The 63,638-nt window shown below is 41.8% G+C and overlaps 3 protein-coding genes across 3 annotated transcripts; 1 reads left to right on the top strand and 2 right to left on the bottom strand.

Moving 5' to 3' along the window:
* The first annotated feature begins 7,432 nt into the window (after nt 1-7,432).
* Nucleotides 7,433-15,677, top strand: rd3 (retinal degeneration 3, GUCY2D regulator). The gene is made up of 3 exons (XM_024419706.2): nt 7,433-7,617; nt 13,155-13,481; nt 14,690-15,677. The coding sequence occupies exons 2-3, from the start codon at nt 13,189-13,191 to the stop codon at nt 15,057-15,059; spliced, it is 663 nt and encodes a 220-aa protein (XP_024275474.1). The 5' UTR covers nt 7,433-7,617; nt 13,155-13,188; the 3' UTR covers nt 15,060-15,677.
* Nucleotides 15,678-15,835: 158 nt separating this feature from the next.
* On the bottom strand, nt 15,836-21,900 carry si:ch211-22i13.2 (uncharacterized protein LOC553945 homolog). Its single transcript, XM_024419705.2, has 7 exons — nt 21,696-21,900; nt 20,967-21,507; nt 20,726-20,851; nt 17,754-17,815; nt 17,575-17,670; nt 17,371-17,463; nt 15,836-17,230 (listed from the first exon to the last, which is right to left on the bottom strand). The coding sequence occupies exons 1-7, from the start codon at nt 21,696-21,698 to the stop codon at nt 17,180-17,182; spliced, it is 972 nt and encodes a 323-aa protein (XP_024275473.2). The 5' UTR covers nt 21,699-21,900; the 3' UTR covers nt 15,836-17,179.
* Nucleotides 21,901-22,373: 473 nt separating this feature from the next.
* Nucleotides 22,374-41,109, bottom strand: rhag (Rh associated glycoprotein). The gene is made up of 10 exons (XM_024419704.2): nt 40,808-41,109; nt 31,241-31,424; nt 30,879-31,029; nt 27,694-27,841; nt 26,931-27,097; nt 26,505-26,642; nt 26,068-26,189; nt 25,670-25,740; nt 25,393-25,466; nt 22,374-25,052 (listed from the first exon to the last, which is right to left on the bottom strand). The coding sequence occupies exons 1-10, from the start codon at nt 40,995-40,997 to the stop codon at nt 24,981-24,983; spliced, it is 1,317 nt and encodes a 438-aa protein (XP_024275472.1). The 5' UTR covers nt 40,998-41,109; the 3' UTR covers nt 22,374-24,980.
* Nucleotides 41,110-63,638: the final 22,529 nt, after the last annotated feature.

The following is a 63,638-nucleotide window of genomic DNA, read 5'->3' as shown; positions in this document are numbered from 1 at the left end:
ATCTCAAACGTATCCCTTTAACTTACAGGCCAGTAAGATAATACAGCATGTGGCAGCAGGGGAAACATGGCATGTGTTTGCTGAGAGATTTGTTATGGGTGAATTTATTACTTCATTTCAAAACATTTCCAGCCATCTGTTCTTCTCTGGGTTTGCTCATGTAACAGGCTGTAATATGGGCTCCAGGGACTCAGAAACAGATTCACTCTGACTAAGGCAAGCTTGCCTGGCACACGGTTCTCCACTGAGGAGAATTTGCCTATTCACTAAATAAAATGTTATAATAAACTAAAGGAGCAACAGCTTTTGTATGAATCATCGATATTGTACATGCCAGATAATATAGTTAACTTTTTTGAAGTTTTAGTTGATTTTTGACTTCCCTATGGGGTTTTTGTTTCCTCCAAAATGTGTGTTGATTAGTTTGCAAAAATCAGCAAAGTAACACCCCACCTCCTTTTTGAGTAAACAGCATAGGGATGGGTCTGGTGAAATGTAACCGAATTCATAGATGGAACTATGGATGCAAGGACCATCCATGAGATGTCATCCAGAAGGCGAGGTCAGTACAGGTGCATCAAAGCTGGGACCGAGAGACTGAAAAACAGCTTCTATCTCAAGGCCATCAGACTGTTAAACAGCCACCACTAACATTGAGTGGCTACTGCCAACACACTGTCAATGACACTGACTCTACTCCAGCCACTTTAATAATGGGAATTGATGGGAAATGATGTAAATATATCACTAGCCACTTTAAACAATGCTACCTTATATAATGTTACTTACCCTACATTATTCATCTCATATGCATACGTAGATACTGTACTCTATATCATCGACTGCATCCTTATGTAATACATGTATCACTAGCCACTTTAACTATGCCACTTGGTTTACATACTCATCTCATATGTATATACTGTACTCGATATCATCTACTGTATCTTGCCTATGCTGCCCTGTACCATCACTCATTCATATATCCTTATGTACATATTCTTTATCCCCTTACACTGTGTATAAGACAGTAGTTTTTTTTTGGAATTGTTAGTTAGATTACTTGTTCGTTATTACTGCATTGTCAGAACTAGAAGCACAAGCATTTCGCTACACTCGCATTAACATCTGCTAACCATGTGTATGTGACAAATAAAATTTGATTTGATTTGATTTGAGATCAATATTGTAGTTTTAACCATGTAATGAAGCTGTACAGTGTTTGTTTCTAATTACATTGCTTACACACAGAGTAAAACAAGCTTATATTTTGGTGCATTGTTGGGGTTAGACAGTTGATCTAAGGGCTCTATTCAATCTGCATCCCTAAAGCGTGACAGATTATTTGATAGAAATGTAAAGTTAACTTCCAATTAAGATCATATATACAGTGTTTCAAGTGAATGCAGTCTCTAAACTTCTGAACTTCCACAATATGGAGTGAATAGAGCCCTAAATTCATGATGCATTTATAATACATATTCTTCAAGAATCAATGGCTTCCTAATATTGAGTTGCAACCCCCTTTTGCCCTCAGATCAGCCTCAATTCATCAGGGCATGGACTCTACAAGGTGTCTAAAGCATTCCACAGGGATGCTGGCCCATGGACCATTCTTGATACACACGGGAAACTGTCAAGCATTATAAAAATAGCAGCGTTGCAGTTCTTGACACACTCAAATCGGTGCGCCTGGCACCTACTACCATAACCTGTTCAAAGGCACATAAATCTTTGGTCTTCTGCATACTCCACGAAGGCCCAAGCTATCAAAACAGGAAATTGGGCAAAGGCCAACTAAGAAAGAGGTTGTCAGCAAATCCAGAGATTTTTCACAGCAGTGCCTGTCATCGGCACCGAACTTCCTTCCCTATAGCTTAGCTACAGGAACAGGACAAATCACACATTTTGCAGTCTTATGATATGGGAATTTTATTATGAATCTAATATGGATAGTTGAAGTGTTTATTTCCAAAACACCACATCCACCAATATTTTTCATTTGTGTTTTTTCATAAAAAATGATTGCTTATGGGTACCTTCATATGTGTGTATGACTGTTTTCACATGTTTAATTCACAGATTTGAGATGTGTATGAATGTGTTGTTCTGCAAAACGCAACAGTATCCATCCATTGTTTAGCTGGAATGGAATGTTCTTATCCTGTATATTTGACTGATATGTGAATGTCTCATCTATCGTGAGATGAATGCACTTACTGTGTCACTCTAGATAAGAGCATCTAAACAACCATACACCATGATTAGATAGTGAAAAAACACTTGTGTCTCTTTCATCATTTCTTTAAACAATAAAAGCTAATTTACCAATATTTCCCAAAATACAGTGCTTTCAGAAAGTATTCATAGGGCGGTGCACAATTGGCCCAGCATCGTCCGGGTTTGGCCGGGGTAGGCCTTCATTGTCAATAAGAATTTGTTAAATGACTTGCCTAGTTAAATTAAGGTAACAAATAATAAAATAAATAAATAATAAATCCCGCTCGACTAATTCCACATTTTGTAGTGTTACAGCCAACAACAAATCTCACCCATCTACACACAATGCCCAAATAATGACAAAGGGAAAACGTGTTTTACATTTTTTTTGCACATTTATTGAAATATCTTATTTATTTAGTATAGTATTAAGTATTCAAAGCCTTGAGTAAATACATGTTAGAATCACAAATGGCAGCAATTACAGCTGTGAGTTTTACTGGGTAACTCTATAAGAAGTTTGCACACCTGGATTGTGCAACATTTGCCCATTATGCTGTTCAAAATTCTTCAAGCTCTGTCAAATTGGTTGTTGATCATTGCGAGACAACTGTGCTTAGCTCCATTCTTTGTATTTTTTATCCTGAAAAACGTAATGATTACATGCATACCCATAACATGATGCAGTCACCAATATGCTTGAAAATACTCAGTAATGTGTTGTATTGTATTTGCCCCAAACATAACACTTTGTATTCAGGACAAAAAGTTAATTGCTTTGCCACATTTTTTGCAGTATTACTTAAGTGCCTTGTAAACAGGTTGCATGTTTTGGAATATTTGTATTCTGTACAGGCTTCCTTATTTTCAATCTGTCAATGAGGTTAGCATTGTGGAGTAACTACAATGTTGTTGATCCATCCTCAGATTTCTCCTATCACAGCCAATCAACTCTGTAACCGTTTTAAAGTTACCATTGTCCTCATGGTGAAATCCCTGAGGAGTTTCCTTCCTCTCTGGCAACTGAGTAAGGAAGAACATCTGTATCTTTGTAGTGACTGGGTGTATTGAGAGACCATCCAAAGAGTAATTAACAACTTTACCATGCTCAAAGGGATATTCTATGTCTGCTTTTTTATTTTTACCCATCTACCAATAGGTGCCCTTCTTTCCGGGGCATTGGAAAACCTCCCTGGTCTTTGCGGTTGAATCTTTGTTTGAAATTCACTGCTTGACTGAGGGGCCTTACAGATAATTGTATGTGTGGAGTACAGAGATAAGGTAGTTATTTTAAAAAGAATGTTCAACACTATTATTGCACACAGAGTGAGTCCATGCAACTTATTATGTGACTTGTTAAGGACATTTTTACCCCTGAACTTATTTAGGCTTGCCATAACAAAGGGGTTCAATACTTGTTGATTCAAGACATTTCAGCTTTTCATTTTTTATCAAAGTGTAAATATGTCTGTGTGTGAATACTTTCTGAAGGTGCTGTAGATATATAGCATTTTGAAATGAAACTTCAGTTATTTACATTGTGCTTGTAATAATTTTTGTCAGTAGGTGTTCTAGGTACAGTGATATTAAATCTGAACCCAGTTATGATAAAATATAACAGCAAAATATGTTTTTTTTATTTGATTGGATACAAGGCATTTAAAATAATAGAGGATAACACAAAAAAGTAAAAAATAAAATAATTTTCCTTTGTGGTCCTCTAAGTTCTAGAGAAGAGCCACCTCTGCAAAATAACTCTACCACTCCGGAGTACTACATTTATTCATCAATCATTCATTCCATTCATCATACGTCAACACCTTCTACTCATGAGACCAAGCCCATGCATATACAGTTATACAAACTTGCAGGAGAAAACAATAGTCCAGTGTTTTCTAAGGGCTCAGCAGTAATTTTCCATTCCTGTGTGGCTTACAGTGGTGTGTCTGACTTGTCTCTTATCTCTTAAAAAAAATGTAAAAAGTAACACAATAAAATAACTATAAAGAGGTTATATACAGGGGGTACCGGTACCGAGTCAATGTTTGGGGATACATGTTAGTCGAGGTAATTTGTACATGTAGGTAGGGGTGAAGTGATAGATAGATAGATAGATAGATAGATAGATAGATAGATAGATAGATAGATAGATAGATAGATAGATAGATAGATAGATAGATAGATAGATAGATAGATAGATAGATAGATAGATAGATAGATAGATAGATAGATAGATAGATAAACAGCGAGTAGCAGCAGTGCACAAAACAAATGGGGGTGGTGTCAATATAAATAGTCTAGTGGCCATTTGATGAATTGTTCAGCAGTCTTATGGCTTGAGGGTAGAAGCTGTTAAGGAGCCTTTTGGTCCTAGACTTGGCACTCTGGTACCTCTTGCCGTGCTGTAGCAGAGAAAACAGACTATGACTTGGGTGACTGGAGTCTCTGACAATTTTTGGAGCTTTCCTCTGACACCGCCCAGTACATCACTTGGCAATGATAATACCACGTTCAAGGAAAATGTATTTGCTTACTAGGTTTGGTGTGCAGATTGCAGTCTTGGGAATGAGCTGATCATTCCCTCCTTCCCTATGAGCACATTTTTTGTTTCAAAAGACGCTGAAAATACGTAGAAAATATGTCTTTCAACCAATTTTGCTCACTGGGTTACTTCCTGATAACGTACCTTCTGACTCAACATTTTAGGGACAGCATGAAGTTCCCCACATAGGAATGTAAAATCAATTTTGATTCATTAAGGCAACATTTTAATTGGCAAACTTTAAAAAAGGATAACACGTTTTTTGCTACTTCTTTTAATTGTGTGCCCTTACTAGAAAAAAACAACTACAAATGCTTAGGCGTTAACTTCAACTGCACGTTGATTCAAACTTGCTTGTTTTGTGGATGATAGGTGACAGACGACAGAGCACTCGTGTTGAATATGAATTTACAGAAAGTTATGAACGAGCTCTCTCTAGTGGTGGAGCTGTGAATAGCGTATACTTCTTGCTAAGGACGACATGAGACTGTTATGGGTTGGTTATTAGCAACGGAGCTGACACATGCGCAGCTATGGGGCAAAACAGAGCGGGTTGGCTTAGATTGTTGACAACGTGTAAATCAATATTTCCTATCCAATGTTTTTTTGAAAACATAAATAAATGTGCACAATGAGCACTTGTTGTCTCTCAAAGACATCATTACAGTTGTTGGTTATCTAGCTAGTGATTTTTTTGCCATATTAACATTGACATGAAATCAGTCAAAACACCTCAAAACAAGAGATGGTATCAAGAACAAGATGAAACTAGCTGAAACCAGTCACTTATGATTGCCAACGTTGCAGTTTCTTGTCATTGTTGGTAGCTATCTGGCCATCCAGAAATACAACAGATGGCACTTCTTCCCCACTGAAGCTGCGCATTGTTTTCGTAATGTTCTCAGCTAATCCATTATTCCCATGGCATAACTTCTTCAGAAAGTTGCAAGAAATACAAATCATAAATTCTTTAAAACATTTTAGGCCTACATTTGGGTTTTGATTAAAACATTTTTTTTCCCAAATGCTCTGTGACCACCCACCAATGTGGCTGGTAAAAAATACATTTTTACCCACCAATGCCTAAATATACCTGCATTTCATTTACCCACCAATGCCTAAATCTACCTGCATTTCATTTACCACCCTGCCCCTATGAGATAAACTAATAAGATACACTGTTCTCTTGCTCTGCATCAAAGAGTGATATGAATATTTTAAGTTAACCAACCTTGATTGATATAGGGACTGGTTTAACTCACAGAAGCTGATTTGTCTGCAGACAATGTTGTCATTTTGATCAGTGAAAGTTTCAATGAAGTACTGTTCAACATCACTGTTATGAAATGACTCTTCAGATGAATAAACTCTAAATTGATTTCAAAGAAGTCTAATACAAATCCGAGTGTACAGTATTTTAAATGACTATGTGTTTTTCCAGACACATCCTTTCTATTTAAGGAAGCTAGTGAGGTGTACTTGGGGATCAGGCTAAACCCCAGAGTAAAGATTGTCTTTAATCTATAACAGGCTATCTCTGGAGTAAACACCACATCATCCCTCCGTCATCCTCCTACATATAGCACCCAAAACCTAGAAACTGTGGGACGACTCCGTCACCACCATGGACCTGAGAGTGTCACTTGGTCACGTGGCTACCTGATCTTCATGATCTTACCTGCCAATCTGTCAGCTCCAGGCTGAGTCTCGGCAGTTCTCGCCAAGCCAGAGAGACGGCCTTACGGCCATGTCAACACAACCTAGATTTGGGAATCGTCACTCACGGGAAGAGGAAAGATGGAGAGATGCTGTCTGCATCCCAAGTGGCACCCTGTTCCCTATGTAGTGAACTGCTTTTGACCAGGGCCTACAGGGAGAGAGACAGGAAGAATCTCTATTTTAGAATGCTCTGGAGAAGAGCTTGCAGGTGTTTATTCTCACAAGTGTTTATTCCATGGACAACCACACTCCTACACACTAACCCAACAGTGCAAGCAAGCGAACAAGCAAACATAAAAAAACACCCACACACAGACGTTAACACTCTCACACATGCACACAAATGCACATACATATAATACTGAAGCTCATTTCCTTCTGTATTTGTAACATACTCAACACATACAGCATATGAACAAACCGTTGCTTTAATGATCATGCAGGAACAAACTGTGCCGACTGAGCTCATTAGGTACGGGACAAAATAATTGATATTGGACTGACCTTTAAAAAGCTATTAAAAGGCGACCATGTCGACCCATCAGTAAGCTGTCTTGTCATGTTTAGCCCACATACACCATCTCTCTCATCATCTTACTCTCTCTCCTACCCCCTCCTTTTATCTCCCTCCCTCCATCTCCATCCCATCCCTCTTCCTCCCTCTCAGCTGATAAAGCTTATTGTGGCCAAATAGGCTTAGGAGCATCGCTATGGCAACAGGGAGTCCGTAAGAGGCTTCACAAGGCACTTCATCTGGGGCTGTGATCTGCCGTTGCCCTCTGAGACACTGCCCCCAATCTCTGGAAACAAGCAATGACAGGCCATGCCTCCGGGGAGGAGGGAACTGTGTGTGTGTGTGTGTGTGTGTGTGTGTGGAATCAACCACAGGCTGTGGCTCCAGGTAGGAGGGGACTGTGTGAAAGGGGTGGGGTTTACTGTATAAGACTAAGTGAGGGTGTGTGTGCTCAAAGACTTCACAAGCAAGACGAGAACTATCGGAGTCCGTGCGACCGAAAGCAACACATCTTCCAACAACATCTCTCTCTTCATCTATCTTTTGGTCATAATATACATCATATATTCACTCCCTTGTGAATTCACTCCTGCCATAGCTTCCAAGACTGACCAGAGTTCAGGTAAGCAGAGTTTATTCATACAATGTTTTGTTTTAGTTTAAGGGGAGATGTGCAGTATTAGTATGGACTACAATATGTGCCAAGTGAGGTTTCTGATAGTCAGGGTGTTAAAAGTGGACAATATAGTTTTAAAATATATAATTTATCCAAATCAGTAACATGCATATATATATATATATATATATATATATATTTATTGTCTAAGAAAGACACACTATACACTAGATGAGAACGTCTTTAACCTTAAATCTAATCACACCTACCTACAATTACATAAAAATTAAATAACAGGGAAGCCTATCTACTTCTGGAAAGTTCCATGAAAAATGTTATCCAATGTGTTCAGTTTGATCCATAGGAGTAGCGTGTTTGAGCAAATTAGTACAACATTAGCGCCGTTTATACCTGGTGCTAACATGCAGCTTGTGTCTGGATCATATCCACATTCTGATTGTGCCCACATTTTCAGACAGGTATAGACAATTAAAATATTAATTGTGAACTGATTTTGATGAAGTCTAAGATTCAAATCTGTGTAAAAGGGCAAATTCAGGACGAAGGTCACATGTTAGCACCAGGTATAAGCAGGGCTATTCTGGGCAGGAGGACAGAAGAGAGTGGGACACATTCCAGGAAACAGGAGTCAATGCAGGAGCCCTGTTTATACCTGGTTCTGAGATGCAGCCATTGTCTTGATCTTGTCCACATTCTGATTGTGCCAGCATTTTTAGACAAGTGTAGATTATCAAAAGAAACATTGTGATCTGATTGTGATCAGATCTTAAAAGTGTAAACAGACAAGATCAGATCAAGACCAGGATGAAGGATGCATGTTAAGATCAGGTATAAACAAGGCTTAGGAAATACTTGCATATTCATGAGTTAACCTTACAATTACACTCGATCAATATGGAAAGTGGTTGGGATTAGCACTGATGGTAATACTCCATTAAGCGTTTATGAATACTCATTATAACATTATTATCATTATAATCATATACATTTGAGCTCACTGAAATTCTAAATAAGGAGTTGCAGTCAGTATCATAATAGGTGATTAATAATAAACTGGTCTTAAATACATCGAAAACTTAAAGCATTGTATTTGGTTCAAAATATTTTCTAAAACCTAAACCTTAGCTGGAGATGTGTATAAACGGTGTGACCATTGAGCAAGTTAAGGGAGCAAAACTCCTGGATATAATATTGGATGGTCACGTATCATGTTAAAGCTCTTGGGGCCCATATGTGCCGGTCATCAATGTCTATTTTCTTTTTTCTTGATTTAATAAATACTTTTGACAGTACTGTATGCTGTGGTTAAGGCTACGACGGCGCCAGTCCAATGAGTGGAGCTTACTCAGGTGTTCAAAAGCCATATCAGACCGAAAGATGAATGCTACTTAGGTAGTTCTTTATGAGGTTCCGTTTAGAAAACGATCTCTCTGCAGAAACGACAGTTACAGGGATGGTAAAAACAGCTTGATTGCCTTAGCAACATCAGGGAAACAGAAGTGAGTGGTGCTTCAAACACAGCAGTTCTGCAACATCTTAAGCCTAATTGAGCCTCTCATTCTCCTTAATTGCCGGCCTCAACACGTTACAGAAAGAGATTAACTGTATAGGATGCTCTGGGGAAAGATTGTCTGGATACTGAACAGCCCAAAATTTGTTGGTTGGATTTAATTTGATTTAATTTATCTTGAATATAACAAGACAAAACCCTCTGAGTAGTGGCTGAATGTATCCTCAAGCCTACTACTGTTTTTTCCTAATTGTTATGCTATTTGATATGTAATTTGTATTAACAGTTTATAAATAGTAGCTAAATAGTAACTAAGTAAGGTATATAGCTATATATAGTACACTGCATAATGAAACAATCCCTCGTGAACTAGTGTTCTGAGGGTGGACTGACTAGTATTTGCAGTGGCAATTTTAGCATGTAAATGTTGGTCGGCAAACCATTTTTTGGGGTGGGGGATGCATGCCAGCAAAGCCACAACACAACATGAAACAATACATGAATTGTACTATAACGGTGACAAACTTTGCCCATAACCTGTTAGGGCCTACATAAAGCAAGTTGTCCTAATAGCAGAGTCCCAACAGCAGGCCGAACACCTTACCACCACTACACCTGGCTAACAGCCTTGTCTGGCAGCGAAACAGTTTCATTTACTGCCATTAAAAAAAACAGCTGATATGGTTGACTTGTTTAAACAAATGTGGTTTCTACTGACAATTGAGATGTACAAACTACGGCATAAGGGGACAACAAGCGGATAAGAGGCTATCTGTAATTTCGATTAAGACATTAATGAGTGAGCTAGGATGATGTAAATCATGTAATCAATATAACTATTTGTTCAGTGCTTTTGACATGTACAGGACAGAATTCAGAACATTGGCCATTCTTACAGTGTTCTTCGTGTACACCAAGTTAGAACCATAGGATAAATAAAGGGGGCATATAAGCAGACAATGAAAGCTCTTACAATTATGATGATTACATTTCTCTAAAACAGGTTATAGGCTACATGTGCACCACCAAGTCAGATCAGTAGGTGAAATTAAGAGGGGTAAATAGACCAAATTATTAGGGTGAGGCACATGGGCTACTAACAGCTTACTACACAATAGTATTACTTTCTTAGCTACAGTATACATATCTCCCTGGTATTTTACATCATTTATGCAGCGGCATACAAGACATTTTTGGACTCATCTTGTTGTACTGTGCTCTCTTGAACAGGAAGATGGCGTGGCGGTCCTTCATGTGCAAATTTTGTCATTAAACTTTGTCATCAAAGTCTGGCATTCTCTCGATTTATGGTGCTTTCAAGACAACTGGGAACTGGGGAAAAAACAAGGTCGATGTTACGGTTTTCTTCCGTCGAAAGAGAGTCGGACCAAAATGCAGCGTGGTTAATACGATACATGTTTAATGACGAATAAACACGACAATACAAAAACAACAAACGGAACGTGAAAACCTATACAGCCTATCTGGTGACAACTAACACAAAGACAGGAACAATCACCCACGAAACACTCAAAGAATATGGCTGCCTAAATATGGTTCCCAATCAGAGACAACGAGAATCACCTGCCTCTGATTGAGAACCGCCTCAGGCAACCATAGACTTTGCTAGAACAACCCGCTAAGCCACAATCCCAAAACCTACAAAACCCCCCCATACATAAACACAACACAAAATAAACCCATGTCACACCCTGGCCTGACCAAATAAATATAGAAAACACAAAATACTAAGACCAGGGCGTGACAGTCGAATCATGATGACGTCAGTGATCTAGAACGCTCTAGAAAGAGGCTTGAGTTCCCGACTTACATTTCCAAGTATGATGACCGTTGAAAACGTATTTTCCCAGTCGGATCTCGTTTTTTTCCCCGAGTTCCCTGTTGTCTTGAACTCACTGAAGTCAGATTTCCCAGTTTTGAGTTAACAGTTATTTTGAGCGCGGCAGAAATCATTACCAACCCCTACGCTCAGTATTTTAAGCTGGCTGCCCCACACCACAGAAAGCACTGAGCTAGGCTGAAACACCTGCTTTTTAGTGCTGCCTTACTCAAGAAAGCAAAAAAAGAGACTATGTTGGTTTGCTGCTTTATTAACTCAATTATTGTAATAATGTTTTTGTTTACATTGTTTGCAAATTGATATGTCAATTTAACATGCAAAACAGGCAACTCCCCCAAAATAATGTGGGGTTTAAAACAGGTGGGGCTCTGCACTGAATGATGGGTCGCCACTGATTATGTGGCATTAATAGACTGGTATTACAAACAACTTTCCACCCAAGCTGAGAGAGAGCGTGAGGACGGCTCATGTCATGCAGGGTCAGATACAATCTGCAATGTTTGAATTTCCAACTTTAATTAGCCTATTGAACAAGTCATTATATTATTGCCAGAAGCCAACAGTCTAAAAATGGCAACATTGCGACACATTGTATAGATTGTGAAATGTGAGAAAATGAACATGAGAAGAATACAACCAAATAGGTCTACCAATAAACATGTATCCATTAGCCAAAGCAAAGCCAAACATAACATTGGGGGTGCAGAGAAACTGACTCCAGTGACAACGTGGTACTATACAGGGCCATGATCGCATGGAACTCCCTTTCATCACCAATTACTCAAGCAAAATGATCTTGAAAAAAAGATTCTACAGCATTTAATGGAACGTCGGGGGCTGTAAGGGGACAGACAAAAGCATGCACACATAGACACACATAATCTGTTTTTACTATAATGTTTTATTTGTTGTATTGTTTGTATATCGTTGTATTTTAATTTGTGTGACTGTCCTTGTCTATCAGTGTATCGGTGTTTTGTTACTTGTCATGTTTGGTGTTTTTTTGTGGACCCCAGGAAGAATAGCTGCTGCTGGGGATCCAAATAAATCAATATGTCCCATTTAAGTCGAAAAGCTACCTACCAAAAAGCTGCACTGATCTGATCATATAGAGAGCAGGGATGGGACTAATCTCATGCTGTCTCTCTATCTGTCCAATAAGCCCGTTTATAAACACATACATTGTTCATCTACATAATTTACAATAAAAACCAACACAAACATACAAAATATATATACATTTTTAATCAAAATCCCACTTTCGATAATAAAAACAATAAAAAAATCATGCCAACACAGAGGCACTGATGGTCAAATTAGTTTATTCTGATTATTTATGCGTATAACAAACAATATCTTGTGTATTTTGTCAGTTTTATAAATGCATAGAACAGCCCCCTTCAGTTTAAATGGACACCCCTGAAAGAGGTTGACAGGAAGTGGGAGTCATGAAGCAGAGAAAATGGTACCCTATTCCCTATATAGCACTACTGTTGACCAGAGCCTATAGGGTACTGCACTATGTAGGGAATACGGTGCTATTTAGGACAAAGACGCAATGAGAGTGGATGTGAAGGAAGGGACTGGATATGAAAGGCTTTAGCTTGTACAGACAGACACCTGAGTAAAATGATTGTGCCTGTGAAACACCTCTCTCTTTGTGCTGTTCTCCTTTGGGAATGTTTTTTGATCTGTGATAATAGCCTGTCCAAGGGAGACAGGTGTAGAAAGCCTCCAAGCTGTTGGCAACAAACAGATATTAGCTAGCGAGGACGCACGTTACCTGTACCTCCCATGGATTACATTGATGTGATGGCAACCCAGGCTAAACAGACTTTCTAGACATCCACACAATCCATCCAACGAAATCGTAAGATTACAAATGATCCTCTCTTATACAATATGGAGAATATCATTAGGAGTACTTTGTAGGATTCCCTCCCCTTCCATTTACAATTACCTTTTTCATTAAAGAAATATTGAGAAAACCACATTGTGGAAAACCAACCCTATAAGACAAACAGTCCATACCACAACCTAGCAAACCCAGTAGACTTTTCTTTTATTGCATGCACTGTACTAGAGAGGCACTGTACTTCAGATTTACACCATGGCCTCTCCTCACACTGCCGTCTGTTTCCTCCCATGCAGCACGGGGCACGAGGGAAACAAGGCGTCGGTGGCGATGGCCTCGTGGTTCAGTTGGAGCAGCGAGCCGGACTACCGGAGTCCGCGGCGGGACCCGTCTGACGTGGTCATGGACACCCTGATGCTGGAGCTCAACTGGCAGCTGAAGGAGGCCGAGAGGATGCAGCGTGAGAGGGACAGCGAGTACCGGCGCCTCCAGACTGGCGTGGACTATAGCTGGCTGGTCAACACGCCACGCAACACCTATGACGTGTCACCTGGTGAGAAGCTGGGCCTGGAGGACCTGTGCTCCAAGGTGCATCCATCCTACTGCGGAGCTGTCATACTGAGGTGAGTAACCTTTGACCTTAGTTGTTTCTGTACTTAACCCCCTAACCTAACGTATCTGGCGTAAAAAGACGACAGAGCAGAGTCCCCACATCCGTTTTTCAGGGAATAATACTGTATTCTGAAAACCAGAAACATCTGCTCCTTCCGACCCAGCGGAGTGTTGTCCCCCTAATCTACACTGGCCTTTTGGTTAAGTTCTCTAAACCACCCCTGACCTTCGACCCCCATTGATTCAATGCTGTCCTCATAATTGATTACCCTCTTACTCTGACCAGGGTTGTGTGATTTTCCTTCCGTGGAAAGAAAATTCACACACAGTAATGTGAGGCAGAGAGAGAGAGAGAGAGGGACAGACAGAGAGAGACAGAGAGAGAGACAGACAGAGAGAGACAGAGAGAATATAAAAAGATCTGGAGGCCAATCGGCCAAATCAACAGGAGCAAGGGTACAGGTGGGGGCTGACCTATTTGAAGGCCTAAGAACTTATCAGCCTAATCTTGAGAGGAGTAAGTATCTTTAAGTATCCAATCTCTATGGGAAGACATAGGGGCCACCATTAAATATCCCATCTGCTAGCAGCCAGCCGATGAGCAAGGGACGCGAGAGCACTGATGCTGTCACAAAAGCATGGTGGAAAAGCAGAGAGAAGCTCTTCTGATATAATAGGCTTGTTTGGATCAAAGGTTTTTCAAGTGCATTAGTGATAGCACGTTGTGGTGGTACAGTGGCGATGGTAAACGCTGCTGAGTGGAATAGTACGAGCTCATCTCCTTCCCACGCACGTACTCTCTGAACCCTCCACTAGACGCCCACATAGTTTCTCTCCTGTGACTATAACTAGGCAAAGTGAAACAAAGCTATTGATTACAGCGGATGGCTTAAGGTCTCTTGGTTTTGTACTATTTTTAAATCTATAGATAAGTCATCCATTTATCCTGATGCATATGTATTGGGGGAGGTTTGGAACCACACTCACGTGATGAGTCCTGAAGACTTGCGTTGGCTTCTTGTATGAATGCCTAGGCTTGAGCTTGGTGGGCTAACAATCTAGATACCTAAGTTTGAACCCTGGCCAGTAATATGAAGACCTGTGTTGGCTCTCTGAGTTAATTCCTAGGCTTTAGCTCAGGGGCCTAACCTAACACAGCCACCCGACCAGTCACACATGGGTCTAGCTGAGACCGATTTGACTTCTCTCTGACATCCAGGTTCCGCCAGTTGGTGACTGAGAACGAGCCGGAGGTGCAGGAGGTACCCGCCCTTTTCCGCACAGTCGTCCTCGAGGCCTTGGACCGCATGAGGGAGGAGCAGGAGGCGCAGCGGCTCTCGCGCCAGTGGAACAACAAACGGGCCATGAGCATGTCTCTCATGAACTTCAAGTCACGCGTCAAGATCAACCCCTTTGGCAGCACCTTGGGCCTGACCTCGACTGGAGGGGGAGGGGAGGGTGTGTGCGAGCTGAAGACGGTGTCAGAAGACGTGGAGAAGGCGCTGGAGGAAAGGGCTGACAGGTCCCAGAGGGTGTGGAGCATGCCCAACTTCAGACATAAAGGGCTGTACACTACCAAGGCCGTCTGAGCTGGGAATCCACAGGACAGTGTTGTGGTTCAGTGGAGGATAGAGCAACGCTAGTGAGAGGTAGCCTATAATAAACCCCTGGAACCTGCCCAGTCTGCTTTGAACAAGAATGGGGAGAAATAGGAGACATGTCTCTCCCATCCTCTCCTTCAGCAGTGTGGGGTCATCCACTATTGAAAGCTTTTGACTTATGAATTTGATATGGGGAGCTATGCTAAGGATATTTCACAATGTTTTGAGATTTTCAGACACATTCTTTGCTGTACCTTTATTGTAAATTAGATAGTTTCTAAGAAAATTGTGTTGCATGCACTTCCTTTTACTGTGCTTTTTTTCATTATAACAACATAATACTCCAGAGCTACATGTATTTCAATTGTAGTTAACCAATGAGACTTACACATGAAACAATCAACAAGTTCTGTTTTTTTTCTCAAGCATTTTTTTGGCACTGTAAAGGGAAGTGCTGCTTATCATGGCTTTTTAGTGACCTTTTTATAACTTGAAAAATCAACAGTAAACTGACTGCACTATTGGAGTGGTTACCATGACATTGTATATTATATCAATCTTCGTTCTAACTCTTTACAGTTGGAATACAGTGCATCTTGATCTCTTTATGTTGTCGGTCTTACTTTATTGCTATGGACTTATCAGCAAAATACAATTGCTGTGCAAATATTTTAAATGCCAAATATTTCAAATCACTTTCTTACGGCAAAAAGCATAGAAATCCACATCTAAGCTATGGGGTAAGCATGAAAAAAGCTAAGCGGTAAGCACAAAGGCACCGTTTTATTGCTCAGCAACCAAGGTTGAGGTGCCTGGGCTATTTGCCTTGTCCAATAAGATTGACAAAGCCTGGATACAGGACAAACTGTGTCTCATAAGAGGCACACAATGGCAGCAATAATTCATACACAATGGGAATGGATGCTTGATTGTACTGTAACATTTCAGATGACTATTGTAAAGAATCTCTATAACAGCAGCAGTTTATTGCTGTTGAGAGAAGAGCTGTTTTATTGGGTGGACTGTAAGCAGTTTGCCACATCAAGTGGGCTTCACAAAATATAAAAAGCTCTAATATTATTGATAATATTAATAATATTGATTTATAGTATTACATGTGATGACATCCAGCTTCCAGTCTCAGATTTGTACATAACTATACATTATTCTCTGATAATCAATATATCTAACAATAACTACATTCCAGGGGACCCGAGTTTAGCTGCAGGACTGTTTTGGACCTTCTTAAAACAACTAGAAAAACATAGATCATCATCAAACACAATGCAATGCCGGACTGGTGTTCTATTTGACAGATTACGTTACAATAAAATGTACCCAAATCTCTTTGTTCATCAGACCTGGGTTCAAATAGTATTTGCTTTCAAATACTTTAAGCTCTTGAGCCTGCTGGCGTGAAAGATGGACGGGTTGGCACTTTTCATTTTGTTCCATTGTGCCGGGCAAGCTTAATCAACTGAAGTACTTAAAAGAAAACCGATACTATTTGAACCCAGGTATGTTGTTCATCACTCAGATCTTTGCTGATCTGTAGTCTCCACCACAGCAACACTGTTCTAACTTGCTTAGCAACACCTTGTGCAGCAAACATACTGATAAAAAGTCAGTGACTGGCTCCTTTGATGTTATAGTAAAATTACAATTCTAAAGACCAAACACACAGACATCAGTTACAAACAGTGTGAAGCACAGGAGGTTGGTCGCACCTTAATTGGGGAGGACGGGTTTGTGGTAATGGCTGGAGCGGAATTGGTGGAATGGCATCGAATACACATGGTTTGATGCCATTCCATTGGCTCCGTTCCAGCCATTATTATGAGCCGTTCTCCTTCAGCAGTCTCCACTGGTCTGAAGAAAGGGGCCGACAACCACAGGAGTGACAACACGCTTTTTCTAAAAGAGAGACATGGCACATTCTGTCATTTTGAGATTACAGGCCATGTCCCACATCTCTTGCAGTGATAATAATAACCCTGTAAATGGATGTTAGTTCAGAGCTTCATCAAAATGGTTGTCTTTCCCTGAGTTCTGTTCTGGACAAAAATTGGAAGGTTCTGGAACATAACCAACGGTGACGGCCCTTTGCATTACAACGTGGAGTTGAGGAACTCAAGCAGTTCGGCGCGATTCTTGTCCCTCTGTTGAAACAATGTGTAGTATGCATACGTTTACATTTTAGAGAGACTTACAATCAGTGCTTTCAACTATGGTAGGCAAAATAACCCTCACTTTTCATAATCACTAAGTAAAAAACTTTATGCATCACACTCATACACACCAGCTTGTCTTTCTTGGACTTCTTCAATTTCATTTTGATCTTCTTTCCTGTGATCATGCTGTACTTGCCTTTTCTCCTCCTCTCCTTTAAATACTGAAAGATAGATATTTAATTTCAAAATGACAGCTTTCAGAAAGCTTCAAACCACTGGTATGGATGTAGCTAACTTGGTTAAGGATAAATAGTCCCATAAATGTATTCTACCTTGGAGATCTGAATAGGTCCAGGTCCAGCGCTTTCCTCCTCTGGTGTCATTTTCTTGTCCTTCTTTCGTTTATGCTTCTTCTCCTTTTTCCCTTTCTATAAAAAAAACAACAACATAAGTCACAAACCACACCTTTATCAAAATAAATCCTGAAAACAGAATATTTGAAGAAAAATACCTTCTTGTGTTGTTTTTCCTTTTTCCTTTTCTTAGAATTCTTTCTGGATTTGTTGTGGGAATCTAGACAGGAGAAAGCAAAATCTAACTGAAACACGGTCCTTCAGGCTTTGCCTATTAGCTATACATACAGTGCCTTGTGAAAGTATTCGGCCCCCTTGAACTTTGCGACCTTTTGCCACATTTCAGGCTTCAAACATAAAGATATAAAACTGTATTTTATTGTGAAGAATCAACAACAAGTGGGACACAATCATGAAGTGGAACGACATTTATTGGATATTTCAAACTTTTTTAACAAATCAAAAACTGAAAAATTGGGCGTGCAACATTATTCAGCCCCCTTAAGCTAATACTTTGTAGCGCCACCTTTTGCTGCGATTACAGCTATAAGTCGCTTGGGGTATGTCTCTATCAGTTTTGCACATCGAGAGACTGACATTTTTTCCCATTCCTCCTTGCAAAACAGCTCGAGCTCAGTGAGGTTGGATGGAGAGCATTTGTGAACAGCAGTTTTCAGTTCTTTCCACAGATTCTTGATTGGATTCAGGTCTGGACTTTGACTTGGCCATTCTAACACCTGGATATGTTTATTTTTGAACCATTCCATTGTAGATTTTGCTTTATGTTTTGGATCATTGTCTTGTTGGAAGACAAATCTCCGTCCCAGTCTCAGGTCTTTTGCAGACTCCATCAGGTTTTCTTCCAGAATGGTCCTGTATTTGGCTCCATCCATCTTCCCATCAATTTGAACCATCTTCCCTGTCCCTGCTGAAGAAAAGCAGGCCCAAACCATGATGCTGCCACCACCATGTTTGACAGTGGGGATGGTGTGTTCAGGGTGATGAGCTGTGTTGCTTTTACGCCAAACATAACGTTTTGCATTGTTGCCAAAAAGTTCAATTTTGGTTTCATCTGACCAGAGCACCTTCTTCCACATGTTTGGTGTGTCTCCCAGGTGGCTTGTGGCAAACTTTAAACGACACTTTTTATGGATATCTTTAAGAAATGGCTTTCTTCTTGCCACTCTTCCATAAAGGCCAGATTTGTGCAATATACGACTGATTGTTGTCCTATGGACAGAGTCTCCCACCTCAGCTGTAGATCTCTGCAGTTCATCCAGAGTGATCATGGGCCTCTTGGCTGCATCTCTGATCAGTCTTCTCCTTGTATGAGCTGAAAGTTTAGAGGGACGGCCAGGTCTTGGTAGATTTGCAGTGGTCTGATACTCCTTCCATTTCAATATTATCACTTGCACAGTGCTCCTTGGGATGTTTAAAGCTTGGGAAATCTTTTTGTATCCAAATCCGGCTTTAAACTTCTTCACAACAGTATCTCGGACCTGCCTGGTGTTCCTTGTTCTTCATGATGCTCTCTGCGCTTTTAACGGACCTCTGAGACTATCACAGTGCAGGTGCATTTATACGGAGACTTGATTACACACAGGTGGATTGTATTTATCATCATTAGTCATTTAGGTCAACATTGGATCATTCAGAGATCCTCACTGAACTTCTGGAGAGAGTTTGCAGCACTGAAAGTAAAGGGGCTGAATAATTATGCACGCCCAGTTTTTCAGTTTTTGATTTGTTAAAAAAGTTTGAAATATCCAATAAATGTCATTCCACTTCATGATTGTGTCCCACTTGTTGTTGATTCTTCACAAAAAAATACAGTTTTATATCTTTATGTTTGAAGCCTGAAATGTGGCAAAAGGTCGCAAAGTTCAAGGGGGCCGAATAATTTCGCAAGGCACTGTATACAGGGCTCTACAGTACTACCATTTTGGGGGCATACGCTCCTAAATATTTTGTTGTTCTACCTGAAATGTTTATTTGGGAGCACCAGTGCCTCTAGATGAGAAAAAAAAAAAAATCACCCTGTTAATAATTGTTGTAATGATTTCTTCACTGTTCCACAGCCTCAGAAGAATGCAAACGTGGTAGCACAGAAAGAAAGGACAGGGGAGAGCTTCTTCAGGAGATAGGATTCATATCGGCACAACGTAGCCTACATCTCAATCTTAAAAATCTATTTGCTTGTGCTCCAAAACCCTGTATTTTGTAATTGCTGGCAATTATTTTCATTAATACCTCAAATGTTTTTCATTGTGCTCCTGAATTTCTTTGTGGGCTGCTACATTTTTCAATATAGGAGCACATGTGACTGTAGAGCCCTGAAATAATATGGTCATCTTTCAGATACAGTGCATTCAGAAAGTATTCAGACGCCTTCACTTTTTCTACGTTACAGCCTTATTCTAATATGGATTAAATAAATAAAGAATCCTCATCAATCACACAATACCCCATAATGACAAAGTGTCAGGGACTGGGAGATTAGTCAGCATCAAGGGAAAGATAAACAGAGCAAAATACAGAGAGATCCTTGATGAAAACCTGTTCCAGAGCACTCAGGACCTCAGACGGGGTGAAGATTCACCTTCCAACAGGACAACAATCCTAAGCATACAGCCAAGAGAATGCAGGAGTGGCTTTGGGATAAGTCTCAATGTCCTTGAGTGGCCCAGCCAGAGCCTGGACTTGAACCCGATCGAAAATAGCTCTGCAGCGATGCTCCCCATCCAACCTGACAGAGCTTGAGAGGATCTGCAGATAAAAATTGGAGAAACTCCCCAAATACTGGTGTGCCAAGCTTGTAGCATCATACCCAAGAAGACTCGAGTCTGTAATCGCTTCAAGTCGCTTCAACAAAGTACTGAAAAGGGTCTGAATACTTATGTAAATGTGATATATTTTAAATTCACTTGCGAAAATGTATAAAAAAACGTTTTTGCTTTGTCATTATGGGACACTGTGTGTAGATTGATTAAATTGTTTTTTACTTTCATCAATTTTAGAATAAGGCTGTAACGTAACAAAATGTGCAAAAAGTGAACGGGTCTGAAAACTCTCCCGAAAGCACTGTACATGCACGTCTTTACAATTACAGGATAAGTACTGGCACACTCACCACTGCTGCTGGAACTACTCCTACTGTGGGATGAAGAGCGGGACGAGGATGACAAGGATGATGATGATGAGCTGGATGAGGAAGATGATCTACTGTGGCTCCGTTTCGTTTTCCTTTTTTCTTTCCCTTCAATAGAAAAATACAAGAGAACAGTGACTATTTACATTGACTCCAAGGTAGGCGCACGCCCACACACTTGTGATATCATTTAATAAGTGATCACAATAGACCATTAAATGACCTGTGCTTGGTGATCTTCTGTCATCTCTTGTGGCAGACTCAGTACTCCTTCTGTAATTTCCTCTTGTGGCAGACTCAGTACTTCTTCTGTCATTTCCTCTTGTGGCAGACTCAGTACTTCTTCTGTCATTTCCTCTTGTGGCAGACTCAGTACTTCTTCTGTCATTTCCTCTTGTGGCAGACTCAGTACTTCTTCTGCCGTTTCCTCTTGTGGCAGACTCAGTACTTCTTCTGCCGTTTCCTCTTGTGGCAGACTCAGTACTTCTTCTGTCATTTCCTCTTGTGGCAGACTCAGTACTTCTTCTGTCATTTCCTCTTGTGGCAGACTCAGTACTTCTTCTGTCGTTTCTTCTTGTGGCAGACTCAGTACTTCTTCTGTCATTTCCTCTTGTGGCAGACTCAGTACTTCTTCTGTCGTTTCCTCTTGTGGCAGACTCAGTACTTCTTCTGTCATTTCCTCTTGTGGCAGACTCAGTAGTGGTACTTTTTCTTTCAAAACTTATTATACTGGACTCACTTTTCACTTTGTCTACTTTGCTGGACTAACAAAGACAAAGTAAAGGGAAATGCCTTGTAAATCTATCTGCATTGTGAGCCCAAACCTCTATCATAAGCCCGTCAGATTTTAAACACAGATCATCAGTAGCGTTATTTAGCTAGCTAATTAGCATTCCTAAATGCAAAACAAGTTGCTAGCTAGCCCGATAACGTTAGGTACCTAGGTACTTACCATGGTGGCTGTTGTCTTGACCAAAAGAGGCGAATGCAATAAAAAGTAGCTGTTTATCAAAGTGATATTCTCTAAACGATTATTAGCAATACTTTATCGACTGTACTTATTTGTAAATGTAACTGTATGGCTATAAGAGATAACTGGCTGGCTACTCTGCTGACAACACGATTGAGCCATTTTGCATCCCACAATGCATCATTGATTTCTTAAAGCAACACAGCAATGTTTTAAACAGCAATATAATTCCATTTCTATGGTTGTAAACCTCGTTGGGCTCAAATATTATTTTTTGCATTTGACGGCTTGGAAGAGGTAAGGCAATAACGCTGTATTTCCTTAATAAAAACAACATTCAATCAGAAAGAGAGAAAAAACCTATCCCTAATAGGATACAGTCACTGGATACTGCACACACAAGTCATGAATCTACAAAATCATTCAGTGACAGTAATAATGCTCCTCGTGCAGAATAAACCTGACCTTTCAACCCCTGGCAAATCCTGCCAAATCCCGTGTGGTCAAAGTATGCACATTCATTAGTGCATGGGTCTTGACCCTGGAAAAGTTACAGCACTCCATCACCCCTTCTACTAGCCACAACTTTCTGGTTGTAAAAATAATGTTGATGTTGATTATGCAATGGAATCATGGCAAAAACCACACACAGAGTCACTCTGATATTATATATAATCATATTTATAAGTGCCAGTATTAGTATTTATACATTAACAACAGTGTCATACATATTCATTTTCTGTAACCTAAAAAGCTAATGCCATGTCAATCATTTCAACAAAGTTTTGACTGCTGGTGTACTAAGCTTCAGGCCTACGTTTATATCACACGTTGGCTACTACATCAGCCCTAATGAAATACTAGGCTATTTATCTATCTGTAGTCAGTTTAATCTTTCCTTGCAACAATGGTCTAGTACAGGAACTATTGCAGGCTATTTTCCTCCTGCATTCTAAAGTATAACCTTCGCTTTATTCAACACAATGTTTGAAATATATAAAGACATACTTTTTTCTCTGATACACACTGTACCAATTGCAAGTCCTAGGTGCAGGGATTTAGAGAAACTAACTATATCCATTGTGTAACTAACTACACTGTACATTAAGAGGTTACAATAAGAAGTGAAAGAAATAAAGAAAGCTTATCCAGTGACTATCTTTGTCACGCCCCATTTATTCTGTATCCATATTATAATTGTGACATGTAGCCTATCCGGTTTTTAATTGGACGTGTCAGATTTCAATGCAGCCTTTCTGTATTTGAAAAAACTTAGAGGGAGAAATTAAAATGGATGACACTCTACTTTAGCTTTGAGGTGACTGGGGCTGAAGAAGGAAAACCACAGAGTGTTGGGAGCACACAGAGAGTAGTTTAATGCAGGACCAATCCTTGCCCTGCGCCAATCCCTGTGAGCCATGGGCCCATATTTATCAAGCGTCTCAGATTAGAAGTGCTGATCTAGAAAGGCAAAACTGATCCTAGATCAGCACCCCAATATCAGACGCTTGATGAATACTATCCCTTACCCACTGGGCCAAAAATGGTTGAATCAACGTTGTTTCCACATAATTTCAACTAAAAAATGTAATGTGATGACGTTGAATCAACGTGGAAAACTGATTGGATTAGCTAAAAGTCATAAAGGTGAAGGGATTTCAATGTTAACCTAAATTGATTGATGTATTTTTGTTGTTGTTGTTGATTTCACGTTAAATTCACGTTAGTTGACCACTCAAAAATATGTCAATCAAAACTAGATGTTGAAATGATATCTGTGCCTAGCGGGTAGCTACTGCCTATACTTCACAGGTCTGGGATCAGATTCTCTCCAGTAGGAGTAGTGGACTCCAGTGAGACGGACTTGCTCTGCAGCAGGCCAAAGTAGCAGTTGATTCTCTTCATGAAACAAGGCTTAGCACACAATATCGGTTATGTCAGTTGGATGGCGAAAAATATACAATGTATATGAGGAAAAACAAATGTCTGTTAACATTTTGAGGAGGATTGGTGATATAATTGAATGTCAGCTTGATATACTGTTTCTACTATTTCTATACTGTTTCTACTATTTCTATACTGTTTCTACTATTTCTATACTGTTTCTACTGTTTCTATACTGTTTCTACTGTTTCTATACTGTTTCTACTGTTTCTATACTGTTTCTACTGTTTCTATACTGTTTCTATACTGTTTCTACTATTTCTATACTGTTTCTACTGTTTCTATACTGTTTCTACTGTTTCTATACTGTTTCTACTGTTTCTACTGTTTCTATACTGTTTCTACTGTTTCTACTATTTCTATACTGTTTCTACTGTTTCTATACTGTTTCTACTGTTTCTATACTGTTTCTACTATTTCTATACTGTTTCTACTGTTTCTATACTGTTTCTACTATTTCTATACTGTTTCTACTATTTCTATACTGTTTCTACTGTTTCCAGTGGCTCAGAACAGTGGCACATTATTGGTCATCAAATTCAGTTAAAAAAATAAATCCCTGAAAGTATCTTTCCTCCGAATGTGTGAAAGAAAAGTTCATGCTTATATGCAACTTATTAAGGGGCATTTATATCAAAATGCTGCTTCGCTGAAATCAATTTTCAGACTAACACATCCAAAACTCGGCAAGCATGTAAGGTTTGATATGATTTTCTGTAAACAAAAATACTTACAATGTTATTTAAATTACATTGAGACCTGATAAAACATGTTTTGTATGTAACACACCCATCTCTTACACTTTAGTTGGAATTATAATGAGCTAGAACATCTTCCCCAAATGCTCTTCAGTGGACCTATTCTATTCAATTAAAGATTAAAATATTTAATACAAATCTATGGACAATGAGGACGTAGTTTGATACACAGAAAAGTGCAACATGAGCTTCCTTGCTGTTCGGATTGAATTAGTGATGTGTAAATAAGGTAGCTTGAACCACTTCAAATATGATTTGATATGATCTCAAATCAATACATTTATGCTCTGGGTAAAAACAACTGACAAGTTGATAGCACTGGTCATTCTGGGTTGATCTCAATAGCATAACTTGGCTTCCTCTCCTTCTCTCCGCCTGCACTGATGGTCAAGACATTAGACAGGTTACGCAGGAAGTCCTGGTAAGGATCCACCACTTAAATGAAGGAGAGGAGACGAGGAGAGGAAGCCAGCTAAGAATATTAACATACACCCAAGGTCTAATGTCTGGTTCATGATAGCTCCAAGGGTTGTGGATAATGTATTTGCAGCACAGGGCAGGAGATTTAGGCCTCTGCTTTGTTCATGGAATGGTCTCCGTGAGCCAGGCTCTCCTCGCCCTCTTCCTCTTCAGGAACCTAAGGACAGTCACATCTCAGTCAGTAACAGATCTTACATTTTAGCCCAATTTCATCTACGCCAAATCATATTTGTTATAAGATAGTATTTTTTTAATTTACAAATTAAATTGTTTTTGCATGTCACTAGGTGGTCACGTGACATGTAATACAATACAATATGCCATCTTAGCTAATGCCACATTATGGTATTGGATATCTCAAATGTTATATGAGTGTCACACCAATACATGAAACATCATGTACCGTGTACTATATAGCTCAGGTGTTTGATTCAACTGTAAGCTAGTGATGTTCAAGGATGGAACAGTATGATGTGTTTTATCTCTCAAGTTCTTACCTCCCAATAGATTGAATCATCAAAGCAGTTCTGATCTGGAGGCTGTCCCCAGAATGGAAGTTTCATTATCAGACCTGTACAAAGAGATCAATTACAGTATTATTCAATACGTTTCATGGAATAAAGTCAATTGTTATGACCTACGATTTGATGATGAGTGTAGAAATATAATATTTCTATTCCCATACGAAAACCGACACGACAGTGTGTTCAAATTGATTTTGTGATGTCGATTTTTTTGAATGACTAAACATTTGACTGTGTTTTGTCCACCCACCTGTCATGGCTCCTCCAACCAAAGCGAACCCAAGGGATGAGGCTAGGGCTGCAGCCTGCATGATAGCGCTCCTGAGGGAAGAAGGGCAGAGAAGAGAAAATGAGAAGGGTACAGTACTTTTTTTTTTTTAAGATACCCTTATTTTGACACTTATTATTATTGAGGCCAAGGTCACGCCTTCACTGAAAAGTGAATTACTATAGACATTCCAGAACTACAGTATCTATACAGAGATCACAAATATGGCCACTCGTCAAAGATGCTGAGTTTCCCATTTCTGTTGAACATGAAAATGACTACACATTGTAATTTACCGAAAGTCTTTATAAAATCCTTCCTGTTTCTTAATCTGCTTGTATAGATGTACAGTATGAAGAGTGTGGTTAGATGAGCCTTACCCATCCTTCTTGCCCAGAGCGACAGCCACAATGCCAGCGATACCCCCAAGGATGCCAGGCATGCCGTGCAGATTGTGAACGCCACAGGTGTCCTGGATGCCCAGGTTGGATGCCAGGATGGGCTGAAATGCAGAGAGAAACAGTTCTCATTTACATTATTCCCTACTCATTTAAAAAAAGAGAGAGTTATCTGATGGTAGGTGTTTGTTTTGACTAAAATGCAAGTTTCTCCCAGCACGCAAAACTGGTTTCACCAACCACAACCAGAACCATTTTTGCTCATTAGGCTCATTATTCAAAAGAATGTAGGTGTATTGCCACTCACAAGACACATTACAACCCTAGTTAACTATGGCATTTTCTAGACAGTTTGGTGTCCTGGTCCATCTCAGGATTGTCGTCCTATTGGTTCAGACGTGTGTGACCTTAGTACTCACAGTGAGGAACTTGAAGCCCAGGGTGGAGACGATGCCAGCCACGAATCCGATGATCATGGCACCGAAAGGCCCGATATTCATGTCAGCGCAGGTTCCCACGGCAACACCTCCGGCCAGAGTGGCATTCTGGATGTGGACCTATGGAAGCATCTATTAGCTTTGCTACAGTAGGTGCTGTGTGAGATTCTATTGTCTCTCTCCCAGAGACACACATGCACGCACACACACACACACACACCCACACACACACACACACACACACACACGCACACACACACACACACACACACACATACACATACACAAACACACAAACACTCAATAGCCTTGTTTGAATATATTCAAGTCAAATAAATTGAGGAGGTAAACAATCTACAGCTTTGCTTCTGACTCTTTGTGGTTTGAGTGAAGCATGTGATATCTCACCATGTCCAGTTTCCCTTTGTGCTCCACCAGGCTGGAGACGGCATAGGCGGAGAGCACACAGGCAGCCAGCGAGAAGTAGGTGTTGGTGACAGCCATGAGTTGATCAGCACCAGGTTCTGCAATGGCAGAGTTGAAACTGGGCCAGAACATCCAGAGGAACACGGTACCTGGAGAAGATATTCAAGTAGATTTTTATTTGTCTGCTACTTCAATTGATTCTGAAATATATCAAACAAAATGAATGCATTAAATGTATTAAAACTACGTCAAACAGAAGTTCGCTGGCTAGTCTGAAGCAATTAACGTTTTTGTCCACTAGGTGGCGTATGTGACTATGATATGCGCAGGAGCCTCCACTTGAGCCACACACATACAACACCCTTGTGAGTAAAGTATAAATATACCGTGCAAACAGACACCAGGGCTAAATGTATCAAGCATCTCAGCTTAGGAGTGCTGATCTAGGTTCAGGTCCCCTAGTCCATATAATATCATTCATTTTGATCTAAAAGTCAGAACTTGATTTCAAATCAGGACTCCTATTCTGAGATGCTTGATACAAAAGGCCAGGCATTCCCTGGGCATTCCCTTAGGCACGTATTGCAACATTTCTATTTCTAGTGTTCCAAAGATACATAAGGGGACATTTTGTCAATATTTAGCTGATCTATCTTTTAATAGTAGTTAGTGACTGACTACAGTAATAAGATCAACTGAATTTTGCATTGACTGTGATGACTGCCATGTGAGTTGCTGCTCCTACCGATCATGGCGAAGAGGTCAGAGTGGTAGACAGAGCCGTCGTTCTCATGACCGTTCCCCAGAGCTGGCCTGTACAGCATGCGGGCCACTGCTAGACCGAAGTATGCACCGAAGGCATGGATAATCATAGAGGCCCCAACATCATTGGCCTGTGAGTTGGACAAACCACATAAACTACTTCATTATGTTGTAAAACAAAATACAACAATTCAAATAAAAGCCCTCCCAAACAAACTTTCTGCTTAGCCTGCTAGTTGTCTCAATCACTTGTCACTCATCCATCCCGCCTCTGGCCATTCCCAAGCAAAACTAGTGCACTGATTGATTGGGAATAGGAATGGGACAGATTCAAGAATAAAATTTGACCCCTTGACCTTAAATGTATTTTTTCCAATGGTAGACTCATCCCTATGAATTAACGGCATGATTATATTTATAAGAGCCCTTTTGGTAGGATGAATCTTGTCTAGTTGTTTTGGGCTGCCACTTCTCACCACTAGAGAGCAATCTCACTGGGGTTAAGGGTCAGGTGGTGGGGTCGTGGGGTGAGGTCGTGTGTGTAAGGGCCCAGGTAAACGGGTAGTAGTCATGCACAGTAGGGGGAGGCATGCACCTTAAAAGTTTGTTTACGGACTGCCATGATACCAAGGAAGAAGAAGAAGAGGTAGTTATGCATGGATCAACAGGAGATTCACTTTTTTTTTAAACCATTACTCACAAGATTGCACACAATATTGCTCATTTGACTGTATAAACGAACATACTTTTTTTGCATAGTGTTGTCTTTCATGTACACGAGTGCTTAGATGAGTGGTTGGGGGTGAAGTTAGTCCTTCATTAGAACGTGCGTTGAAGATGTCGTTCCCATAGCAACGATTAAAACATTCCCTAACCAGAAACCGTGGATTGATGGCAGCATTCGTGTGAAACTGAAAGCGCGAACCACTGCTTTTAATCAGGGCAAGGTGTCTGGTAACATGACTGAATACAAACAGTGCAGCTATTCCCTCCGCAAGGCTATTAAACAAGCTAAGCGTCAGTACAGAGACAAAGTAGAATCTCAATTCAACGGCTCAGACAGAAGAGGCATGTGGCAGGGTCTACAGTCAATCACGGACTACAGGAAGAAATCCAGCCCAGTCACGGACCAGGATGTCTTGCTCCCAGGCAGACTAAATAACTTTTTGCCCGCTTTGAGGACAATACAGTGCCACTGACACGGCCTGCAATGAAAACATGCGGTCTCTCCTTCACTGCAGCCGAGGTGAGTAAGACATTTAAACGTGTTAACCCTCGCAAGGCTGCAGGCCCAGACGGCATCCCCAGTCGCGCCCTCAGAGCATGCGCAGACCAGCTGGCCGGTGTGTTTACGGACATATTCAATCAATCCCTATACCAGTCTGCTGTTCCCACATGCTTCAAGAGGGCCACCATTGTTCCTGTTCCCAAGAAAGCTAAGGTAACTGAGCTAAACGACTACCGCCCCGTAGCACTCACATCCGTCATCATGAAGTGCTTTGAGAGACTAGTCAAGGACCATATCACCTCCACCCTACCTGACACCCTAGACCCACTCCAATTTGCTTACCGCCCAAATAGGTCCACAGACAATGCAATCTCAACCACACTGCACACTGCCCTAACCCATCTGGACAAGAGGAATACCTATGTGAGAATGCTGTTCATCGACTACAGCTCGCCATTCAACACCATAGTACCCTCCAAGCTCGTCATCAAGCTCGAGACCCTGGGTCTCGACCCCGCCCTGTGCAACTGGGTACTGGACTTCCTGACGGGCCGCCCCCAGGTGGTGAGGGTAGGCAACAACATCTCCTCCCCGCTGATCCTCAACACTGGGGCCCCACAAGGGTGCGTTCTGAGCCCTCTCCTGTACTCCCTGTTCACCCACGACTGCGTGGCCACGCACGCCTCCAACTCAATCATCAAGTTTGCGGACGACACAACAGTGGTAGGCTTGATTACCAACAACGACGAGACGGCCTACAGGGAGGAGGTGAGGGCCCTCGGAGTGTGGTGTCAGGAAAATAATCTCACACTCAACGTCAACAAAACTAAGGAGATGATTGTGGACTTCAGGAAACAGCAGAGGGAACACCCCCCTATCCACATCGATGGAACAGTAGTGGAGAGGGTAGCAAGTTTTAAGTGCCTCGGCATACACATCACACACAAACTGAATTGGTCCACTCACACAGACAGCATCAACCTCAGGAGGCTGAAGAAATTCGGCTTGTCACCAAAAGCACTCACAAACTTCTACAGATGCACAATCGAGAGCATCCTGGCGGGCTGTATCACCGCCTGGTACGGCAACTGCTCCGCCCTCAACCGTAAGGCTCTCCAGAGGGTAGTGAGGTCTGCACAACGCATCACCGGGGGCAAACTACCTGCCCTCCAGGACACCTACACCACCCGATGTTACAGGAAGGCCATAAAGATCATCAAGGACATCAACCACCCGAGCCACTGCCTGTTCACCCCGCTATCATCCAGAAGGCGAGGTCAGTACAGGTGCATCAAAGCTGGGACCGAGAGACTGAAAAACAGCTTCTATCTCAAGGCCATCAGACTGTTAAGCAGCCACCACTAACATTGAGTGGCTGCTGCCAACACACTGACACAACTCCAGCCACTTTAATAATGGGAATTGATGGGAAATGATGTAAATATATCACTAGCCACTTTAAACAATGCTACCTTATATAATGTTACTTACCCTACATTATTCATCTCATATGCATACGTATATACTGTACTCTATATCATCGACTGTATCCTTATGTAATACATGTATCACTGGCCACTTTAACTATGCCACTTTGTTTACATACTCATCTCATATGTATATACTGTACTCGATACCATCTACTGTATCTTGCCTATGCTGCTCTGTACCATCACTCATTCATATATCCTTATGTACATATTCTCTATCCCCTTACACTGTGTATAAGACAGTAGTTTTGGAATTGTTAGTTAGATTACTTGTTGGTTATTACTGCATTGTCGGAACTAGAAGCACAAGCATTTCGCTACACTCGCATTAACATCTGCTAACCATGTGTATGTGACAAATAAAATTTGATTTGATTTGATTTGATTTGTGACTGACTGTTAACATAAGGGTTGGTTCTGGGTTCTGAGATTATGGTGAAGTGCACTGACCTTCAGGACTTCGGCCACCAGATGTTCATTGATGCCGAAGATGGTGATCTCAAGGAGGGTCATGATGAGGAGCTGGACTGGGCTGGTTTTTCCGAGGACCGCCCCGAACGAGATCAGAACCGTGGCTGTGCTGAAGTCTGCATTGATCATCCTTTTGGAGAGGAGTAAGAGGAGGTGGAGGTGGAGATGGGGAGAGAGAAGAGCGAGAGAGATTGAGGGAGACAGAGAGAGAGACAGAGAGAGAGAGATGCATTATTAACACTAAAACAGACCACTTCCTCGGGTGTCCTCTATCATGTGGACATAATGCTGCTACTGCTAGCTACATTACTTCTGACCGTACTGTGTTTTATTGTATTTACTTGAAGATGGAGACTTTGATCTTTCCTTCGTCCAGGTGCCAGAGGCCTTGCACGAGGAGACCCCACTGCAGAGCGAAGGCGGCCAGGAGCAGGTTGAGGCCCACGCTGCTGAAGCCATATCTCTTCAGGAAGGTCATCAGGAAGCCGAAGCCAATGAAGATCATCACGTGGACATCCTGGAACACTGTGGACCAATGAGAATGCAGGTCAGAGGTCAGCTCAGGGGAGTTTGACTATTTGATCCTTAACACAACCTGGTTTTATTGAAGGTCCATTTTTGGCCAATCTGGCACTATTTGATTTATTCATCACATTGAATGAATGCTGAATGAAAACAGAGAGGATGAAAACAAGGACACTGAATTAAACTAATAAAGGGTGTCAACAAGACAAAAAAAGACAGAAATGCAACTGTAAAGACATTCAAATCGGTTGACAGACCAGCAATTGATCAAATACATGACTCATGGAGCAGCCGCATTGGACTGTGCAGCAATCGTAGTAACCCCTATCCCCACAAGGGGTCATTGTAAATCCGGACTTGTTAGAGGATGGAAGAGCAATTCAATTTGTCTGTGAATGGGATACTGAGAACTGAGGCTCCCGATCAATGTGTCGTGTCAGTAACCTTACGCTGTTCCATTCACTGACTTCACATGATTTTAATCAAGTCTTCTGAACTTATCAGAGGGTCTCGGGGAAGCAGACACTCCACAGTTGAACACATTCCTCAATATTAGTTTCAGTTACTGGAATTATAAGGACAGGGATCTTGTGTAGGGATCACTGTCCTTGTACTTTATGTACTGTATGTTTAGATTGATTTACATAAGAGGACAGAGACTTTACTTAGAGGGTGTATGAGGGCTCTAGTTCACTGTGTTTGTGGACAGTAGGACGTGAGCTCTGTCCGATCGTCTGCAGATAAGGATCAGGCTACTAGCCCAAGAGACTGACCAGACGTGTATGTGGTTGTGCATCTGGTGTGTGTGTGTGTGTGTGTGTGCGCATGCCTGTGTCTGTAGCTTAGAGCGGTATGTCCACTGCCGGCAGAGGAATGATCCTAATTCTCCAAGCTCCACTCTCACGCAATGCTCACAAAAGGTTCCCTTCCCTGAAATGCCTGACAACAGGAACTTCCTAGTCCCAAAAGCCATGTGCGATGGATGACGGGTTCTCATCTGGAAAGTACATGAAGGTGTGGCAGAAAGGGAAAACAATAGGCCTCATTTCTCCAGGTTTGGTTAGCATTGTGGTGAGAAGTTAGCATTGTGGTGAGCAGTTAGCATTGTGGTGATCAGTTGGCATTGTGGTGTCATGGCAGGACCTAGGGAGACAGTCACTACTCAGAAAGTCCTGGCTGGGGAAGTGATGGAATATAGGGTGTGTGGTGGGGGGTTTGGGGGCTTAGTTGCAGCATTGTCTAGCCCATACGTCCATTGTCTTCTTTTTGTCTGTGACTATGTACAAGCATTTCGCTACACAACCATGTGTATGTATTTGATTTACTGTATGACTGTCTACCAGAATGCCATTCTAGAGCTTATATACATCTCTATCTTATATTGCGGTCTTGAAATACAAGACCTTGCTATAAGTATAACTGATGCTGCATTGTACAGTTGTAGAGGGATTGTTGTAACTGGCAATTAATTTTAGAGTTGAGTTTGTTTGGAGGCTCCCTGTTTCTGCCACACCATGATAGAGACAGAATAAACAGGAAGGTTAGCTCTTCTAAACAGATATTGTCTCCGATTAGAAGTCTGTGAATTCCTCTCTCTCATTATTGTGTTTACATGTGACTGGCTCTTTCTCCCCAGTAGTACATTGTATTGCAATGGATGATCTTCAGCACACTACACCATGATTGTAATCAGGTTTAGTATTACTTACGCAATGCCTCAGAGACGTCATAGGATACATTATAACCCTTCTGGCACTGGTCAGAACACCCGCACCCATCCGGGAACAAACAAATAACTCAAATCTATTCAATCTTTTCCCTGATATCGAAGTCTGAACAATGTCAAATATGTAAGATATACAAATAGCCTTGTAAAATATATATTAAAGGTAAGATATACAAATAGCCGTGTGTTGACTTGACTTTTGTTACGGAACAAATCTGCGTTTTTGTTGTTTATACATTGCATGCAATATTTTCTGTTCTTTGGCACTGATTGTGGGTACTTATTATTGGGAATGTGCAAATCAAACATCTCTGGGTGGATGCAAGGGAATGGACCGTATGCTAATAATGCTAATAATACAAACTAGAATATACATGTATCGTGTAAAGCTGCTGAGAACTGCCTTACCTGATTTCTTCCTGGCGTTGCAATCACAGAGCACCAAACTTTCGAACATAACAGCAAAACAAGTCTCAGCTTTTGTCTTGTCTATATTGCGTATCTTTTTTTTTTGGCCCACCGCTACACATTGTCATCTTAACCGGCACTGTCATCTAAAATCTCTAATGTTTAATTTCTTTGGATTGGTAAGGTATGCACTATGTAGTGACCCATTGAGGAAGCCCTTGGACGGTCCTATATCACCTGAATACTTGATCCCTTGGTGACATCATACCAGTTGGCGTCTCTAAGAAAAGGATGTGGTGGGAGCTAGAGAGGTCCATTTGGAACTCAGCCTCGTAGATGACCTCTTTGCCCAACATGTTAGGTCTTCCCCCATATAGTAGTTGTATTGTGCTAGCACTCTAACCAAGATTTCAAGTATTTTCTGGATTGCTAGGCTTCAACATTTTCAATAATGTTGAATCCTGATATGTTTGGAGGTCAGTGCACAACGATCTGCCGAATACGCTTGCTCTGAAACGTGTCAGCATCAAACATCATTGAAGGGAATCAAATTGCTGTTTCTCAACCGTCCGTCAACATTTCAGTAATCCTAAGTGTGCTCATTCTGTCTCCCGGGCATGAGGACCTAGTGCCAACGCCACTGCATTCACTAGGGCGGGTGCCCGTGACAGTATGGATCATGCAGATCCAGTTGAAGTCGGAAGTTTACATACACTTAGGTTGGAGTCATTAAAACTCGTTTTACAACCACTCCACAAATGTCTTGTTAACAAACTATAGTTTTGGCAAATCGGTTAGGACATCTACTTTGTGCATGACACAGGTAATTTTTCCAAAAATTGTTTACAGAGAGATTATTTCACTTATAACTCACTGTAACTCACTTACACTTATAACTCACTTACCTTCAAACTCAGTGCCTCTTTGCTTGACATCATGATAAAATCAGAAGAAATCAGCCAAGACCTCAGAAAAAAAATTCTAGACCTCCACAAATCTGGTTCATCCTTGGGAGCAATTTCCAAACACCTGAAGGTACCACGTTCATCTGTACAAACAATAGTATGCAAGTATAATGGGACCATGCTGGGACCATGCAGTCGCCATACCGCTTAGGAAGGAGACGCGTTCTGTCTCCTAGAGATTAACGTACTTTGGTGTGAAAAGTGCAAATCAATCCCAGAACAACAGCAAAGGACCTTGTGAAGATGCTGGAGGAAACAGGTACAAAATTATTTTTATCCGCAGTAAAACGAGTCCTATATCGACATAACCTGAAAGACCGCTCAGCAAGGAAGAAGCCACTGCTCCAAAACCTCCATAGAAAAGCCAGACTACGGTTTGTAACTGCACATGGGGACAAAGATTGTACTTTTTGGAGAAATGTCCTCTGGTCTGATGAAAAAAATAGAACTGTTTGGCCATAATGACCATCGTTATGTTGGAGGAAAAATGGAGAAGCTTGCAAGCCGAAGAACACCATCCCAACCGTGAAGCACAGGGGTGGCAGCATCATGTTGTGGGGGTGCTTTGCTGCGGGAGGGACTGGTGCACTTCACAAAATAGATGGCATCATGAGGCAGGAAAATTATCTGGATATATTGATGCAATATCTCAAGACATCAGTCAGGAAGTTAAAGCTTGGTCGCAAATGGTTCTTCCAAATGGACAATGACCCCAAGCATACTCCAAAGTTGTGGCAAAATGGCTTAAGGACAACAAAACTCAAGGTTTTGGAGTGGCCATCATAAAGCCTTGACCACAATCCTATAGAAAATTTGTGGGCAGAACTGAAAAAGCGTATGCGAGCAAGGAGGCCTTCAAACCTGACTCAGTTATACCAGCTCTGTCAGGAGGAATGGGCCAGAATTCACCCAACTTATTGTGAGAAGGTTGTGGAAGGCTAACTGAAACGTTTGACCCAAGTAAAACATCTTAAAGGCAATGCTACCAAATACTAATTGAGTGTATGTAAACTTCTGACCCACTGGGAATGAGATTAAATAAATCATTCTCTCTACTATTATTCTGACATTTCACATTCTTAAAATAAAGTGGTGATCCTAACTGACCCAAGACAGGGAATTTTTACTAGGATTGAGAAAAACTTTGTTTAAATGTATTTGGCTAAGGTGTATGTCAACTTCCGACTTCAACTGTATGGGCAAACCTCCAAGGCACCAGTTTAATTTAGTATCTAACTGAATCCCACTGCAAGTCACTTTTTATGTTGTTAACTGTAATTACAAAATTGAATTCCGTCCGAATAGCGCCTGACTTTGATGATAGGGCTTTACGACTGTGAAACAACTCTGTGTTGGATAAATTCTTAAGGTCCCACTTCTCTGAGGAAAACAAGTATTTCACAGAGCCACAGAACCCATTGGTTCCTCTCAATTACATTTTTTCAATACTGATTTTGTCCCTTGATGATAAAGCCTAGCAACAAGATAGGTTCCTTTTTTTCTAAATTGCATTTCTCTGCTTATTTCCTCTGCTTTGAACCTGTAATTGTAGAGTTTTGGTATGCACCATATAGATGGATGGACAGGGGGTGCAGAGAAAGGAAGTCATTGCCACCTTTTATACGCATATCTAACTGTATAATTCCTTAAACAATTACTATTTAAGTAATTACTAGCTTGAAATAAAAATGTATTTCTTGTTGTTTATGTAGGATGAATTTGGATATTTTATTTAACCTTTATTTAACTAGGCAAGTCAGTTAAGAACAAATTCTTATTTACAATGATGACCTAGGAACAGTGGGTTAACTGTCTTGTTCAGTGGCAGAACGACAGATTTGTACCTTGTCAGCTTGGGGATTCGATCTAGCAGCCTTCGGCTACAGTGATACAGTGGGACATCATATGAACTGGGACAGCTTAATCCTGATGCTTTTATTTCTTCGTCTGACAAGAGAAAATCAAAACAATTGTTAGGGCTCTTGAGTGGCGTAGTGGTGTAAGGCACTGCATATCAGTGCTAGAGGTGTCACTACAGACACTGGTTCAATTCCATGCTGTATCACAACCTGCCGTGATTGGGAGTCCCATAGGGCAGCGCACAATTGGCCCAGTGTCATCCGTGTTAGGGTTTGGCTGGAGTAGGCCGTCATTATAAATTAGAATTTGTTCTCAACTGACTTGCCTGGTTAAGTAAAATAAAATTAAATGACTAAGCCCTTGCTGAGAAACCACATGATCCAAATCACATCACTTCATTGGAGTGACATCATAGACGGGGGCAGAGCAAGCTTCAAACAGGAAGGTCACCCGCGGTAAGATCCGTGACATAGCTTTTTTTTCTGTTTTGATGTTCAGGTCACAAAAACTTGCAATGTGCCAAATTGTGATGTAAATGTGCATACTATGTACTTGTGCATCAAAATACATAAAAAAAGTTACCAATATTATGTTTCTATTTGGTAATTCAGTCAGTTTTTGTTGTTGTTCTGCTTCACCAACCATGGTGGTAGGACAGCAAGTAACTAAAGTGGAACAGTCTTATAGGCTTTTCCAATGGTGGACAGAGATCCAGTTTACGTTAGAGACCCCCTGTATTTAGGTTAGGCAGGGCTCTGCTTCTTGTAGTACTGTATCCTGTTCATTTTTTCTTGTAGTACTGTATTAGTATTGTTATTAGTATTGTTATTAGTATTGTTATTATATTGCTATTAGTACTGTTATTAGTATTGTTATTAGTACTGTTATTAGTACTGTTATTGTACTGCTATTAGTATTGTTATTAGTACTGTTATTGTACTCTGATTAGTACTGCTATTAGTACTGTTATTGTATTGTTATTGGTACTGTTATTAGTACTGTTATTGTATTGTTATTAGTACTCTTATTGTATTGTTATTACTACTGTTATTGTACTGTTATTATTACTGTTATTGTACTGTTATTAGTACTGTTATTATTACTGTTACTGTACTGTTATTATTACTGTTATTGTACTGTTATTAGTACTGTTATTGTATTGTTATTGTATTGTTATTATTACTGTTATTGTACTGTTATTATTACTGTTATTGTACTGTTATTAGTACTGTTTTTAGTATTGTTATTATTACTGTTATTGTACTGTTATTATTACTATTATTGTACTGTTATTATTACTGTTATTGTACTGTTATTAGTATTGTTATTGTACTGTTATTAGTATGGTTATCAGTACTGTTATTAGTGCTGTTATTGTACTGTTATTGTACTGTTATTATTACTGTTATTGTACTGTTATTATTACTATTAGTGTACTGTTATTATTACTGTTATTGTACTGTTATTAGTACGGTTATTAGTATTGTTATTATTACTGTTATTGTACTGTTATTAGTACTGTTATTAGTATTGTTATTGTACTGTTATTAGTACGGTTATTAGTACTGTTATTAGTGCTGTTATTGTACTGTTATTATTACTGTTATTGTACTGTTGTTATTACTGTTATTGTACTGTTATTGTACTGTTATTAGTACTGTTATTGGTATTGTTATTAGTACTGTTATTAGTACTGTTATTTGAGTGAATTCAGAAAAAGTGGGGCAGTTTTTACATTTCCGTCTTCTGTAACCTCTTCAGAAATCGATCAAACATATTAGACCAACAATTCAAATCAAATTGTATTTGTCACATGGGCCGAAAACAACCTTACTATGAAATGCTTAGTTACTTTTTAAGTAAGTAACAACATTTTAGCAAAAAAAAATTAAAAATAAAATTGAAATAAATAAATGTAACACAATAACGAGGCTATGTGTGGGGGTACAGGTTAACCAAGGTAATTGAGGTAAATGGAGGTAAATGTACATGTAGGTAGGGGTAATGTGACTATGCATAGATAATAAACAGTGAGTAGTAGCGACGTAAACACATGATACATTTCTGAAATCGTCAGATGTTTCCTATCACACAAAATTGAATAGAATAGTTATTGGGGTACAATTGGGACTATAATAATAGTATTCCAGTTTATTTAACCTGCTGTCTCAGTCTACCAAATGCAACCTGAAAATATGGTTTTGACTCAGTGCACACAAATGGGTGTGTCATGCCTGCTGTGACTATGATTAGGAAACATCTTGAAGTTTGCAGAAATGTATAATGTGTTGGGCTTATATGTTGGATAGATGACAAAAGAGGTGACAGAAGACAGAACATTCTAAAAGTGTCCCACTTATTTTGAATTGACCCTATATTGTTTCTCTGATCATTTAGAACAACCTATAGTTATAAAAACTATTAGGATGTCTTTGGATATGACTGAACGTAAACAAAGAGGGGAAGTTCACCCATTTTTACACGTGTCCTCATTTTGACTCTTTCTGTCCTTGTAGTTGATTCCTCCAAACCGTTTTTTGTTTTGTTTTGTTACAGAGAAAATTGGTCAGATTTGGCTGAGTCATCATTGACTATAATGCAATATGCAAACATGTTAGGAAAACACATCAACTCCCATTCTGAATGTCTCTGCACAACATTATTTATGTCCACTGTGCCATAAATCCATGTTTGAATGATTGTGTTTACAACAACAAAAATAAGCAAATATGGATTTATGGGACAGTGGAATTTGTTTTTCTAAAATTGAATGCAGAGATGATTCAGAATGGGATTCTGGTGTAATATGAGTTGGTGTTTTCTAACATGCTTTAGACACATTTTCATAATGCAAATGGTTTTGGGGATCAACTACAATCACAAAAAGAGTGAAGTGTAAGTCTACATGTAAAAATAGGTGAACTTCCCCTCCAGCATTTCTAAACACTGAACTAATCTCTTTGGGTCACAGCTGCCCCACCCATTTATGGTTAAACCTCCGTACTGTAAGTCTTCAAGTATTTATGCTGTATAAAGATTTATGTACAAAAAAAAGGCCATTGTCATATAGGTAAAGTAGTAGGGGTGGGTCTTTGTCACTTTCCCTCTGATAAGTCACAAGATTTTACAATAGTCTCCAAACACAAATTATTGTACACATGTACAAACATTTTTACCTGTAACTCAATCAAATTCCCATTAAAATAAATGAAGAATTTATTTCCCTTCAGTGGATATGCATGTTGCTCCAGTTACATTGTAAGTATGTGGACGGCATTCAACAGACACTCATATCCAGAGCGACTTACAGGAGCAATTAGTGTTAAGTGCTTTGATCAACTTTTCACTTAGTTGGCTCTGGGAATTAAACCAGCAGCCTTTTGATTACTGGCCCAACACTCTTGACTGCTAGACTACCTGCCACTAAGCTTCCACTTTGTACAATCCATCTGGGGGTAGCCACAGTGAACCTGCCCAGTATGAGAGAGAGGGGTGCACCTATGACAACTGGAGCATCTGGCCCGTTTCATACAGAATCATTTTAGGCGTGAGTGTTCTGCAATGGACACATGCACAACCAGGGTTGGGTACGTTACTTTCTAAATGTAATCCATTACAGTTACTAGTTACATGTCCAAAATTGTAATCAGTAACGTAACTTTTGAATTACCCAAACACAGTAACGCAATCTGATTACATTCAGTTACATTTGGACACATTTCATCTTAACGGGCATTAGAAGAAGACAAAAAGGATCCCTCAAACACATTTGGTGTGTTATCATAGTGGTCTCTGACTTGTGGTCAGACTCGCTCAGGTGGAACAAACTTAAACTTGTGGCTTTTTTCAATTCTGAATTGAACGTCATTGAGAAAACAGAAAGGTGTAATAATGTATTTTTTTTACTAAACCTCCTTTCTGAAAGTGATCCAAAAAGTAATCATCTAGTTTTTCAAAAGTATGTGTAATCTGATAACAATATTTTTGCTGTTAACGTAACTGACTACATTTTTTTCTGTGATTAGATTACATGTAATCAGTTAAGCCCAACCCTATGCACAACAAGCTCACACTATGCTAACCCACATTCTTTCCCTCTGATTGATCACAGGAGCTACTGCACAATTATAAAGAGAAGATGGGTCAAATCATTGAGACTCAATTGCATGATTAACTTCATAGACTGTCATCCATAGCAACCATGGCTGCTATCAATAAGCCAAATACAAACAGATCCATTATTCTTCAACCGGCCTCCCACAGCCAGACTGACACACTGACAGACTATGTGTAGCACCACACTGAAGTAGCCTGCTCCCAGATCTGTTTCTGCCTTACCAACTGCTATGGTCATTGTCATGCCAAGACAACACAAACTGATCTGGGAACAGGCTAACACTGAGAAGCCTTCAGGTGTCACTTACTGGGGTAGAGGGTCAGAGGATTCTGTTCCGTCGTCTCCTCATGGTGTGTGGCATTGTTGTGGGCTCCGTGCCCCCCGTGTTTCCCATCATCGTAGACCACAAACACAGCAAACAGGATGATGGTGATAATCTCCAGAGTCAGAGCCAGGATGGGAAACTTCAGCCTCATGTTGGTGGAGTAAGCAGGCATGCTAGCATGAACTAATTCTGTGTGTGTCTCTCTCTCTCTCTCTCTCTCTCTCTCTCTCTCTCTCTCTCTCTCTCTCTCTCTCTCTCTCTCTCTCAGTCTGTCCCTATCTCTGGCACACTCTCACTCCCTCTCTCCCTATCTATCTTTTGGGGCTTGTGGTGGTAGTGTGACGGTGGAAGAGCAACTGGTGTCTGGTTTTAAATTGGTGGAGGTTTCATGGGGACCAATGGCAGGGCATAACAGGCAGGCCCGGGTGGTTACTCCCACTTCTGGACTTTGCTTATGGGGATTGGTTCCCTCCCTGTTAGGTGTTTACTATTTTTAAAAGAGGGGGCAAAAACAAGACTTTGGCAAAACACACAAACACACAAAACACACAGTAATGACAGCCGGCCAGTGACAGAGCCATTTTCAAACTCATTTGCAATTGTAATGTCATATTAAATCGAGGCATAATCCTGTAAAAATTAAGATTAAAAAGCAGTCTTCATCATGTGCTGTGCAAATATACACTTTAAAATCCTTAAGATTCTATTGACACACCTGTGCATCAAATCTAATTAACATGATAAAAAAATCCCCATCAAAATCCATCAGTTTAAGATAGAGATATCCGCTAATGTCGGCCTTCCGCATCTGTGGTGGAACGTGGTAGAGCTACAGCGCTGGTTGTCAGAGCAGGTTAAAGGACCCCATCAGAGTGACACTATTTCAATGTAATTCTGTCCTAGTGCAGAAATGCTTGTTTAGTTCCACCCTCCGAACACTGACATATGGCTCTTTATAAATATTGACAATCATCTCCACCTTCCTTTGTGTGCATAGCTCATATGGTCTCTAGCACAGCCCACACTCCGAGATTTGTAAACAAACCAAAAGCCAGGGTCAGGGTAGCTTCGCTAATAGCAAAGGAGCACAGCACAGCTAACGTAGCTACGACAAGGCGAAGGACCATCTACTCTCCTCCCTCTTCTGCGACGGAATTGAAAGATCAAGTTTAAAGTTTTATTAGTCAAATGTACAGGATACACATGGTATACACCATCCAATGAAATGCTTAAGGATGAATACAGAGTTTAGTGGTAATTCTGAAGTTTTACTGGTGAAGCTAGAGGGTAGCTAACCTACTCCAATAATGCTAGCTAAAACTAGCTAGCTACTGGTAACTATTATCAACAGTGGATAATTGGTTCCAAAAGTTGTTTCAAGCATAACAGTACCTATAACTATGCTAGCTTGCTACCATTCAGCTGTTTCCGATATCCTAAATTTCTTAAGAGTAAAGGTAAACAACATTACCAGTTAGCTTGTATTCTCTGAACAAGAACACCAGTGTTTAGGTAACAGAATGTGTATAGTGTAATATAGGCTGTAGCCAAGAGAGGAGGAAGTGGAGGCTTATTAGAGCACAGACTTGGTTCTAATTTTAGTGGTGCTCATGAGGACCCCCATAACAATTAAAATGTCTATGTGGCATTTCGGAACCCTCAGTAGTCAATGTGTGATAGAACCTACCAGAGCACAGGAGAGGACTATAATGAACGTGGGTGTTCTGTACATTGATATCATGTATTGTCCATTCCATTGTTTGCTCAGCTTGTAATTGTAGTTGGTTATGTAAACATTATCAGAACAGGCATTGAATGACAAACAAAACAAAACAAAACATGGACCGATTCAGTGATTTCTTTTTTAAAAATATACAATTGTCACGGCAGTTAAAAGAAGAGGACCAAGGTGCAGCGTGGTGAGCGTACATACTTTGAATAGTACATGTCGCCAACAAAACAATAAACAATACCAAAACAAACCGTGAAGCTTAAGGCTATGTGCCATCAAACAAAGTTAACTTCCCACAAAGACAGGTGGGAAAAGGGCTACCTAAGTATGGTTCTCAATCAGAGACAACGATAGACAGCTGCCTCTGATTGAGAACCACACCCACACCGGCCCATCCTAGTCACACCCTGGCCTAACCAAAATAGAGAATAAAAGCCTCTCTATGGCCAGGGCGTGACAACAATTTTATCCACATCTTCACTTTATCTCAATATTAAAATATTTCTGCTTGCTCAGCCTGTACTTGGTCTGCGACACACAGCCCGGGAGTCCTCAGTCCTGTAATAATCAACTAATCATCAAACTTTGATAATTTGAATCAGCTGTATAGTGGTAGGGCAAAAAACTAAATATTCACTCCTTGGGATCCCGGGGAACGAGTTTGAGAAATGCGGCTTTGCATTTCCCAAAGCAGTTTTGGAGACAAAACTGGTAATAAAACTAAAGCATTTGGTAATAAAACTAAGGCAATACGGTAGGGCTAGTACTGGTAAAGCAGTTATTTACTAATTGAGCTATACTGTATAGCTTGCTTCATATGGATTGACTTTACTGCTCAGTTAGCTGTAGCTAGCTAGCCAGCCAAACTTGAATAATTAGTGAGCAACTACTACTTGCTAGCTAGCTACACTGTTATACTGTTGTTATAATAATATACTGTAGCTCTTTTCTTACTCACCGTTTCACCGGCGTCAGCCCATCCAACATCTTCGAACAGTCAAAGTGTATTGCAGACAGCAGTAAGCCAGTAAAGCAACAGTAACAATAGGTTGTGAACAGGAAGTAAGAAGCAAACACGTGTTAGCTCTAACAAGTTTGTACGTGGTTCCAAATTAATTAAAGCCAGCCCTATAACTCACATAAGTCAGAAAGAACTTGCCAGTCATTGGCACCAATTTCCACGAAGTTCCCACTTCGGATTTCCAACTTCAAGCCCAAATATATCATATTTTGACTAAAATGATGACCTATTGACTTAAATCGTTGTGCAACATCATGGGTAATCTCTGGTCATAGCTTCCTGGAAGTGTGCACCAGGAGACCAACACCACACCCCCATGTAGTAGTACTGTACATTCTAGCAATGTCACACTATGTGCGTTGAGCCTGGTGTCCTGTACAGCAGAAGAACATTTTAGCCTAATATGCCAAAACTTAAGCAATTTAGCTTGAGGGAGCCAATGGATCTTTTCTGTTCTCTGGCAAAGTTACTTAACACATGTGCTTGTTCACCGAACCACTACTTCCTGGTTAGTCATTGGTGAGTAACCATGCCTGATACCTGAAGAGTTTCATTGGCTACAGGCTTTGGTTTAGCGGACTTATGTAATCTTCTGATTTGCAGAAGACTCTTGTTTGAACCCTGTCAATCATATTTGGATCAGATGGGTCTCTGTAAGAGAAAGGATGGTGAATTTTAACTGAGGTGGTCCAGTTACCACACATGCATGATGAGTTAGCCTAATCTTGCTTGAGACGTGAAGAGTTGCATTGGCTCCCCGAGTCAATGCCTAAGCTTCATCTTAGCAGGCCTATGCTTTTCTGGTGCGCAGGAGACTTGAGATCGTACCCAGTATGTTGGTTACACTAGACTAAGATTGATGTACAGAGAGCATGACATGGCTAGGATGTACAGTGCATTTGGAAAGTATTCAGACCCCTTGACTTTTTACGTAAATGTGATATTACATTTATTTATTTATTTCTAAGAACCTGTTTTTACTTTGTCATTATGGGGTATAGTGCGTAGATTGATTTGGGGGGAAACGATTGAATCAATTTTAGAATAAGGCTGTAACAAAATGTGAAAAAAGTCAAGGGGTCTGAATACTTTCCAATTGCACTGTACTACTACAATCCATACTAGTACTAACGCTACCACACACCCTTTGTATCCAAACGTGAAGCTGTCTGCAAAACTGCAAGGTGTCTCTTCAGTAAAAAAGAGTGCTTGCTAGCCAATGTGGTACAAAATGCCGCAAAGTAATAGTAAAAAGTGCAAACTAGAGTTCATGTAAAGTTGTAAGGACAAAACAATTATGTTTCAATAGCTAATTAGCTTGCTTTTAAAATTGAGAGATCAATCAAATCAAATCAAATCAAATTGTATTTGTCACATACACATGGTTAGCAGATGTTAATGCGAGTGTAGCGAAATGCTTGTGCTTCTAGTTCCGACAATGCAGTAATAACGAGCAAGTAATCTAACTAACAATTCCAAAAAAAACTACTGTCTTATACACAGTGTAAGGGGATAAAGAATATGTACATAAGGATATATGAATGAGTGATGGTACAGAGCAGCATAGGCAAGATACAGTAGATGATATCGAGTACAGTATATACATATGAGATAAGTATGTAAACCAAGTGGCATAGTTAAAGTGGCTAGTGATACATGTATTACATAAGGATGCAGTCGATGATATAGAGTACAGTATCAACGTATGCATATGAGATGAACAATGTAGGGTAAGTAACATTATATAAGGTAGCATTGTTTAAAGTGGCTAGTGATATATTTACATCATTTCCCATCAATTCCCATGATTAAAGTGGCTGGAGTAGAGTCAGTGTCATTGACAGTGTGTTGGCAGTAGCCACTCAATGTTAGTGGTGGCTGTTTAACAGTCTGATGGCCTTGAGATAGAAGCTGTTTTTCAGTCTCTCGGTCCCAGCTTTGATGCACCTGTACTGACCTCGCCTTCTGGATGACAGCGGGGTGAACAGGCAGTGGCTCGGGTGGTTGATGTCCTTGATGATCTTTATGGCCTTCCTGTAGCATCGGGTGGTGTAGGTGTCCTGGAGGGCAGGTAGTTTGCCCCCGGTGATGCGTTGTGCAGACCTCACTACCCTCTGGAGAGCCTTACGGTTGAGGGCGGTGCAGTTGCCATACCAGGCGGTGATACAGCCCGCCAGGATGCTCTCGATTGTGCATCTGTAGAAGTTTGTGAGTGCTTTTGGTGACAAGCCGAATTTCTTCAGCCTCCTGAGGTTGAAGAGGCGCTGCTGCGCCTTCCTCACGATGCTGTCTGTGTGAGTGGACCAATTCAGTTTGTCTGTGATGTGTATGCCGAGGAACTTAAAACTTGCTACCCTCTCCACTACTGTTCCATCGATGTGGATGGGGGTGTTCCCTCTGCTGTTTCCTGAAGTCCACAATCATCTCCTTAGTTTTGTTGACGTTGAGTGTGAGGTTATTTTCCTGACACCACACTCCGAGGGCCCTCACCTCCTCCCTGTAGGCCGTCTCGTCGTTGTTGGTAATCAAGCCTACCACTGTTGTGTCGTCCGCAAACTTGATGATTGAGTTGGAGGCGTGCATGGCCACGCAGTCGTGGGTGAACAGGGAGTACAGGAGGGGGCTCAGAACGCACCCTTGTGGGGCCCCAGTGTTGAGGATCAGCGGGGAGGAGATGTTGTTGCCTACCCTCACCACCTGGGGGCGGCCCGTCAGGAAGTCCAGTACCCAGTTGCACAGGGCGGGGTCGAGACCCAGGGTCTCGAGCTTGATGACGAGCTTGGAGGGTACTATGGTGTTGAATGCCGAGCTGTAGTCGATGAACAGCATTCTCACATAGGTATTCCTCTTGTCCAGATGGGTTAGGGCAGTGTGCAGTGTGGTTGAGATTGCATCGTCTGTGGACCTATTTGGGCGGTAAGCAAATTGGAGTGGGTCAAGGGTGTCAGGTAGGGTGGAGGTGATATGGTCCTTGACTAGTCTCTCAAAGCACTTCATGATGACGGATGTGAGTGCTACGGGCGGTAGTCGTTTAGCTCAGTTACCTTAGCTTTCTTGGGAACAGGAACAATGGTGGCCCTCTTGAAGCATGTGGGAACAGCAGACTGGTATAGGGATTGGTTGAATATGTCCGTAAACACACCGGCCAGCTGGTCTGCGCATGCTCTGAGGGCGCGGCTGGGGATGCCGTCTGGGCCTGCAGCCTTGCGAGGGTTAACACGTTTAAATGTCTTACTCACTTCGGCTGCAGTGAAGGAGAGACCGCATGATTCCGTTGCAGGCCGTGTCAGTGGCACTGTATTGTCCTCAAAGCGGGCAAAAAGTTATTTAGTCTGCCTGGGAGCAAGACATCCTGGTCCGTGACTGGGCTGGGTTTCTTCCTGTAGTCCGTGATTGACTGTAGACCCTGCCACATACCTCTTGTGTCTGAGCCGTTGAATTGAGATTCTACTTTGTCTCTGTACTGGCGCTTAGCTTGTTTGATAGCCTTGCGGAGGGAATAGCTGCACTGTTTGTATTCAGTCATGTTACCAGACACCTTGCCCTGATTAAAAGCAGTGGTTCGTGCCTTCAGTTTCACACGAATGCTGCCATCAATCCACGGTTTCTGGTTAGGGAATGTTTTAATCGTTGCTATGGGAACGACATCTTCAACGCACGTTCTAATGAACTCGCACACCGTATCAGCGTATTCGTCAATGTTGTTGTCTGACGCAATACGAAACATCTCCCAGTCCACGTGATGGAAGCAGTCTTGGAGTGTGGAGTCAGCTTGGTCGGACCAGCGTTGGACAGACCTCAGCGTGGGAGCTTCTTGTTTTAGTTTCTGTCTGTAGGCAGGGATCAACAAAATGGAGTCGTGGTCAGCTTTTCCGAAAGGGGGCGGGGCAGGGCCTTATATGCGTCGCGGAAGTTAGAGTAACAATGATCCAGGGTCTTTCCACCCCTGGTTGCGCAATCAATATGCTGATAAAATTTAGGGAGTCTTGTTTTCAGATTAGCCTTGTTAAAATCCCCAGCTACAATGAATGCAGCCTCCGGATAAATCGTTTCCAGTTTGCAGAGAGTTAAATAAAGTTCGTTCAGAGCCATCGATGTGTCTGCTTGGGGGGATATATACGGCTGTGATTATAATCGAAGAGAATTCTCTTGGTAGGTAATGCGGTCTACATTTGATTGTGAGGAATTCTAAATCAGGTGAACAGAAGGATTTGAGTTCCTGTATGTTTCCTTCATCACACCATGTCACGTTGGCCATAAGGCATACGCCCCCGCCCGTCTTCTTACCAGAGAGATGTTTGTTTCTGTCGGCGCGATGCGTGGAGAAACCCGCTGGCTGCACCGCTTCGGATTGCGTCTCTCCAGTTAGCCATGTTTCCGTGAAGCAGAGAACGTTACAGACTCTGATGTCCCTCTGGAATGCTACCCTTGCTCGGATTTCATCAACCTTGTTGTCAAGAGACTGGACATTGGCAAGAAGAATGCTGGGGAGTGGTGCATGATGTGCCCGTCTCCGGAGTCTGACCAGAAGACCGCTTCGTTTCCCTCTTTTTCTGAGTCGTTTTTTTTTTTGGTCGCTGCATGTGATCCACTCGGTTACACTGGTTGTAAGGCAGAACTCAGGATCCGCATCGCGAAAAACATATTCTTGGTCGTACTGATGGTGAGTTGACGCTGATCTTATATTCAGTAGTTCTTCTCGGGTGTATGTAAAGAAACCTAAGATGACCTGGGGTACTAGTGTAAGAAATAACACGTAAAAAAACAAAAAACTGCATAGTTTCCTAGGAACGCGAGCGAGGCGGCCATCTCTGTCGGCGCCGGAAGTATTGCACGTGTGTATGTAGCTAATGCAATGAGTTCATCCCTCAATTTTGCAATTCTGTGTTTAGCAGAGTAAAATGCTGTCCTATTCAACATGCAGCAAATGTGAGTACTAATATTGCCATTTTCTCTTAGGCTACCCATCCGAGCCCCCCTCTGCTATGACTAGCCACAGAAGTAAAACCATGGTCAGACAGAGGCCTTTCTCTCCACCCAAGTGAGATATTTATATTTATTTTTATATATTACATGTATACTAAAGTATAGTAAATACACTACAAATTCTAATAATATACTTCAAATACAAGATGTACTTTTCTAGTATATCTTAAGTATACCATAAATATACTATCATCACACTTCAATACAATTATTAAAATGTTATTAATTAATAGTTTTTTCCAGACTATTAGTATGCAATTAATATAGTAATTGTTTTTGTTTTTCAGTCTGCATACTCACCAGACATGTCACCCATTGAGCAGTTTGGGATGCGCTGGATCGACGTGCACCAGTGGCGACCCATCATTTAGGGCAGGTGGGGCAGAGGCCCACTTGTTTTGAGCCCCACATTTTTAGCAACAAAAATGATATTTTGGTTTGTTTGTTTTTTTTTGGGGGGGGCTTGCCTGTTTTGCATGTTATTTTGGCATTAATACATATCACATATCAGTTTACAAACAATGTAAAATAATATATACAGTGGGGAGAACAAGTATTTGATACACTGCCGATTTTGTGGAATTTCCTACTTACAAAGCATGTAGAGGTCTGTAATTTTTTATCATAGGTACACTTCAACTGTGAGAGACGGAATCTAAAACAAAAATCCAGAAAATCACACTGTATGATTACAGTGTATCAAATACTTGTTCTCCCCACTGTATATCATTGAGTTTATAAAGCCGCATACAAACATGGTCTATTTTTTGTTTTCTTGAGTAATGTAGCTCCAAAATGCAGGTGTTTCAGCCTAGCTCAGTGCTTTCTGTGATGGTGGGGCAAGCCAGCAGAAAATACGAAGCGTTGCACCGTGATTGGCTCAGTGTTCTGTCACTCATGGGGACACCGCCTCACCGCCAAGTCTAAGGGTAGAGCTCGAATATTCAAGCCCGTTGGGTGCTGCCATAGAGTTAGATTAGAAGTGCCCATCCAAGAAGGCTCAAGGTCAAATCAAGTTATTTCTACAGTAGCTTTGATTGGACTGATCATGTCAACATCAAACTTTCAAAATCTTAGCTAGCAGTCATCAACATGAATCAAGTCGACAATCTACTGGAAAATCATTTTTAATCCCTGTCATATGATGAGAAATAATGAAGAGAAATTATAGATCATCGGCCATTGGACATAAATCGCAAATTCAACAATGAGTGATTTGAAAGGAATCAGTGGCTAATGGCAAGCATTGCAAAGCAATCATTAGCCTGCTATTCAGCGGAGTGGCTGTGTGGTCCCAAGTCTAAGATTAAGGGTCTCTTTTCCTAGATTAAAATTATGACATTCAACTTTGGCCATACTGTCAATGAAGCATGAGTTGTGCCACGCTCAAAACAACTATTAAATCGGAACTGCAAAATCTGACTTTAGTGAGTTCAAGACATTGTAAAAAAAAACTTGAATTGTAAATCGGAAACTCGGGCCGCTTTCTAGAGCTACGACCTGAAGATCACTGACGTCATCATGATTCAAACTTTTATTCAGAGATCCGAGTTGTCTTGAAAGCACCATAAATCCAGAGAATGCCAGACTTTGATGACAAAGTTTGAGGACAAAATTTGCCCACGAAGGACCGCCGCGCCACCTTCCTGTTCAAGTGAGCACAGCACAACAAGGTAAGTCCAAAAATGTCTTGTATGCTGCTGCATAAATGATGTAATATGTCAGGGAGATATGTATACTGTAGCTAGTAAAGTAATACTAAATGTATGTTGTGTAGTAGGCTGTTTGTAGCCCATGTGCCTCACCATAATAATTTGGTCTATTTTCCGCTCTTAATTTTGACTACTGTTCTGACTTGGTGGTGCACATGGTGCATGAGACAAATGGTGGTCACACCAGATACTAACCTACAGTATCTTCTAAGGTATCTGTGACTAACATGTGAAATCCATAGATTAAGGCCTAATACATTTATTTAAAATGACTGATTTCTTTATATGAACTGTAACTTAGTAAAATCTTTGAAATTGATTCTTTCAACAACAAGGAAATTTCGAAGTGACTCCAAACTTTTGAACGCTAGTATATATTCTACCAACGGGACATTAAAAACTGTAATATCTTATGTTTCACCGAGTCGTGGCTGAACGACGACATTAAGAACATATACAGCTGGTGAGCTATACACTCCATCGGCAGAACAGAACAGCAGCCACTGCTAAGACACGGGGCGGGGATCTATGCATATATGTGAACAACAGCTGGAGCACGATATCTGAGGAAGTCTTGAGATTTTGCTCGCCGGAGGTAGAGTATCTCATGATAAGCTGTAGACCACATTATCTACCTAGAGAGTTTTCATCTGTATTTTTCGAAGCTGTCTACATACCACCACAGACCAATGCTGGCACTAGAACCGCGCTCACCATAAGAAAACAGGAAAACGCTCATCCAGAGGCAGCGCTCCTAGTGCCTGAGGACTTTAATGCAGGGAAACTTAAATCAGTTTTACCTAATTTCTATCAGCATGTTAAATGTGCAGCCAGAGGGGAAAATGCTTTACTCCACACAAAGAGACACATACATAGCTTTCCCTAGCCCTCCATTTGGCAAATATGACCATAATTATTTTCTCCTGATTCCTGCTTACAAGCAAAAATTAAAGCAGGAAGAACCAGTGACTCGGTCAGTAAAAAAGTGATCAGATGTACCAGATGCTAAACTACAGGACTGCTTTTCTATCACAGACTGGAATATGTTCCGGGACTCTTCCAATGGCATTGAAGAATACACCACTTCAGTCACTGTCTTTATCAATAAGTGCATTGTGGGCGTCGTCCCCACAATGACTGTACATACATACCCCAACCAAAAGCCATGGATTACAGGCAACATTCGCACTGAGCTAAAGGGTAGAGCTGCCGCTTTCAAGGAGCGGGACTCTAACCCGGAAGCTTATAAGAAATCCTGCTATGCCCTTTGACGAACCATCAGACAGGAAAAGTGTCAATACAGGACTAAGATCGAATCGTACTACATTGGCTCCGACGCTCGTCAGATGTGGCAGGGCTTGCAAACTATTACAGACTACGAAGGGAAGCACAGCTGAGATCTGCCCAGTGACACAAGCCTACCAGACAAGCTAAATAACTGCTATGTGGCAGGGCTTGCAAACTACTACAGACTACAAAGGGAAGCACAGATGAGAGCTGCCCAGTGACACGAGCCTACCAGTCGAGCCAAATAACTTCTGTGCTACCTTCGGGGCAAGTAACACTGACACATGCATGAGAGCATCAGCTGTTCCGGACGACTGTGTGATCACGCTCTCCGCAGCCGATGTGAGTAAGACCTTCAAACAGGTCAACATTCACAAGGCCGCAGGGCCAGATGGATTACCAGGACGTGTACTGCGAGCATGCGCTGACCAACTGGAACGTGTCTTCACTGACATTTTCAACCTCTCCATGTCTGAGTCTGTAATACCAACATGTTTCAAGTAGACCACCATAGTCCCTGTGCACAAGAACACTAAGGTAACCTGCTTAAATGGGAGATAGCAGATAGCCTAGTGCTTAGAGCATTGGGCCAGTAACTGAAAGTTTGCTGGATCAATTCCCCGAACTGACAAGGTAGAACTCTGTCATTCTGCCCCTGAACAAGGCAGTTAACCCACTGACAATACAGTGCCACTGACACGGCCTGCAACGAAAACATGCGGACTCTCCTTCACTGCAGCCGAGGTGAGTAAGACATTTAAACGTGTTAACCCTCGCAAGGCTGCAGGCCCAGACGGCATCCCCAGCCGCGCCCTCAGAGCATGCGCAGACCAGCTGGCCGGTGTGTTTACGGGCATATTCAATCAATCCCTATACCAGTCTGCTGTTCCCACATGCTTCAAGAGGGCCACCATCGTTCCTGTTCCCAAGAAAGCTAAGGTAACTGAGCTAAACGACTACCGCCCCGTAGCACTCACTTCCGTCATCATGAAGTGCTTTGAGAGACTAGTCAAGGACCATATCACCTCCACCCTACCTGACACCCTAGACCCACTCCAATTTGCTTACCGCCCAAATAGGTCCACAGACGATGCAATCTCAACCATACTGCACACTGCCCAAACCCATCTGGACAAGAGGAATACCTATGTGAGAATGCTGTTCATCGACTACAGCTCGGCATTCAACACCATAGTACCCTCCAAGCTCGTCATCAAGCTCGAGACCCTGGGTCTCGACCCCGCCCTGTGCAACTGGGTACTGGACTTCCTGACGGGCCGCCCCCAGGTGGTGAGGGTAGGCAACAACATCTCCACCCCGCTGATCCTCAACACTGGGGCCCCACAAGGGTGCGTTCTGAGCCCTCTCCTGTACTCCCTGTTCACCCACGACTGCGTGGCCACGCACGCTCCAACTCAATCATCAAGTTTGTGGACGACACAACAGTGGTAGGCTTGATTACCAACAACGACGAGACGGCCTACAGGGAGGAGGTGAGGGCCCTCGGAGTGTGGTGTCAGGAAAATAACCTCACACTCAACGTCAACAAAACTAAGGAGATGATTGTGGACTTCAGGAAACAGCAGAGGGAACACCCCCCTATCCACATCGATGGAACAGTAGTTGAGAGGGTAGCAAGTTTTAAGTTCCTCGGCATACACATCACAGACAAACTGAATTGGTCCACTCACACAGACAGCATCGTGAAGAAGGCGCAGCAGCGCCTCTTCAACCTCAGGAGGCTGAAGAAATTCGGCTTGTCACCAAAAGCACTCACAAACTTCTACAGATGCACAATCGAGAGCATCCTGGCGGGCTGTATCACCGCCTGGTACGGCAACTGCTCCGCCCACAACCAGAAGGCTCTCCAGAGGGTAGTGAGGTCTGCACAACGCATCACCGGGGGCAAACTACCTGCCCTCCAGGACACCTACACCACCCGATGTTACAGGAAGGCCATAAAGATCATCAAGGACATCAACCACCCGAGCCACTGCCTGTTCACCCCGCTATCATCCAGAAGGCGAGGTCAGTACAGGTGCATCAAAGCTGGGACCGAGAGACTGAAAAACAGCTTCTATCTCAAGGCCATCAGACTGTTAAACAGCCACCACTAACATTGAGTGGCTGCTGCCAACACACTGACACTGACACTGACTCAACTCCAGCCACTTTAATAATGGGAATTGATGGGAAATGATGTAAATATATCACTAGCCACTTTAAACAATGCTACCTTATATAATGTTACTTACCCTACATTATTCATCTCATATGCATACGTATATACTGTACTCTATATCATCGACTGCATCCTTATGTAATACATGTATGCTGCTCTGTACCATCACTCATTCATATATCCTTATGTACATATTCTTTATCTCCTTACACTGTGTATAAGACAGTAGTTTTGGAATTGTTAGTTAGATTACTTGTTGATTATTACTGCATTGTCGGAACTAGAAGCACAAGCATTTCGCTACACTCGCATTAACATCTGCTAACCATGTGTATGTGACAAATCAAATTTGATTTGATTTTGTTCCCTGGTAGGCCATCATTGTAAATAAGAATTTGTTCTTTAACTGACTTGCCTAGTTAAATTAAGGTTAAAGTTTTAAAAATTAACAAACAGTAGCACTCACGTCTGCATCTATGAAATGCTGTGAAAGACTGGTCATGGCTCACATCAACAACATTATCCCAGAAATCCTAGACCCACTCCAATTTGCATACCGCACCAACAGATCCACAGATGATATAATCTCTATTGCACTCCACACTGCCCTTTCACACCTGAATAAAAGGAACACTTATGTGAGAACGCTATTCATTGACTACAGCTCAGCGTTCAACATTATAGTGCCCTCAAAGCTCATCACTAAGAAGGGCCCTGGGACTAAACACCTCCCTCTGCAACTTGATCCTAGACTTCCTGTTGGGCCGCCCCCAGGTGGTAAGGGTAGGCAGCAACACATCCGCCACGCTGATCCTCAACACGGGGCCCCTCAGGGGTGCGTGCTCAGCCCCCTCCTGTACTCCCTGTTCACTCGTGACTGCACAGCCAGACACGACTCCAACACCATCATTAAGTTTGCTGATGACACAACAATGGTAGGCCTGATCACCGACAACGATGAGACAGCCTATAGGGCAGAGGTCAGAGACCTGACCATGTGGTGAAAGGACAACAACCTCTCCCTCAACATGATCAAGACAAAGGAGACTACAGGAAAAGGAGGACCGAGGATGCCCCCATTCTCATCAAAGGGGCTGTAGTGTAGCAGGTTGAGAGCTTCAAGTTCCTTGGCGTCCACATCACCAACGAACTAACATGGTCCAAGCACACCAAGAAAGTTGTGAAGAAGGCACGACAAAACCAATTCCCCCTCAGGAGACTTTTACAGCTGCACCATCGAGAGCATCACTGCCTGGTATGGCAACTGTTTGACAAGGCACTACAAAGGGTAATGCGTACGGCCCAGTACGTCACCGGGGCCAAGCTTCCTGCCATCCAGGAACTCTATACCAGGCGGTATCAGAGGAAGGCCCTAACAATTGTCAAAGACTCCAGCCACCCTAGTCATAGACTGCTCTCTCTGCTACCGCACGGCAAGCGGTCCCGGAGCACCAAGTCTATGGTCCAAGAGGCTCCTAAATAGCTTCTACCCCCAAGCTATAAGACTCCTGAACAATTACCTCCACACCGGTGCCCCCGTACATTGACATTGACTCTGTACCGGTACCCCTTGTATATAGCACCGCTATTGTTATTTACTGCTACGCTTTAATTATGTGTTATTCTTATCTACATTGTTGTTTAAGGTCGTATATGTAAGCTTTTCACTGCAAGGTCTGTATTCGGTGCATGTGACAAATACAATTTAATTAGATTTCTTTTAGTTGATTTGACAAGATGTCCCCCAGGGCTCTGTGCTGGGTCCCATCGCTTCATCATCTACAGTACATCCTCCCCCTTGGTCAGATCCTCCATCACTTCAACCTTGATTTCCACTGCTATGGCGATGACACCCAGACCTGCCTCGGCACCAAATCCCTCCTCAACCCACCTCTGACCCACATTGAATCCTGCCTCTCTGCAATAAAAACATGGATGCAACAAAACTTCCTAAAGCTCAACAGTGAGAAAATGGAACTCCTCCTCTTAGGCATTAAATCCACCCTCGCCATTGACATCACCATTGTCTCACCCTCCCCCCACGTACGCAACCTTGGCGTCATCCTGGACTCCACCCTCTCCTTTGACCCCCACATAGCACAGACCGTAAAATTGTCATTCTTCCACCTCCGCAACATTGCCAAAGTCAGGTCCTCCCTCTCCTGTCCTCCCTCATACATGCATTCATCCTTCTCCCTTCTTGACTACTGCAACTCAAGCTCTTTCCGTGAGCTCCAAATGGTTCAGAACTTTGCAGCCTGACTTCTCACTAGGGTTCCAAAGGGTCAGAATCTTTTCAGGAATTTTCAGGAATTTTGCAGGAAATGTTATATGTTTTATATGACATATATGATTTTTTTGGTTAACTAGTAAATAGTGGCGTACAGCAAAGTGTGTTTAAATCATTTCTATCTTGTTGACAATTTCTGCTAGTTAGTTGTTGCTACCATGTGGGTTTTAGCTTGCTTGAGCCTGCTAACTGAGGAGTGTTAATTCACCTGTTTCCATACATGTTTCATTTTAAAACATTTATCTTACAAAGGATTTGTTTAATCTAACTTTTTAACTATTTAACTGTACATGGAATTGTATTTGTTGTTTTTTTACTTCTTTTTTTTCTAATCTTTACAGGAAAATGCCACGGGCACTATCTGATGTGTGGAGACATTTCACTGCAGCTAGTGTGGAAGGAAAAGCTGTCTACATTTGCAAATACTGTGCCAAATCATATGTGAAGAATGCAACAAAGATGTGGAATCATCTGGCCAAGTGCATAACGTTCCCTCAACGCTCACAACGAGCAACCTCTGACAAAAGTCCCCCTACTTCTATTCGAGGTGAAAATGATGAATCAGACACCTTATCGATAGCAACAGCTCATGGTCCTCCTTGAATCAGAAGTTTTTCTGACTCAATGGGGGAACGTAGTCAGAAAAATGCTGATGAATGTCTTGCTCGAACTGTGTATGCAACTGGTTCACCTCTGATGCTCACAGGCAATGTGTATTGGAAGAGATTTCTAAATGTTCTTCGCTCAGCATACCCCCCGCCAACCAGACATGCTTTATCTACTCATTTGCTAGATGCAGGGTTCAACAAAGTTCAAGTGAAGGTCAAGCAAATCATAGAGAAAGCAGACTGTATTGCAATCATCTCTGATGGGTGGTCGACTGTTCGTGGGCAAGGAATAATTAACTACATCATCTCCACTCCTCAACCAGTATTCTACAAGAGCACAGACACAAGGGACAACAGACACACTGGTCTCTACATTGCAGATGAGCTGAAGGCTGTCATCAATTACCTTAGACCACAGAAGGTATTTGCACTGGTGACAGACAATGCTGCGAACATGAAGGCTGCTTGGTCTAAAGTGGAGGAATCCTACCCTCACATCACACGCATTGGCTGTGCTGCTCATGCATTGAATCTGCTCCTCAAGGACATCATGGCACTGAAAACAATGGATACACTCTACAAGAGAGCCAAGGAAATGGTTAGGTATGTGAAGGGTCATCAAGTTATAGCAACAATCTACCTCACCAAGCAAAGTGAGAAGAATAAGAGCACCACATTGAAGCTGCCCAGCAACACCCTTTGGGGTGGTGTTGTCGTCATGTTTGACAGTCTCCTGGAGGGGAAGGAGTCTCTCCAAGAAATGGCCATATCACAGTCTGCCGATATGGACAGCCCCATCAAGAGGATCCTCCTGGATGATGTATTTTGGGAGAGAGTGGTAAGCACCCTGAAACTCCTGAAACCTATAGCAGTAGCCATTGCACGGATTTAGGGAGACAATGTCATCCTGTCTGATGTTCAGACTCTGTTTGCAGATGTAAGAGAAGAAATCTGTACTGCCCTGCCCACTTCACTGTTGCTCCAAGCAGAGGAAACTGCAGTTTTGAAAAACATCAAAAAGCGTGAAGAATTCTCCCTGAAGCCCATACACGCCGCAGCGTACATGTTGGACCCCAAGTATGCTGGCAAGAGCTTCCTGTCTGGTGCAGAGATCAACAAGGCCTATGGTGTCATCATTACGGTGTCTCGACACCTTGGCCTGGATGAGGGCAAGGTTCTTGGCAGTCTGACAAAGTACACTTCCAAGCAAGGGTTTTGGGATGGAGATGCAATATGGCAGTCATGCCAACATATCTCATCAGCCACCTGGTGGAAGGGACTTTGTGGATCTGAGGCTCTTTCCCCTGTTGCCTCAATCATCCTCCAAATCCCACCAACATCTGCTGCCTCAGAGCACAACTGGTCCTTGTTTGGGAAAACACACACCAAAGCATGCAACCAGCTGACCAATACAAGGGTTGAAAAATTGGTGGCCATCCGGGCAAATTTGAGGCTTTTTGAGCCTGACAACGAGCCATGCTCAACAAGGTTGGAAAGTGACAGTGAAGATGAGGCCTCAGAGTCTGATGTTCAAGAAGTGGACATTGAGGAGGTCCAGGGAGAAGACATGGAAGCCTGACAGGCAACAACCAAAGCTTTAGTTTACTATAATTTTACAGATGTATGTTGAAAAACGTTGTTGGGAGATGCGATGGATAATTGGGGATCATTCAATATTCCCTTTCTTTTGTTGTTCATTGAAATCATCCCATGTGAAGGGTCAACTCATTTAATTATAGTTAAATTTGTAACTAAAACATTTTTAAACATTTCTATTGGAAGGATTTAATCATTTGCAATTATGTCACTTATGATAAGGTGAAAGGTTTATGTTTCTGTCTTCATATAATATGGTAAATATATCCAATGCAAAAAACATCTACATTTAAATGGTATTAATATTAATTAGCATATATTCCCGTTAATTCCCATATATTCCCATGAATTCCTATGGAAAGTTTCCACCTCTGAATATTCCCTAAGTCGTGGCAGCACATCACTCTCAGCCTCCAGTATTTATGCTGCAGTAGTTTATGTGTCAGGGGGCTAGGGTCAGTTTGTTATATCTGGAGTACTTCTCCTGTCCTATTCGGTGTCCTGTGTGAATTTAAGTGTGCTCTCTCTAATTCTTTCTTTCTCTCTCTCAGAGGACCTGAGCCCTAGAACCATGCCTCAGGACTACCTGACATGATGACTCCTTGCTGTCCCCAGGCCACCTGGCCGTGCTGCTGCTCCAGTTTCAACTGTTCTGCCTTATTATTATTGGACCATGCTGGTCATTTATGAACATTTGAACATCTTTGCCATGTTCTGTTATAATCTCCACCCGGCACAGCCAGAAGAGGACTGGCCACCCCACATAGCCTGGTTCCTCTCTAGGTTTCTTCCTAGGTTTTGGCCTTTCTAGGGAGTTTTTCCTAGCCACCGTGCTTCTACATCTGCATTGCTTGCTGTTTGGGGTTTTAGGCTGGGTTTCTGTACAGCACTTTGAGATATCAGCTGATGTACGAAGGGCTATATAAATACATTTGATTTGATCACCAGTGTCTTCTGTGAACTCCGCTGTTTCCCTGTCTCCCAACTCATTGATTACGAGATTATCCTTCTGACCGACAAAACCCTTCCTCAGCTTGCCCCCCCTACCTCTCAGACCTTCTTCTCCCCTACCAACCCACACGTTCACTACGTTCCACCACAGCTCCAGAGCTTCAGCGACAGGGCCTTCTCCAGGGTTCCTCCTAGGCTCTAGAACTCCCTTCATCAAGAAATTCGTGACTCTGAGTCCATCACCATCTTTCCGTCCCTCCTAAAGCCCCACCTCTTTGACAAGCCTACCCCCACCGCCGCCACCCAAAAGACATACACACACACACATGTAAAGCAATACACTACAAAGACACTCCTCTCTCCACCATACTGAGAACCACTTAACCCTTACCCTACCCCTTACCCTAAGCCGGGTTTGTATCCTAAACCCAATCCCTTCCCTTACCAATAAACCGGGTTTGTATCCTAACCCCAACCCTACCCTCCCCATACACTGATACATTGATACATCACTCTCTCTCCCTTCCTTGAGCCCACCCCTGTCTTTGTTCATGTTTTTGTTTAGTCTGATGATTTGTTTTGACTCAATAATTGTAAAGCGACTTTGTGTTCTTGACAAGCTATTTAAGTCCCATGTATTATTATTATTATTATTATTATTTTATTAGAACTTATTAGCCTATTTTCTGCTCCTGCTGAAGTAGGCGCCGTTTAACGTTAGCTTCTTACTTCATCCTTCTAGCTGGCTAAATAATAATTGCCAGAGCCCTTCAAAGTTACTGTAATAGAAGTCTCTGCAAGCAGCTAGCCATCTGACTGACAGACATGTCTATTTTGTGCACTCCTTCTCTAAAACCAAAGCAAAACAAAGGAGTTGATTGCTGACTTCAGGAAGCAGAGGAGGGAACATGACCCGATCCACATCAACAGGATTGGAGTAGAGAGAGTCAGCAGTTTTTAAATTCCTCAGCGTCCACATCACAGAGGACTTGACATGGACCAACAACACCACCACTCTTGTCAAGAGGGCACAAAATAGTCTCTTCTTCATAAGACGTATGAAGAAATTCGGCATGCCACCCTGAGTACTCTACAGATACTACTGCTGCACCATCGAGAGCATCCTGACCAGTTGCATCACAGCCTGGTACGGGAATTGCGCGGTCCACGACTGCAAGGCCCTCCAGTGGGTGGTGAAGACGGCCCAGTACATCACTGGGACCGTGCTCTCACCCATCCAGGACAGCTTCTCAGAAACGTGCCTGAGGAAGGTCTGCAGCATCATCACGGACCCCAAACACCCCAGCCACGAGATGTTCACTCCCTTACCGTCGGGCAGACGATATCGGAGCATGAGCTCTGATACCAACAGGATCAGAGACAGTTTCTATCAGTAGCCATCAGACTGTTGAACACTTGAACTGGTCTGACCACTTGCTCTGATTTTCCACAACTTAGCACACATGCACTCACTCACACACACACACACACACACACACACACACACACACACACACACACACACACACACACACACACACACACATCACAACTTTTGCTACCAGACTCTTTTTAAGATTGCTAAATGCTGCACAATTTAAACACTTGTCCCCCAATCCTCTCTTCCCCAAAACATGTGTAAATATTGGACTATAAATTGTACCTTGTGTATTCTACTTATGCTAAAAAATATATATATATTCTACTGAGCTATTTACTTTATGTTCGTATTCTTATCTTTTATTATTTGTTATTGGTGTTGCATTGTCGAGAAGGAACCTACAAGTAAGCATTTCATTGGATGGTGTATGCTATGTGTATCCTATACGTAAGACCAATACATCTTGAAATGTAGTGATGTGGAGCCGAAGTAAGACGCTAAATATTAGCTAGACATTAGGCCATTTAGTAGCTAAATATTAGAGCTGTAGGCTAATTATGTCAAGTGCAAGAAAACAAAGTTAAAGTGGCACTCCAGTTCCCTTTTCACTTCATTTAACACCTGATTTACTTAACAAAAGGTACAACTCCATAGGTGGTCCAGGTACGTCATCACCAAGTACGTCATCACATAGTGGGACAGGGGGGCTTTCCTCTCTTGTTCTCTATTTCTCCTCTATTGTTCCTCAAGCAAGGGGAGAGGCTGATGACATCACCGATTTCTATCAGACCAGCTCGTTGACTGTCCTACTCCTTGAACTTTGCAGATGGGGCTAAAAAACATTTTTTTTGTTGCTCATAACAGATTTTGTGACATTTTAGTGTGTGTACTTACTGTATTTATCCTTGTGTCACTTTTCAACAGTAACATTTCCAAAATCACTGGAAGACGTCTTTAACAGATTATGAAATGGCAGATCTGTGGGTTCCTCCAGTCTGTGCTCTGTGGTCCTCGGGCATGCACAGCTCCACTATTGATTAGGTCTAGGCCTACGTTTTTAGACAGGTAAAGTATTCTACACTGCATGACCAAAAGTATGTGGAGCATCTCATTCCAAAATGATGGGCATTATTATAGATATGGTCCCCCATTTGCTGCTATAACAGTCTTCACTCTTCTGGGAAAACATTACACTAGATGTTGGAACATTGCTGCAGGGACTTGCTTCCATTAAGCCACAAGAGCGTTAGTGGGGTTGGGCACTGATGTTGGGCGATTAGGCCTGGCTCGCAATCACCGTTCCAATTCCTCCCAAAGGTGATCGATTGGGTTGAGGTCAGGGCTCTGTTCATGCCAGTCAAGTTATTCCACACCGATCCCGACAAACCATTTCTGTATGGACCTCGCTTTGTGCACGCGGGCATAATCATGCTGAAACAGGAAAGGGCCTTCCCCAAACTGTAACCACAAAGTTGGTCAAGCATAGAATCGTCTTGAATGTCATTGTATGCTGTAAGCATTAAGTTTTCCCTTCACTGGAACTAAGTGGCCTAGCCCGAACCATGAAAAACAGTCCCAGATCATTATTCCTCCTCCACCAAAGTTTACAGTTGGCACTATGCATTGGGGCAGGTAGCGTACTCCAGGCATCCGCAAACCCAGACTCGTCTTTTGGACTTCCAGATAGTGAAGCGCGAATCATCACTCCAGAGAATGTGTTTCTTTTTTTATTTTTGTTTAATATTTATTTAACTAGGCAAGTCAGTTAAGAACAAATTCTTATTTACAATGACGGCCTACACCGGCCAAACCCAGACGATGCTGGGCCAATTGTACGCCGCCCTAAGGGACTCCCAATCACGTCCGGATGTGATACAGCCTTTTGCTCCAGAGTCCAATTGCGGTGAGCTTACACAACTCCAGCCAACGTTTGGCATTGCGCATGGTGATCTTAGGCTTGTGTGCGGCTGCTTGGCCATGGAAAACCATGTCATGAAGCTCCCAACAAACCGTTATTGTGCTGACGTTGCTTCCAGAGGCAGTTTGGAGCTCAGTAGTGAGTGTTGCAACCTAGGACTGGCGATATTTACGTGCTACACGCTTCAGCACTCTGCAGTCCCGTTCTGTAAACGTGTGTGGCCTAACACTTCGAGGCTGAGCCATCGTTGCTCCTAGACGTTTCTGCTTCACAATAACAGCATTCACAGTTGAGCGGGGCAACTCTAGCAGAGCTGAAATTTGACAAACTGAATTGTTGGAAAGGTGGCATTCTATGACGGTGCCAGATTGAAATTCGCTGAGCGCTTCAGTAAGGCCATTCTACTGCCAATGTTTGTGTATGGAGATTGTATGGCTGTGTGTCCGATTTTATACACCTGTCAGCAACGGGTGTGGCTGAAATAGCCGAATCCACTAATTTGAAGGGATGTCCACATACTTTTGTATATATAGTGTATCTGGGCTACAACAACATAGTGCAATGATTCATTTATTATTGTTATAAACAATAAGGCAGGTAGCCTAGTGGTTAGAGTGTTGGACTAGTAAGCGTGAAGGTTGCTAGATCAAATCCCCAAGGTAAACATCTGTTGTTCTGCCCTTGAACAAGGCAGTTAACCCATTGTTCCTAGGCCGTCATTGTAAATAAGAATGTGTTCTTATCTGACTTGCCTAGTTAAAATAAATGTTAAATATATGTTTGTTTTTTAAAATCAAGTGATTACACAATTATTGTCTATAGGGTGTGAACTGCAGTGATGTATGTTCATTTGAATAGCCACTCAAACATGTTTTGCTTCATGTCAAAGTAACTGCATACAGACTAGGTCTGATTATGCTGTCAGCAGCGTCTCTAGTTGCCTACTTGAGCCGACTCCGACTTGGGATAGTTCATTTTAGCTGTGAGAGAGTGGTGAATGTGCTGCTAAAAAGGTAAATCCGGGGGACGTAGGCGAACATAACGAACAAACCACTGTTCATGAGTCCACTCTTTCTCAAAGAAGCAGGCGCATTTAGAACTCAGTTAGATCAAGAAAATCCACTTAATTTTTTAATGTTGCTATGGGCA

This window comes from Oncorhynchus tshawytscha, linkage group LG05 (genome assembly GCF_018296145.1).
Source record: "Oncorhynchus tshawytscha isolate Ot180627B linkage group LG05, Otsh_v2.0, whole genome shotgun sequence".
NCBI lineage: Eukaryota > Metazoa > Chordata > Actinopteri > Salmoniformes > Salmonidae > Oncorhynchus > Oncorhynchus tshawytscha.
This window is presented reverse-complemented; position numbering and strand designations above follow the sequence as displayed.

Excerpts from the sequence above, each read along its gene's own strand:
- rd3 (XM_024419706.2), top strand. The coding sequence starts at position 13,189 with ATGGCCTCGTGGTTCAGTTGGAGCAGCGAGCCGGACTACCGGAGTCCG. Across the intron at positions 13,482-14,689 it reads TGCGGAGCTGTCATACTGAG|GTTCCGCCAGTTGGTGACTG; the intron begins GTGAGTAACCTT and ends TCTGACATCCAG.
- si:ch211-22i13.2 (XM_024419705.2), bottom strand. Across the intron at positions 17,671-17,753 it reads AGGAAAAACAACACAAGAAG|AAAGGGAAAAAGGAGAAGAA; the intron begins GTATTTTTCTTC and ends TTTTTTTTATAG. Across the intron at positions 17,464-17,574 it reads GACCTATTCAGATCTCCAAG|TATTTAAAGGAGAGGAGGAG; the intron begins GTAGAATACATT and ends TCTATCTTTCAG.
- rhag (XM_024419704.2), bottom strand. The coding sequence starts at position 40,997 with ATGCCTGCTTACTCCACCAACATGAGGCTGAAGTTTCCCATCCTGGCT. Across the intron at positions 25,741-26,067 it reads GCTCTGGGCAAGAAGGATGG|GAGCGCTATCATGCAGGCTG; the intron begins GTAAGGCTCATC and ends TTCTTCCCTCAG. Across the intron at positions 25,053-25,392 it reads ATGATTCAATCTATTGGGAG|GTTCCTGAAGAGGAAGAGGG; the intron begins GTAAGAACTTGA and ends GACTGTCCTTAG.